The sequence below is a fragment of the Alnus glutinosa genome, chromosome 1, assembly GCF_958979055.1.
Source record: "Alnus glutinosa chromosome 1, dhAlnGlut1.1, whole genome shotgun sequence".
NCBI classification, from domain to species: domain Eukaryota; kingdom Viridiplantae; phylum Streptophyta; class Magnoliopsida; order Fagales; family Betulaceae; genus Alnus; species Alnus glutinosa.
The window spans coordinates 8794871-8848206 of NC_084886.1; the positions used below are offsets into that span (position 1 = coordinate 8794871).

A 53336-nucleotide genomic window follows, 5' to 3' on the forward strand; every position below is an offset into this window, starting at 1 on the left:
GGCCCACGACATATTTTATCACATTGATGGCCTGCAACATATTTTATGGGACAAATAGTCCATATCATAAAGCCCGAAACCCCAAAACGTCTTTTATCGAACCAATAGTCCATGTCTCATTTTATGAAGCTTGTGACCCAAAAGGAGACGGAACCAAAATCAATTGCTATGATTCGCAAGGCTAATTTTCCTGATACCAACTGTAATTTCCCCGAAATTAATTATGGTAATTAATTCAGAGTGTTACATGTAACGCTTGTAATATAAATAACTTAAAGTACTACATATAACAACAAAAATTATAAGTAAATGTAACGGAAAGTAAAATATTGATTTGACCTGAAAGACCAAATACATCAGTGTCATTTTATATCTTGAATACAAACCAGTTATGAGTATACAATACCATTTTAAATACAAATATATCACAAATTATATATATAAATATGTCTCTACAAGTTTTTCACTAAGCATCTCGAGCCTTTCGAGTAGCCTTAGACTGCCCTCATGTGATAACCCTGTTAAACTGTAAAATAAAGATGTTTCACATGTAAAAAAATAACTACACAAGTCTCCGACTTAGTAAATAAATCGCCAACGAAATATAGCTCATGCAGTGAACCTGATCTATATGAAAATAAATAAATAAAATATGGCATTTTATAAATGTCATGGGTTTTGAGTCAATTGGTGGGTGTTCTCTCTGTTATTACGTCGTTAGAGAAATGTAGTACATTTGTAAAATAGTCTGGGCATAATTTCGAGAACAACACGTATAGCAATTTAATGCAAACAAATTATGCTAATGAAGTATACAATATAATAATCATAATAATTTACAGTCCATAACCGTTCTCATATGACCTACATGTGCATTTAACCCTCTTATGATGAGCTTTGCGTGTCTCGCGGGACCTCTGGTACAACACCAATGGTCCAGCGAGGTACATAGCTAGTCACCCTAGTGGCACAATTGGGTTAGACTTCGGGTGATCCACACCACTGGTGATGCAACAAAGAGTGATCGCCATCCGTACATGGTTGCACTGGTTACTCTAGCCAATGGAACTAAGGCATCCTAAATCTATTAACTATGGGGCACATAGTCAATTATATATATTAATATGTATGTAACCCATGTTTTGTACCTATTTTTTCCATAATGGTGCATCATACAACAATTTACAATATAATTAATTGGGAAATATAGTATTGCTCACGATAAGCAGTAAATATCAATGCAATAATAAACCAACATTTATAAAATGTTAGGCTCACAACATAATTTAATGAAGGGCATGTGTATCAAATGCATATTTATAGAAAACAATATCAATGTTTAACAACAATGCATTATTGGTATTTATATGGGAGATTACTTACCTCGAACGATCAAATCCAATCTCTGACGTACTGAAAGGTCAAACTTATCGTCTCTGCAAATCATATTCTAATATTAGTCAAAACACTAAGGAAAATCCCAAAATGATCGATCGTTCCCCAGTGACCGTTCGATCATTACACAACGTTCAATCTTTCCATGAGACCATTTTATCGTTATGCCCCATAAGGTATTTTTATCATTTCAACCTACTAGAAACTAACCTATCTCTTACCCAAGACTCCTAAAGATTACCACACTCTTAAAAGGTACATCATGCATAAAACGTTTAAAAAACCAAGGTCACATACAACTTAAAAACTCCAAATGTCATAACTTTATTTCTATAGTCATATTTCCCTTGCTAGACAACAAAGAAAATGTTGTTATGTGTTGAAATATAGGTATTTTAACAATGTTTTAAGGTTGAAAATAAAGCTAGCCTTTAAAGTTCACATATTTAGTGCAATGGTTAAGCTTATATACTTAAAACATATAACTTTAAACAATTATTAGAGGAAAGAAAACTAGCATGCAATTTAACACATAAAGCAAAGTTTAAACATGAGGAATAAACATAAGTTATGACTAGGTTAAGCTTTATACATCAAAGGTGTGAGTTTTCCAAGCTCAATGAGCACAACCCTTAAGGGTGGCAATCTCTTTCTCTTTTTAGGGGTTAGTATAGAAAAAATGGCGAAATAGGGGTCTATGGTTTATCATATCTCTTTAAATAGACCCATTCCTATGTGTTTGTAATGAAAAAGTCAAGTTTCAAATGCATGCAAAATGTCGCTCGTTGATCAGATCGATCATTTTAAAGAAACGATCAATTGTTAAGTACAAAGTTGAACCGTTCATGTTTGGGCACGGTGTTACAATTGAGTAATTGAGTGTATCAATCCCGCTCAACACTGGGTCATGACAAAACATTTTCCACACAACTCTATTCTTTCTAAAACTTGTCTTTACATTTCATTTTCATAAAATGTTATTCCTTAACACTAGTCTTTCCATTTTTCAAACCCCATTCATTCCTCCCAAATTATTTTATTGTAACCAAGCATGTAAAATATTGTGAAACATACAATGATACAGCTTAACATACTTAAATAACAGGGCTCGAAATCACGAGTACAATACATAGGAATATCACGACATTTAAAAACACATTTCAGTATTGGTAATAACTGTTTTACTTACAACTTTGGCTACAATCCCTCGTTTAAGCGTTAAGTATGTACCACATGTTCGTTTGCATTATATTATGTTCACTAATCAAATATAATCTCTCCCGACAACCCTAACTTTTATCAAAACCCTAAACAACCATTTTGCCCCATGAAAGGCCCTCATTGTTTACATATAACTAGTCTCGTTCTTTACATATAACTAGTCTCGTTCGAATGAACTGGGACCATAGTTACGACTATGGCTCTCTTGGCTTAGCTCGTTCGAATGAGGTTCGAATCGAAGCTTCGACTGGAGCTCTCGGGTACTACCTCGTTCGAACGCTATTACTGTTGTCAGAATGACAACATGCAAAAATAATACTATGACACGAAAAAACTTTCGCAAATCTGTTTTTTAAAATTTCGAAACTCTTTTTGAACACTATATAATCTCATATAACTAAACATGCATCTCAAAACAAAAACTTTTACGTACAAAAATATCATTCATTTTATGAAAACCCTAGTTCTTTATACTTTCCTCAAACCACATTTCAAACAACACAACAACCCCATACAATACTTCAATTCCATTTACATAACAACTTACTAACTCCCTACTTTTAACAAAATCCGACATACATAAATCCGAGGAAATCATAATTAAAGGACGAGGATGTATGAAAATTACATCTTTAGGCTTTTATTTACACTTCTCAGTCCTTCTCTTACTACGTACTTACGTTATCTCTCTTTCTATACACAAAGTCCCTCAAGAAACACTCACAATACTCCCATCATCAGGCTACAAAATGAATAAGCAAAACATGTGAGTTTTGCCTTCAGGGTTGATCTCTTAAATATACAATCTTGTTAACAATGTGTACATGCGCTTGAAAGATATGTTTTCGTTTGAACGATGTTGACTCGTATGTATTAAGTACATGTTGGGCTAGTGCCACATTTCACCGCACAAATTTTGACACGTGGAGATGTTGCTTTGTTCGAATGGCACGTTACCCCGTTCAAATGGGACATGACACTGTGCATTAAAATGCGCGTCTAAACAGTCATTTTGGCCCATGACGAAATCATGACCGTTTATCTTCTCATACCACTTGATTGCAGGCTAACACGTGGAGATGTTATGTTCAAATGACATGTTCTTTTGTTATAATGCAATCAACTCATATTTGATCTCACTCATTTGTTTTCCATGATCACCACTATTTGACACGTGACACTTTGTTATGTTTCTCCCTTCTTCTTCTTCTTCTTTTTTTTTTTTTCCTTTTTTTTTTTTGAGATAATTGATTTGTCACATTTGGGTCTAACCATTCTTAAATTCCTCATGACCGAGACATATAGATATATATATAATGGCTTTTATTGTTAGCATTTAATTTATCCGAGAACTTAAAAAACTTATAATGAAAATCAATGAATTCCAAAGAAATAACATAAAAATATGAGAATTTTGGCTTGATTCATTTTTCTTTTTTTTGAAAAGAAAGCTTCATTGATCCGTGTTAATAAACTTGCTCTGCAAGTACAAATGGACGAACAACCAATAGGCAATCATAAAACCAAACACGATCAAAAGAACTAGAAATAGCCAACTTAGCCAAATTGTGAGCCATACGGTTGGCTTCACAAAAAACATATTGAACCTCTTAATGCTGCATCCTGAGCAGCCGAGAATGAATGTCATCAATCAGATGGCCAAAAGAGCTCAAACAAGGGGAGGCTTGTGGCACCGCCTGCACCACCCGCAATGAATCACCCTCGAAGATAACCGGCTGAAAACCCAACTCAATCCAACCCAACCCAACTCAAGGCTTGATTCCTTATTAAGGGTCATTCAATTGATGAAAATTACAAGAAATTTGAGTGGCTGATTCGGTTTGGTGAAAACAACAATTTTTTGGATGACAATAAATTTGTTATTATCCTGTTAGGTAAAAAAAAGTATTGTTCGCTATATTTTAATACACGTGCCTCTAATACATGAGAGAAGTTTAATCCTCAAATGAAAAAAAATAAAATTCTTTAAATAAACATTTTTTTTTTATGAATAATTTGCTTTTAATAAACTTGCCTTTTAATACTGCAAAAACCGAACTTACGTACTAACGTAGTATTTGAAGAGAGAAAGAGGTGAGGGACTTTTATCATTAAGATGTTGCATAGCCTTAAGCCTCTTTTGCATAATTATGAAGAAAAAAAATGTAAATTGAGTATTTAATATTTATAATTTTTTCTATTTACAAATAGTTTTAATGGTATAAAATTTGGTTGGAAACTTTATGTAGTAAGTTAAAAAAGAAAAAAGGTCATCGAGTTCAACTTTTATAAAAGATTTTGACGGAATCTGTTAATGTGTCATATCAGACCCAATCAAATAATGACACATATCACTTACACTAAAAATAAAATAAAATGGAAAAAAACAAACTTGAGGGGCTTATCGAGCTATCTCATCCGGTCAGCCTGGAGTGGTTGGCCGCTTCCTATTAATATTGGGGATGTTTCGGCCACTCCAATGACCATTGGAAATAGTTCGACTACTCTTAAATGTCAAGGAGTAGTTTCAGTCACTTCTCATTTTTTTTTTTCTTGAAAGAAGTACACATTCACCTCATGCATGCCTTGCTGATCAAGGTGCCGCAATTCATGGCTGTGCAGCTCAAGACTCCGCAGATCATGCAAGCAAAAACTTGCCTTGCACAACCAGCAAGCAACACCCCAAGGATCACGGCCTACAATCATGCACTCGTGATTCTCTGCCTAGACATGACAACAATATTCTCACCAACAGTTATATGTTGCCTTATACTACCAACATATATATTTTACCTAATTGAGCACTCTTCTTTCCATTTGTTGATTGTATTTTTCTTTTCTTGTATTCTAAACATTAGCTGTATAGGAACGATCACAAACCTTTACATTGTAATATTCATTTCAGAACAAATCCTGTAAATCATTATATATAGAATGTATACTGCAGCTTGGAAATTAAGCTTCCAAGTCTGTTTTTCATTCTCTGTTTTTGCATGGTATCAGAGCTCCATTCGGTTCACACCACAATTCTCCACATACCAAACATTCATTCTCACATTGCTCCCAAAGTACAATTGGATGAACAAAACTACATGGCCTGGGTCTTCCAGTTTCGACCCATCATCTACACGAATGATCTGATGGGTATTGTTGATGGTATAAAATTTGGCTGAAAACATTATGTAGTAAGTAAAAAAAAAAACAAGGTCCCTGAGTTCAACTTTTATAAAAGATTTTGACAGAATCTGTTAATGTGTCATATTAGACCCAATCAAATGATGACACATATCACTTACACTAAAAAAAATTAAAATGGAAAAAACAAACTTGAGGGGCTTGTTGAGCTATCTCATTTGGTCGGCTTGGGGTGGTTGGCTACTTCTTATTAGTATTGGGGATGGTTCGGCCACTCCAATGGCCATTGAAAATAGTTCAGCTACTCTCAAATGTTAATGAGTAGTTTCGGTCACTTCTCATTTTTTTTTTCTCAAAAAAAAGTACACATATTCACCTCAAATTACTATCTCAAACAAGCAAAAAATGCCAATATTCCCAATTTTTTTTTTCAAAAAAATACAAAAGAACCCTTTGCCGCTATGTGGCATCGCAAAGACATCCACATGCAACGAGAACAGTAATCTTATCAATGTTAGTCTTAAACGAGTCCATATCACTCCAACAATCTTTATACTGTTAAGACAGCAACACTTGCTGTCCAAGGCTCTACAAATCATGCATGCCTTGCTAATCAAGGTGCCACAATTCATAGTCGTGCAGCTCAAGACTCAGCAGATCATGCAAGTAGAAACTTGCCTTGTACAACCAGCAAGCAACACCCCAAGGATCACGGCCTACAATCATGCACTCATGATTCTCTACCTAGACATGGTAACAATATTCTCACCAACGACTATATGTTGCCTTATACTACCAACTGATATATTTTACCTAATTGAGCACTATTCTTTCCATTTGTCGATTGTATTTTTTTTTTCCTTGTATTCTAAACATTAGCTATATAGGAACGATCACAAACCTTTACATTGTAATATTCATTTCAGAACAAATCCTGTGAATCATTATATGTAGAAGGTATACTGCAGCTTGGACATTAAGCTTCCAAGTCTGTTTTTAATTCTTTGTTTTTGCATGGTATCAGAGCTCCATTCAGTTCACACCACAATTCTCGATCCAATGGCAGACTTTCTCAACTCTCCCAACACCGAAAATTCCATTCCTATCTCCACATCACCTGTTCAACCTCATATTGTCCCTCACATAACCGAAAGCGTTATTGCACCTCTCCACATACCAAACATCCATTCTCACATTGCTCCCAAAGTACAATTGGATGAACAAAACTACATGGCCTAGGTCTTCCAGTTTCGACCCATCCTCTGCACGAATTATCTTATGGGTATTGTTGATGGATCCGAGCCATGCCCACCAAAATTCATTCATGGTCTTATAGTAGATTTTCTAGCACAACTGAACCCTGCGTTCACCGTGTGGGAGAAGAAGCACCAATATCTTCTCAGCTAGTTCATTGCCACACTTTCTGAAAAAGTGCTATCTACAGTCTATGGTCTAGACACCTAAAGACAAGCTGGTGCACCCTAGCAAATCGTTATGTTGCTCCATCCAAAACCAGGATCTAGGAGTTAAGGCGTCAGCTGCAAGGATTACGCCAAGGTAATAAGTCATGTTCTGAATGTATGCATGCTGCAAAAACCTTATCGGATCACCTGGCTATGGTTGGAAAGCCAGTGAACGATAAGGATCTCATATCTTACATAATTGGTGGATTGAATCCACGATACAATGTCTTCATCACCTTCTTTGCGCTGATAACAAAGGATGAGTCTATACCTCTAGAGGATTTTCAAACCTTGCTGATCAGTCATGAACAACTCCTCAACAATTAGAATGATGGATCAGAAGTCACCTCATTTGCACTACATGCACAGAAGTTGAGTCATAGCACTCGCAAGCCCAGATTCAACAATTCTGCAAGGCAAGGGCAGCCCCAGTTTTCCAACTCTAGACAAAACCAATATCGGTTTTCATCTCAGGTGCCTTGATTCTCTTTTCATGCTTCAACTCAACAATTCTCACCTCAAAATAACCCCTTTATAGAAAATGCCTCACCCCAAGGTAAGTCCAATCCTGGCCGTCTTACTTCTCATGATTCTAATCGGCCTCCTTGTCAAATATGTGGAAGAAGCAATCACCAGGCCCTAGACTGCTTCCATCGAATGGACTATGCCTTTCAAGGCCGATACCCCTCAAGCAAGAAGCAGCCCATGGTCTCTCTATCCAATACAAAGGCAGAATATCGCTCCTTAGCCGTAACCACGGCCGAACTCTATTGGCTAAGAATGCTATTTCGAGAACTCCAGGTGTGTCTCACTGCTCCGCCCAAAATCTGGTGTGATAATATGGGAGCCATTGCATTGGCCTCCAATCCCATATATCACGCTCGAACCAAACATGTAGAAGTTGACTACCACTTCATTTGGGAAAAGGTCATTCACAAGGAGATTACCATCAACTACATTTCCACTCACGATCAACAGCCAGACATCTTCACCAAAGGATTCACCTCTGCCCGTTTCCTTTTCCTACATGACAAGCTCATGCTTGTTGCCCTTCCCATCAGCTTTAAAGGGGTTGTTAAGACAACAAGACTTACTGTCCAAGGCTCCGCAGATCATGCATGCCTTGCTGATTAAGGTGCCACAATTCATAGCCGTGCAGCTCAAGACTCCGCAGATCATGCAAGCATAAACTTGCCTTGCGCAACCAGCAAGCAGCACCCCAAGGATCACGGCCTACAATCATGCACTCGTGATTCTCTACCTAGACATGGCAACAATATTTTCACCAACGGCTATATGTTGCCTTATACTACCAACATATATATTTTACCTAATTAAGCACTCTTCTTTCCATTTGTTGATTGTATTTTTCTTTCATTTTATTCTAAACATTAGATGTATAGGAACGATCACAAACCTTTACATTGTAATATTCCTTTCAAAACAAATCCTGTAAATCATTATATATAGAAGGTATACTGCAACTTGGAAATTAAGCTTCCAAGTTTGTTTTTCATTCTCTATTTTTGCATATACAGGGAGGGACGTAATAAATGTTCTTTTCTGGGTTCATACCTTATGCGAATAGGTGTGACGCTCACGGCGGAGCTACATGGTAGTTTGGGTCGTGGCATTCTAAGTCATTATGTTTTTCTTAAGGGATAATTACACTCAACTCCCCTAATTTATCCATGGTGTGGCGATTTACCCCTCTAATATACCAAAATTGGTACATGACCGCCCCGAACTTGCCAACGTGTGGGTTAAGACAGAGACCCTCCCCAAGTCACGTGACTTGCACGTGACCGACTTTCCGTCCAAACGAACGGTCGATTGGACGGAAGGTTGATTTTGCTACACGTCGGCAAGTTCGGGGGGGTCATGTATCAATTTTGGTACATTGGGGGGTAAATCGCCACACCGTGGATAAATCAGGGGGGTTAAGTGTAATTATCCATTTTCTTAATTTATCTTGAGAAATGCATCAGGCGGGTGCATGAGGAAGTGTGGAGATCGAGGCATCCCTATGCAGGAGGAGCAGTGAAGGTTGTCAGTGTGAAGGTTTCGGATATTTCAGTAGCAAGGGTTAACCCGAGTATGAGTTTTGGAGCGTGTGGACAACTGTGCTTGAAGAATTGTTCTTGCTTGGAGCGTGTGGATGTACAAGAGGAAGTTTAACGAACATCCAAACATTGGCAAAAGTTTAATGAATTACATTGGTTAAGGTCTTCAGCCAATCAAGATTCTAGAGAATACAAACTAAAGCGGAAAGAGCAAAAGATAAAAAGAAAGAGAGCCAGAGAGAGTAGTTATATTGATACGACACCCACAATATTATAATGCATACCGAGTCAATCGTTATCTATCTATTTGTGTTAATAGGTTGTTAGTAGTGTGTTAGTAGTAGAGTTATTTTTGTTATGGGTAATTGAAGTGGTGCACGTTGGTAGTTGGGTTGTGCACATCTGGGTTAGTATGTAGTTGGGGTGATAAACAATTCTACAATTCTATCCCCTTTTATTTCAAATTGTAAAGTTGTTGGGATAGCTTCGTAAATTGTGGAGGGATTATTTGAATTTAGGAATTGTTGTTATTGTTGGTAGAATAAGTGCTCGTATGATCAATTAGAATAATTATTTTTAAGTATTATTTTCAAGTTAGGAGTCAAGTTGTATTTCTATTTAAAGAGTTGCTGATGGAATAATAAAGCATGCAAATTTAATCCAAAACCTTGTGTTTGAAAAGGTCTAGGTTCTCTTTGAATCTAAAAGGTCTAAGTCCCTCATAACCTAACAATCTATTAAAACATGTAGGAAGAAGAATTTAGATTCAACTTCTTTTCCTGTTGAAAGGTGCATTACAAGATCCGCTACGCATTCACGTAACATTTTGGTATCAGAGCCAGGTTTTCCAATGGCTGACTTGACGATTAATGATCGGTTACAGACTCTCCAAAAAATGCTTGACGACTTCATCAAGCTTTATTCAGGGAGGCAACTTAGCCAACAAGGGGCTAGTGGATCCGGAGAAACTTCGACGACCACAAAACCCGTTAGTTTGGAAAAATCAATAACACAACCATCACTCAAACCCGATACCATCACATCACCAGAAGCTACACCACCAAAGATCAACCCATCAGCACCACAAACACCCAAAATCACCAAAAAAGATCAAAACCCTAGTGAGCACAGCCACTCCATCCCATGTCGCCGTCTCCTCAGATCGCGCCATCAACATCACCATACCTCTCCTAGTCGTAGTTGCAGTTCTGTCCAACAACCACCACCTTGCACCGACCACCCCAGCCACAAGTCCAAACATTACCGGAGGCAGCACAAACACGCCACCAGCCATGGTGCCAGCCTACATAGCAGTCTCTTTAGGCCACGCCGCTAACACCGCCAAACAAATCGCTCGCCTAGGAAGCGAATGAAGCGCAATTTTTCGACTTTGTCCTCGGGGACAAGGACACTTTCAAGGGGGGGGGGGGAATGATACGACACTCACAAGATTATAATGTATGTCAAGTCAATCGTTATCTATCTATTTGTGCTAGTAGGTTGTTAGTAGTGTGTTAGTAGTAGAGTTCTTTTATTTATGGGTGATTGAAGCGGTGCACGTTAGTAGTTGGGTTGTGCACATCTGGGTTAGTATGTAGTTGAAGTAATAAACAATTCTACAATTCTATCCCATTTTATTTCAAATTGTAAAGCTGTTGGGATAGCTTCGTAAATTGTGAAGGGGTTATTTGAATTTAGGAATTGTTGGTATTGTTGGTAGAATAAGTGATCGAGTGATTAACTAGGATAATTATCTTTAAGCATTATTTTCAAGTTAGGGGTCAAGTTGTATATTCTATTTAAAGAGTTGATGATGGAATAATAAAGCATGCAAATTTAATCAAAAACCTTGTGTTTGAAAAGGTTTAGATTCCCTTGTAATCTAAAAGGTATAAGTTCCATCAGAATCTAAGGTCTAGGCTCCTTCAGAACCTAACAATCTATCAAAATAGGTAGAAAGAATAATCTAAATTCAGTTTATTTTCCTATTGAAAAGTGCGTTACAAGATTCGTTACGCATTCACGTAACATATATATATTATGGATGTGGTAATAATACTTGAAAGCTTATATAGTTGCTAATGCATCATTATGTATTTCCTTTTTGTGGCACTAGCTACTTATATACTTTCTAAGGCGATATATTGTACTTCAATATGATATACTTTTACCAATACAGTCTTGCTTTTTATATGCGTCTCTAGTTTAGTTGTCGTTGTTAAACTTCTGGCGTTTGCAATTTGTAAGGGAGCAAGAGTACTTAATAAATTGGATGGTTTGTCCTTGTTGATAGAATGTTTCTATCTCATAGTTAGGGTAGCGTAATTATCATGATATAATTGGGATAACATGTCAGTAAATTTATAGTAATCATATATTTAGGATGACGCGATTGTAAAAAGAAAAAAAAAAGGCTCTAAGTGTTGATTTAAAAATTAATTTTTATTATCATATTATCAAATTGTATGCTAGTCGTATAACAGAATATACACGGAACATAACCTCGATTTTTAAGAAAAAGAAAAATGTAAGTAGATTATAAAACGACTCATGTTAGATGAATACCAATTAGTGATCACATCGTTTTATTTATTTTTAATAGTTCATCGACAACTAGTCTTTTAAATAGCCACCACACGAGACACATCACGAATACTAAAATATACGTAACTTTGTTGAATCAAGAATTCTAAGTTTTGAATCTTTGTTTTCTGCTCCTTGTATATAATAATTTCCAATCTTTGAATTTTATTTATGCTCTTTGCATATAAGAATTTCCTCTAAGAAGTCAATTGCATATACAAGGAGAACAGTTGGTAGCCATTAATAATTATCAAGGTATGTGGAATATTCCAAAATCCAGGAACAAGTTCAAGAAGATCAACCTCTTTCAAATATACAATCAAGCAATTAATCAAGGGAAGCCCAATATATATATATATAAGTTTAAAGAAGAGTAGAGGTTTTCATGTTTTTATTGGTTTTTTTCTTTAGCTAGCCACTACATTTTGTTTTAATTATTCTTTTTTAAATGAGAAATGATATAATTATATTTCTTATATATTTATTATACATCTCCATACAATTAAGTTTTAAATCCACTATTAAATTTATGGAAACCAATATAAATCTCATAAATTTAATGCTCCGTTTGTTTCGACGTAAAATATTTTCGGCGAAATCATTTTCAGAAAAAATGATTTTCTCGAAAATATTTTTCGGCGTTTGGCTCGCATGAAAAAATTACGAAATGCGAAAATCAGAGTTTGACAAATGCCACCGGAATCCGGCAACGTCCGGTCGCCGTTGCCTGATTTTAGCGAGAAAGTTTGGTTGGGATCCGGCCGAATCTAGACAGATCCAATCAAATCAATGGCTGGATCCGGTCGGAACCCGGCCATTTTGGCCAGATCCAGCCGGAACTCGGCCATTTTGCCCAGATCTGGCCGGATCTCGGCCGTTTTGGTCAGATTCGGCCGAATTTCGGCCATTTTGGCTAGATTCGGCCGGCTTCTGACCATGACCGAAATCCGACAATATTTCAGCTAATTTTGATAGGAATTTGGTCCGTCGGCATCCGGCGACAGTGGTCGGATGTCACCGGATTCCGGCGCCTGCAGAATTCCAACAACCGGATGTTGCTGGACTCCGGCGCCGGCTGGATTCTGACGACCGACAATTGCTGAATTCCGACAATCGATTATCAAACGTGCATGTAAGGACGAAGAGTTTAATTTCGAGAAATAATTTACGGTTTTCCAAAAATTTAAAAAGTTTTTACGGTCAAACTGAAAATAATTTTAGTTGACCATTATTTTAGCTCCTACCAAACACCATAAAAATCATTTTTCATAAATTATTTTACGCCGAAACAAACGGAACATAAATATAAATTTAAAAATAAAAAATATAAAAAAGAATTAAAAAATAATATCATTTCTCGTTCTAAATAATGGGCGGCTATAAGTCGCCAAGTGCCAACTATGCTCGGAGGAATCAGCAAGGCTGTCCTTTTACTGGCATGAATATTCTCCCCATTTTATTGGAAAAAAAATGGTTAGGTGAAGAGTTATCCACCTCTATTTAAGGAACCAACCGAGAACCCCTCCCCGGTATCTCTCCCTCCTACAAGATCTCTACCAAGTTCCTTCTCTCTCCTCTCAAAGAAGCCATGTCTCTCCTCTCTGATCTCATCAACATCGACCTCAGTGAGACCACTGACAAGATCATTGCTGAGTACATATGGTCTCTTTCTCTCTCGCACACTCGTAATATTAATTATTATTATTTTTAATATTTAACGCAAAATTTTACTGTTTTTCTTATTATAGGATTGGCGGATCTGGTTTGGACTTGAGAAGCAAAGCAAGGGTAGGCTCTTTTTCCTGTCTTTACTGTTTAAGTTACTGTAGATTTTTTTATTTTTATTTTTTATTTTTGAATATATGATCATATTTTTTGTTTATCTCTAAGAAAAAAATATTTATGTTACATATATTATATATTAATTTATATGCATGCGTTACAGACTCTGCCTGGACCGGTGACAGACCCAGCCAAACTCCCAAAGTGGAACTACGACGGTTCAAGCACAGGCCAAGCCCCCGGAGAAGACAGTGAAGTCATCATATAGTATGCATCGCTAACCACCCTATTATTCTGTGCCACCCATTGATCGCGCATATGTTGTTATTGATCGACGGTCCTGATCGGGGGAGTATCTCGATCGAGTCTCTTTCTCCAAGATTCTTAATTATTTACGTTACTTACGGAATATCCGGTGTCTAATTTTGGGTTTTCCGTGAATCAGTCCCCAGGCTATCTTCAAGGATCCATTCAGGAGAGGAAACAACATCCTGGTACCAATTATTGGTCTTCCACGTGGATACATACTTTTGACTTTTAGTCTTTTGATCCGTGATTTTCGGTGTTATATTAAAGAATCCAGCATTTTTCAATTTTCATTTGAAACGTAGGTCAAGGGGTAATAATGTATTTTTGTCGTGAAAATAGGTGATGTGCGATGCATATACACCAGGCGGCGAGCCCATTCCCACCAACAAACGGTTCGATGCTGCCAAGATTTTTAGCCACCCTGATGTTGTCCATGAGGAGCCCTGGTACTAAACTCATACAACCTCTCAAAAAAAAAAAAAAAAACTCATACAACCGTACAATTTTTTTCTTTATCCACCCATTTGTGTATTTACTAGTTCAAGGGGGGGGAAAAAACGATCTTAAGTGAAATGAATGAGGGTTGTTTTTTTTTTTTTTTGGTTATATTTAAATGATGTGATAATATTTTTATCATTAAATATTTAAAATCTAATATGATAAATTATCCTCATTTCCAAGGTATGATCAATAAATTATGTCTCTTAAATTTAGAAAGTGACATTCGAACTCCACAAACTTCATAACAGTGATTCTTAGCACTATTCCTTATTTATTTATTTATTTATTTATTTTCTATCTTTTGAACGAAAACTACGTCACATGCAAAGCGCTGACATTTTCGAATTTAATCGCCCCAAAATGCCAGATCAGCGTTTTTGTATGAATAGTTTACAAACCCTTTTTTTTTAAAAGCAAACTTTGACCTTTTTAAAGATAAAACACGCACCTTTTGGGGTTGTTTACCCACCGAGTCACGTGTACAAAATGTTACCACATGTACAAAATGCCAACTCAACTTTACACCCAACATAAAAAAAATAATAAAAAAAAAAAAAAATTTAAAAAAAAGCCTTTAAAACTTTTAAGTGTCGAAGAAGCATTTAGGGGTGGTAATTAAGGTCACCCCTTAACCTGTGGGTGTGGCTTCACTCCCTTGGCAATTTTTGGGGAGGGCTTGGGTTGCTACTAACATATTGGGGGTGGCCAAGCTACCATTTGGGAGTTTTGGGGGTGACCCGACCACTGTCACCACAAATTTTTGGCCATCCCTTGATATTTCATAAGTGGTCCAGCCACTCTCATAAACGTTTTTAAAAGTTAATAATTAGTTATTTGGTGGCATTTGAGTGCAACTTTTTAAATTTTGAAGGTGTAAGTGTCAAATTGATGATTATTTATTTATTATTTGTTGTTACGAATATGACAATTGTATTGACATGAGTGTCTTTTTCGATGGTCCCAAATGGAGAGACAAAATTGCCATTATCATTACATTGGAAAATAATGGTTAGGGGCTGTGGTAGGGGAGTTTCAACTACCGTGGGGAATGGTTAGGTGTTAGATCAAGTCAAAGATTTGAAAGCAAAAATGGAAGAACATGAGGAGCTACACGTCACACAATTTTAATTGGTGTTTATAGAAAATTGTTAATTAATTGTTGTATTGAAATCCTTAAGCAGTAAGCGCTAATCAATACGATGAATGCTTAAATGCTTTGCTCAATCTTATTCTTTGGCCCATGGGATTCCGTCGCTTCAACTTCTGGATCGAATATTATACGTATAAATTAACAATAGTGCTTTATATATGTACAAAATAATAATAATAATAATAATAATAATAATAATAACTGAGCTACTTTATTAAAGTAATTGAGTAGTGGGTGGATGGATTGGTGGGCTTCTGTGTGTGATTGTAAGCTCAACAACATTCCTTTGATAAATAATGGGGAAAAAAAAAATTGGAATAGCAAACTTGGAAATTACTAATCCTATTAAGATCGTGGAAAAATACTGATTTGGCTCGGTGTTCTTGAAGTAGAATAAGACAAAAGGTAATTACATTTTCACACTTTTCATTTGGATTTGACTATCTCCCGTGAACAAATTACTAGAGATTTTCTATGAAAAAATAAACGTAGAAAATTGTAAATTTGAGAAGGATTTCAATTAATTTTTCTCTAAAGACAATCTCTATTGTTCAATTTTATTTTATTTTATTTTATTTTATTTTTTTTTTTTCAGGGGATGGAAGCCAAATCCTTTTCATTTACCATCATTTATAAAAGTGCTATTTGCTTTTAATTTTTGTTTATGGCTGTTGAATAATTTTCATTTAATTTCTTCTTTTTTTTTCTTTTTTCTTTTTTGAACCACTTGTGTTTTGAGTTTTTGTACGGCTTAACAAGAACATTTTATCCCCTGGCCTTTTCATTGAATGCCTACAAATGCATGCATGTATGTTCTGATTATACTATCTATTTCAACTGAAAAACATGCTCGATTTTGTGATTAGGTATGGCATTGAGCAAGAGTACACTCTTCTTCAAAAGGATGTCAAGTGGCCTCTTGGATGGCCTGTTGGTGGCTACCCTGGCCCTCAGGTACTACCATTCATTTTTATTGTTATTTATGATTTTCTTGAAAACATCCTAATGCATGCCCATTAACATCTTTATAGAATCAAAGAATTGGGATGCCTACTTCTTATGGCATTTGACTGTAAGATCGAAGAATGGAATCAGGGGTCCGGACTCGGGAGGGATTATGATTATGTCCATTTCATTTAAAACAGATATCATGGTCATGATTAAAGTTAGTAGATCTAATAGTATACATGATATCACATTATTTAATTTTTTTAAAAGATGTATTAATATTAACATTATGTATACTGTTTGATGCCCCAATTTTAAATTTTGACTATTCATTTCATCGAAAAATAGAGATAATCCTATTCTAGCCGGGAGGGGCCACGTCCCAATTTTGAACATATATATATATATTATTTGCCTAAAAATTAGGTTTGATTGTTTATTCATGCTTTGACATTCTCGTATTTGCTGTTTGAATTATTGATAGTAAGACAACAAAATTGTTGGGATCTCTATCCTCGAAAATAAGGGAAACAGATCCTCTCCTGTTCAAATGAACTGGAGAGTATTCAGTTCCTTCCAATTTAGGGGTATTTTTGTCTTTTCACATTTTTTAGACAAAAATACCCTTACACTATAAGGGACCGGATACTCTCCCGTTCATTTGAACCGGAGAGGATCCTACTACAAAAATAAGATCCTGTTGATAAACCAATTAAATTCATATTTCCTATTTTTGTATCCATGTAGGGTCCCTACTATTGTGGTATAGGGGCAGACAAGGCACTTGGTCGTGATATAGTGGATTCACACTATAAGGCCTGCCTCTATGCTGGAATTAACATCAGTGGAATTAATGGGGAAGTTATGCCAGGCCAGGTGAGCTCAGTTCAAACTATATTCTTTATTTCTTTCTTCCTCCACTATTAAGAGATCATAATTTGTTGGCGTGAAATTGATCTTCACATATTTCCTGTTAATGGCTGTGATGATCTGGGGGTGAAACAGTGGGAGTTTCAAGTCGGTCCTGCTGTCGGTATTTCTGCTGGGGATCAGTTATGGGTTGCTCGATACATTCTTGAGGTTTGTTCAAAGACACTAGTGAATGTTTAGTTGGCATGTAGTGTTTTGCTTTCTTTCTAATCTTTCAGTTTTCTTGGTAAAACAGAGGATCACAGAAATCGCAGGAGTTGTGCTTTCGCTTGACCCCAAACCAATCCAGGTTTGTTTAGCCACTGCAACTATGACTAATTTCTTTCTTCTTTTTGGATATTTCACTTTTTTATTTTATTTTTTATTTTGAAAGAAAAATAATGCAATAGACAAATAAAAAGCGGAATAAATAAAGATACAAAGAATTGCGCGGTTCTACTAAGTCCACAAAATAAAGTTCAAAGGATTACATTTTGCTTTTTTTTTTTTGGTGTGATGTTTATAATATAACAGACTCCTATTTATAAGAGAATTAATGTAAATGCGAATAATATAAATAGACTTCCAAGTACAACAAGGTAATAATTTTTAACTGTGACTAAGTGATAGACTTCAACTTAACTAGGAGCTTGTTTGATAAGCCACAATACATTACAGAATAGTGGCTGTCACCATTCACAATTTTTTTTATTTTATTTTTACACTTTCCAAAAATAATCAACATCTAAACATTCTCATTTTTTTCACTTTTTTATATCACTTCAATAATTTTTTATTATTATTCAAATAAAATAATTCACTACAATACAATTTTTTTTCTTCACTTTTTTATACAAATTCTTTTTATTTTATATCACATCATCACTTTGTACTAATTTCAAAATTAACAACCCACTACTCTGTTCTATTATGTTCTTTGCCAAACAAGCCTTAGATTACAGTTTTCAACTGTGACCAAGTGATAATCTTCAACTTTAGTTAAGTCATGGTAGTTAGCTGACCGTAAGTAGATGATAGTCTTCATCTGAAAGACATGTATCTTCATCATTAAACAACACATTTTTTTCGATGAATTTTGGATAAAGTGATCCTCCTTAGCATTAGCCCTATATATATCATTACCATCCATTTCTGCTCGGGCAACAAAATCACTTGCTGTCCTCTCATGTTGTCGGCTTAATGTTTTATTCGTTTCTTTATTTTATTATTATTTTATTTTTTCTGTTGAATAAACAGGGTGACTGGAATGGTGCTGGTGCTCATACTAACTACAGGTAGTTGCTTAACCAAATTTAACGTGCTTCTGCAATTGAGCCGTTGAAAACTTGTTAAGATTATTGCATGTAAAGCAAGTTTTGATCGTTTGGGTTTGTTGTTCTTTATACTTAAGCACCAACTCAACGAGGAATGACGGTGGCTTTGAGGTGATCAAGAAGGCCATAGAAAAGTTGGGTTTGCGCCACAAGGAGCACATTGCTGCCTATGGAGAAGGCAATGAGAGGAGATTGACAGGTCGCCATGAGACTGCTGACATCAACACTTTCTGTTGGGTAAGTTTAATCTTTTTCTTCGTTTCACAATCATCGTATTCTGTGTTAATAATGTTTACACTAATCTGTGTTTCATCCAACAAAAACAGGGCGTTGCGAACAGGGGTGCGTCCATCCGTGTTGGCCGTGACACTGAGAAAGATGGAAAAGGTCAGCATTTGTGTTTGTCTTGTTGCCTTCCCTTCCATTCCTCCGATGTTTCTTTCACATATTTATTCTAATAAATCATTACTTATTTGAAAAAATATATAATAATTTTACTACTATTTTGAATAAGGGAAGCCCAACACGTTAAATATTTAAATTAAAATGAGATTAATCGTAAAGTTAAGATTTGAACTTATGACGTTTTGCTATAGGCGCACCTACATTGTTAGTTGGGAGATCTTTGGCAGCTCCAAATTTTTCTACAATCCCTATAAAAACACTATTTTCTATACTATGGCCCGTCAACGTTAACTTTTCATACCCCATACAAGTTCAAGACGTGTGCTTTTATTTTACATCAACGTGCGCACATATACATAGAGAGATTTTATGTATCTATATATTTATTTGTTTATGAAGGTTCGGACGCAAAAAAAATTTTGATTCCATCCTTGTATCTATCTCTTATATTATGTTAAATCATCACTTATTCTAAAAGTTCAAAATAAGATGAATGAATATAATCATTTAATTTATATTTTAAAATTATTGCTCATTATGCTAATAATAATTATAATCGCTTTGCTATGATAATTGGCAGGCTACTTTGAGGACCGGAGACCAGCATCAAACATGGATCCCTATGTTGTCACTTCCAAGATTGCTGAAACCACTATTCTCTGGAAGCCTTAGAAGGGACAGTGAAGTCTGAAAGATAAGAGGAAGTTAAGAGTTCATGTGAATAATTGTGTCTCTCTTTCTTTTTCTGTCTCTTATCTCTCTCTCTCTCACGCACGCATGTGTGCGTGTGCATTTGTCTTCTGCTTGGATTGGTTCGTTGCTGTTCATAGGGTTGGGTCTTGCAATTTGGTTGAATTGTCTCGTATGTGGTTGTGGTCAGATCAAACTTAATAAAGAGTGGTAATTTAGTTGGTTGTACTTCTCGTGTGGTTACCTTCAAGTTTTCACCAATCTTTTCGCCACATCAAGATTCTCTTCGGTTGGATTTCAACCGAAGAGGAGCCGGTCCCTTATTCTGAGGGGTAGTTTTATAATTTTAGCATAAAGAACTGGCTCCTCTCCAATTCATCTCAATTGAAGATAATCTTGGTCCATTTTCATCAGGTTAAGTGGCTAAACATAATGCTTCTATAAAGATGCTTTATTATATGGACTCCAGATCTATTTGAAGATTCCCATCATCAAATCAAGTGCAACGTTGGATAATATCAAGGCATATGCTTGTCTTTCGTGTTGAATGATATCTAAATTTTGTTATGGAAATTTTGAAAATATTGTCTAAAAGCACGTATTTTAGTGATTTATAAGTGCTTTAGGTTCTTCGTAGATAACCCTGGCCCCTCTAAATTTTAGAATTAATAAACTAGACCCTCTTATACTTGGGGTGTTGCAACTTGCAACTCCACTTTGCAATGCAAAAGGACAAAGCCCTCTCTTTTCAATTTTTTGAGCAGCACGTGTAAGCATCCAAGTCTATTTAATTAGAGAACAATGACACTATGAATGACATTTTATAATAGATTTGGGATGAGTAATGCTATAAATCGTAATTTTATTTTCTTATTATTATTATTATTATTATTATATTTTGTTAATATGACAGCTTCAATCAACTTATTTATTTTTTTAACAATGATTAATTGATAATGCCACGTCAACATTAATAAAAGTAGATAAATATATATATTTACATATTTTGTACGTCTCATGTCCATTTCCGTACGATATTTTTAAAAATTAACTATTGAATTTGTAAAAAATAATAATAGACCGTATATATACATTTAGTAGGTCTCAAAAAAGTATGATTGTCTAGCACTACTGATCCCTGATACATTAATGTCTTTATAACTAACCATAAATTGATGTGTTATTTTTAAAATTTGCTAATAAGTTTAGTTAGGTAATAAAGAAGTGGAAGAAATGTATAAAGAAGGAGAAGAAGATTAAAAACAATTTTATTTTAAGTCAAAAATCACGAAAAAATATATCTTCTCATCATACTTCATAAGGCAAATAAAGGAAGATCATGATCCTCTACAATTCTTAAGGAACCTTATAAGTGTTCTTATAACCCTAACCATTATTTTCAAGTTAGATGGTTTATTTCCAACTCACTATTTATTATATTTACCAACTCACTATTTATTATATGAGAGGTTTAATATGTAAGTTTGTAAATAGATTATAGTAAAATTTGTAGAATTTCAAAAATTTGTCTTAATGTATTTACCAACTTATTATTTATTATGGCTATTATGTTAAGAGTAATGCTATACACACACTTTTATTCTATTTTGTTAACGTGACTTCGCTAATCAATCATTTTTTTTTTCTAGAAGGGCCGGTTGAAAGTGCTACACTACCAAAGCGAGATAAAATTGTTGTTTTCGAACATTTTTCATTTTCTTATGTTAAATAATAAATATGATAATAATTGAATCTTGAAAATAAATTCAAGGATTTGAAGACTCTACAAAGAAAGGTGAATATGACTAGAAAAAAGAATAAAGAAGAAAAGTTTATGTACCATTTTTAAAATACCATTAGACTGTCAATATCTCTTCAAACTTTAATTTATGTCAATGTCTCTCCAAATAATTTTGTTGGTATTTTGAGAAATACATTTTAACGCAAATTAAAATTTGGAAGGAATATTGACAATTGAGTAATAATTTAATAGGAGTACTTGAACTTTTCAAAAAAAGAAAAAAAAGAAAAAAGAAAAAGACCTCTCAATTATCTTGGGGCTTTCAGCCAACCACGTTTTACCTTGGATGGGCCTAAGAGTGGATCATTGCACGTAACAAAGGCCCTGCCCATCCCCGAACCGAGGTTCTGCACATGCCAAACCTAAGCAACACATGGTTTAAGACTTCAAGTAAACTCGCACACGGACACTCGGTTTCACTCCCACTGCCCCTGCCCGGCGCCCCCAGTCACTCACAGAAGCCCATCTTATCTCCCTTCCGTCCCAAATGGACCTCTCGCGCCTTCTTTAGCTCTTTGTGCCGTTCCTTTTCTCTCTTCAGTGTTTAGGCACGGTCCAAATCTAGGGTTTCGCAGAACCTATTAAATAAGGTATGTCCCTTCTCTCTCTCTCGCTGGCATGCATTGGACGGTGATTTATCTGAAAATGGATTGAATGCGCAATTTATTTCGTTTTGTTTGCGATGGAAGTAGAGAAAGAGGTGAAGTTTTTAATCTTTTGTAAGTTGTAAGGACGAGAAAGCCGAGGAATGAAAGAAGTATTGAAGATTCAAAATATTTTGATTAATGGTTATGTTTTCAAGCCGATTACGACTTGCAGACAGTATTGGAAATGTATCAAATTCTTTGATAACACGTTAATCACTCTTTGTATTTCCACCCTCCGTTGTTTCTTCATCAGATAACATTAAATAGAAAAAAAAGGTAAAAGAGAAAGCATATGGTTGGTTCTGTAATTAAATTCGCAAGTGATGTTTGAAATTTAGAAAATAAGGATGTTTTATTGGAAAAAGATAACACAGAATACATTAAATGCGCGCTGGTTTTTTTACTTCTTCATTTATGTGATGAACGCACACAGTAGTACACAGTACACAGACACATTTGTATGTATAAGAGAATGCCCTCGTACAAAAAATATATACACACACATTACCATAAACAGAGTTGAATCAATCACAGTGGAACAACCCTTTTTTCACTTGAACCAATTAGGGTAATGGGGTGATTGTGGCATTTTAAATAATTGTTTAACACATTGAGTATGAAGTAATTGAGGTGTGCAACGGTGCAGGTAGTAGAAAATTAAGAGGTAACGATGTATGCAAGGAGAATAAAGTGCAGACATCAGAGATGGGGGTTAGCTTTTCAGCCTTCCAAAGATTTGAGTAGGCCAAACTGTGTAGAACATGCTTCTTCTCAATCTTTGAGTCGTACACCTTTAGCAAGAAGCCACTCTTCACATAATAGTTTGATTAGAAGACATTTGTTAGATTCTATTACACCTAGGGGTCTTGCTGGTGGTAGTAGTTACAGTAGCTTCCATGGGAGGCTTGCAACGTGTTTAAAGAGCAGACAGTTACGTGTCTATAGTTCTGAAGGCGATGGAAGGAACACAAGTGAGGATGAACATATACCCATTAAAGATGGGAGTAACTTTGATAAGGGAAAGACTTGGCGAGAAAAAGTTAGCGAAGATGTGAGGCGTTCTGATGCGCATGCTCGGCTTGGGGAACAGGATCAGAAAGAGTGGCTTAAAAGTGAGAAGCTTGCTATTGAGAGTAAGAAGAAGGAATCTCCTTTTCTGACCAGACGTGAGAAGTTCAGAAATGAGTTTTCGCGGAGGATTGTTCCGTGGGAGAAGATATCAGTATCATGGGACACATTTCCTTACCACATTCAGTAATTACTACTTGCTCACATCTTTTATCGTTGAAATTATGAGATTTTTTCAGTAATTGGAAGTTTTATTTTCTTATAGTGAACACACCAAAAATACTTTGGTGGAATGTGCCGCTTCTCATTTGAAACATAAGAAGTTCACTGCTTCTTATGGTGCTCGGTTGACGTCTTCAAGTGGGAGAATATTGCTTCAGAGCATTCCAGGTTGGTCATTGACCCTATCCAATTTCTCAAGACACATAGGGCTTGTTTGGCAAGAGCAATAAAATTTTCTCTTCCCCTCTTCATTTATTCCAAAAACAATCAACTTCAAAATATTTTAACTTTATATCACATCAATAATTTTTTATTATTATTTAAATAAAAAAAATTCACTACAATTCAAAACTTTTTCACTTTTCTATGCAAATTCTTTTTACTTTATATCACATCTATCACTTCCAACTCCACTACCAATTCCCCTTCCCTTACCAAACAAGGCCATACTTATCTTTACTTGTGCTTATTAGAAGAAGGGATATAATATTTCTACAGGCACTGAACTTTACCGAGAGAGATTAGTGAGAGCACTTGCACGTGATCTACAAGTTCCCCTACTGGTGCTTGACAGCAACGTTCTCGCTCCTTATGTAAGATTGGTGATAACTTTTATATTTTATACTAGTCAAGTTTTTACTTTGTTAATGTCATTGAAGGTAAGGTTGTGATTATTATTTCTTTGTTGATTTTGGAGCAGGATTTTGGTGATGATTTTGCATCAGAGTGTGAATCAGATGATGAAGATGCAGAATCTGGGGAGGAGTGTACTTCGGAATCGGAGGTTGAGGATGAGAATGATGCGAGCAATGAAGAAGAGTGGACTAGCAGTGGTGAGGCAAGTGCTCATGGTAGTGATATTGATGAAGTTGATGTGCAAGCAACTGCTGAAGCAGCCCTCAAGAAGCTTATTCCCTACAACCATGAAGAGTTTGAAAAGGTATTGGTCTTTTGGAGTACTGGGATTTCATGTTAAATTGGAGTCATATTTTGGCATAGTGGAAAATGTAACTTGACATAAATATCACGTGCATCATGTTGTTGTACATTATGTCTTTGTCTAGGTGTTTTAGGTAAATTTTTGCTCTTCCTAGTTGTAAGGGCTGAAAGAATGGAAGATATCTTAATTTGTGGAATTTGAGGGTGTTTTTACGCGTTGATAGTTGTTGTTATTTAAAGAAGAGATCACGAGTCAATTGTGCATTAGAATGTTTGGTTCCATCACATATAGCTTGCCTTCTGTGTGTGTGTGTGTGTGTGTGTGTTAGATTTAGGACCCAAGCAAACTAAGAAGAAATATTAACTGGATAATGTTTTCATATAATATATGTTTACTGCAAATATTCAGAACATATGTGCTTTGATGCCTTTGTCGGCTAGTTCAAAGCAATAATCTTAGATACTCTTTTCACGGTTTTTTGTTGTAGCTGGAATTCTTTGCGATACTTTTAGATGGTCTTGAAACACTTACACTACTATGTAGGGAATCTTACTGTAATTGATATGGGCCACATACTCTGATCTATTTGTCATTTTGAAATTACATCTGTTGCAGAGGGTCTCTGGAGAAGTTGAGAGTTCCTCTGAGTCCTCAAATTCTGAGGCTGTCGAGTCTTCTGATAAATCCAAACAGCCGCTAAAGAAAGGTAATATATGTCAACTACGTAAGATCTTCATACAAGAACTTTTATGTGCTGCAATATGTTTGTTGTATTTTTTAATATGTTATTGCATCTGGGGGATTAAAGATATGATATTTGACACAAACACTAAACACATAAATGCTTATAGATTTGTCAAAGGTGGGTGCTGCTCGTAGTGCAAATCAATACTCTGAGCATGTATGTGGGATTTGGTACTAAGACCCTAATGAAGGCTGGCTATGATATCTAGCATTATAACTTGACTAAATCTCTCTTCATACTGGAAGCTTATTTTGGTCTTGGCCTGCTGAATGATGATATGCTGCTGTTGCTCTCCTTCTGTCTGTTTGTTAATGTTACCATAGAAAGAAAAAGAAAAGAGAGTTTATTACAGGGAGAGGGGAGATAACTAGGTTCCATTTGGGTGAGATTTTTTGCCTCTTAGAAAAGTCGACTCCCAACGTTGACTCCTCTTTTCCTTGCAAGAGCATTTGGAGGACTAAGGTTCCTTTGAGGATGGCTTTTTTCACTTGGACAACTTCCTTAGGGAAAATCTTTACCTCGGATAATCTTTGCAAGCCTCACATCATAGGGATAGATCGGTGTCGTATGTGTAAAATAAGTGGGGGGAACTCTACATCATCTCCTTCTTCATTGTGACGTTGCAAGAGATTTGTGGAATATGGTCGTCCGGATGTTTGGAATAAAGTGGGTTATGCCTAGATGAGTGGTGGATCTTCTGTTTTTTTTTTGATAAGTAATAAAATTTTATTTAAAAAGCGTAAGGTGTCTCGAAGTATATATGAAGTATACACAGGAATAATCAAATTAGTCAAAAAGAAAAAAGAAAAAAAAAAGAAACCCACAAACCCACTAGACTCTAAAACCCCTAGACCCACAAGAGGCACACAACACCACATCATGTGAGCCTTGCTTTTCTAATGCCTAGAGGGTGCGCTTGCATCGCTGTAGTTAATGGAGCTTTTCAAATTCAACAGTTCTCTTCTACCTTTGGTCTTTTGGCGCGCTACTATTGTTTCCCGATGATATTCCTCTTCAATGGCATCGACGATTGCCAAGGACGGAACCTCGCCATGAACACCATCCATCGCCCAATCCAAGGGCCTGTCGGGATGTAAAACACTCAAAGGGTAAGGGGATTCTTCATCCTTCCCATTCCAAAACTCATCACCATGATCCCACACTACGATCTAACCATCCGGGCCAAAGCCTACCGGCCACTTCTGAGACTGGATCTGGCCATTAATTATGGACTCCTCACCCTTTTCATCGTTTGGAGTGTTGCAGCCACCCAAAAGGGATGGAATCCCTTCCACCCAACTAGGACCTTTTGGTTTGTTGGAAAGGAAGGGTCAATCGGAACGATATTAATATTCTTTAAATGTTGTCCCTTGTTTTTTAATGTGGTGCGTTTGGAGAGAAATGAATACTCGAAGTTTCGATAATTGTGAGAAGATGAGTTTGAATTTACAACTGATTTCTTAAATCCCTCTTTGAGTGGATCTCTGCTAAGACCCTTCTCAATATCTCTAGCTTTGTAGACCTTTGTGCTTCTTTTTTCTTTCTTGATTTGTTGGGTGTTTTTCTTTGGTATACTTTCGTGTACTTGGTTATGGCCCTTGCGCTTTTTATGAATTATTTCACTTATCAACAACAAAAAAAAAAAAACAGAAGGAAAGAAAGTGGACTCAATTGATATTTAAAGTTTACCTTTTAGTTTGTTTGAGTTCCAATTCAATGCAACCATGCAGTTAAGATGTATGTTATATTGTAGCTCTCTCTCATGTTATATGGCATCTCTTTACACATATGGACACATGGTGCTTTAAGTGTTCCATATTTGAGGAAATTTTAGGGGCTGTTTGGTAATTTTTTTGAAAAATGTTTTGGAAAATAATTATGATTGCTAGAGACTAGGAGGCTGTCAAATAGATTGGCAGCTACCGTAGTGGCCACCACATAGATATGACGGTGGCAGCCACTGACAGATCGGGTGACCCTGGGATGGTGGATTTGGCGGCCACCGTAGGGTGACCAGACAGATCATGGTGGCCACCACGCGGATTTGGTAGCCACACATGCATATCAATGGCCGCCATGTGGATCTGCCAGCCTCCTGCCGCGAAGGCCAACCTCCACCTTTATTTTATTTTATAAATATTTTTTATATGTAACAAGGCAGCCCCAATGAGCTTATGTTTTGTTTTTTTTAAAAAGTGTTTTGTGGTTTGTTTTAGAGAGTGTGTTAGTGGTGGGGGCTACATTTTTTTGAGAAGTGTTTTCAGTGTATGGAAATTGAGAAGGGGTTCTTAAAATTTTGCCAAACCAACCTTTGAATGTTCACACTGTTGCTTTCTCGCAGACGTTTGTGATTCATGTGACTTGTAGGCAGACCCTTTTCCCCCAGATTAGTCTCATACATGCACACACATATCTACATGCATACATGAGGTGTATATGTGTATGGATGTATCTATCCACATGCATAGCTATACATATATGGATCCTAAAGACAAGTGGGATTCACAAACATATGTATCCACATACATAGCTGATGTGTATTGGTTGCTCATGGTGTTTTCGGTGTTGCATCGAGCTATTATATGCTTTCTACAGTTTCAAAATTATTATTACCTTTTCTTATTAAATCTTATGGTCTTTCTGGGTGGCATTAATTCGTTACTTTATTGCTCGTTGATTTTTTCTAGGTGATCGGGTGAAATACATTGGGGCTTCTGTATGTATTGAAGCAGATAACAGGTCATAATTTGATTCTTCTCTGTGTTTTCTCCATTTTAGCATTAAAGATTTAATAGGTTAATCATAAATTGAAATAGTAAAGTTCATTTTAGAATCTAGTTGGTGATTCTTCTATACATTGAATGAATAAATGTTTTATGTTTTTTTGATAAGTAATCAAAATATCATTAAAAAAAGCGCAAAGGCGCAACCCAAATTTACAGGAAGTACACAAGAGATACACCTAGCTAGGAAAAGAAAAAATATCAACAAAAATCATGAAAGCTAGACATATTAAGGTAGTCAAAAGCAGCTGTCCAATCGTAAATAGTATTGAAGAAAAAAGACTTTACACCACCGTACTCTCGCGGTCTTCAAAAATTCGATTGTTTCTTTTCCTCAAAAGACACTACATTAGGTAGGACAAAGCCTTCTTCCACACTATTGCACTTTGAAGACTACCACACTGTCCTCTCCCACTGCTGCACTTTGACTAGAAACACCCTTAGCCCCTCCTGATATTTTTCCATTTCCCCACCATATATGACCCATGAACCTCACTTGAACACCAACCACCCCACAAGTTGCCATATTTAGAATTCACCACCTCCCTCCACATGGTCTTTCTCATGCACATAACGCCATAGACACTTTCCCAAACAAGCACTGTTGAACATAAGCAGGTTTTAGACCTTCAACCCTTCCTCAGAGATTGGATAACAAACCTTGGACCAGCTTACTAGGTAAAATTTGAACTTTTCATCAAGCCCAGCCCACAAAAAAATCCCACTGTAATTCCTCTATGTGAATGGCAACACTGGTGGGGAGGGGAAAGAGAGACAATAAATAAGTAGGCAGATTGGATATGATGCTCTTAATCAAAATAATCCTTCCACCTTAGACAAGTACATCATCTTGTAGCTAGCCAAGTGGTGCTCAATCTTCTCAATAACGCCATCCCAAATAGGCTGCACAATACACAATACCTTCCAAATTTTGCCACCATGATGTTTTCAAACTGTCTCTTGCAAGACGCCAATAAATGAGCAACTGTTCTGGGGATAAGCCACAAAACTCCAAACAGCCCAAACACTAAGGACTGCAATTCTCTAGTATGTCACAGTGAAGAAAGTAGACAATCTGTCATCTCAAGGATTAGTTTCACTCTTGGCTGGCAAAGTAAGTCATGAGAGTGTAATTAGTTTCAAGTTCAACTCAAGGATTTATTTTTTTTGATGGAATTTGAACCTTTTAATGTATGTTATGCTCTGGATCTCAATAATCTTTTTGCAGTTGCTCAGTTGTTTGATGCTGCATTAGAATTAATGATGTGTGTGCCACTTTATGCTATTACTTTTCTATAATTTTGTTAATTTTTTTTTTCATGCTTTTTACTCTAGGCTGCTTGTCTGTAGAAGTTTGCTTAATTCTGTGTTATTTTTATTAGTTTGAATGCTACCATAAGTTAGTTCCGAATTTCGAACGTGTGGTTAGAATTGTTTTGAGGGGCGTGTAATTGGTAGCACATCGATCTTTAGGAGATTTAGCCTACATGTGGAAATAAGAGAGTGCTATGCTACTAATTGGTTGGACTTTGATTTTGTGACAAATGACAAGCATGCTGTGTGGAAGGGTCATATTTGTCATCTATCTTTTGAAATCCTTTAGCATGATCTCTTCGCCCCGTGAACTGTGACTTCACCCTCACCTGACATCAGAGTATATAATGCATAACAGGATCATATTGGGGAAGATACCAACATCTGATGGTCTGACAAATGCTTATACCATTATTCGTGGCAGGTGGGTTGGTAAGTCATCCCAATGTATAGAAGAAAAACTCTTGGATGCCCCTCTACTCTTGGCGTTTTCTTGAAACTGCTTGGGTCAATGGTTTTTCTTTGTGAGGTTCTAAGCCGGTTCCTTGTCTCTTCCATGGTCTTAGCTGTTAACCAGTGATTACATTTGCTCTAATATTTCAAGAAATTTTAGCTCTTGTGCTATTTGTGCATCAGTAGTTAGTAAATGGTTATATATTTTTGTAGTCTGTTATTTCCATTGCAATGCCTTTTTTAAACCCTAAAATTTACTGATTACCTAAATAGTCACGATAATTTTTTTTTTTAAAGATTTCTTTTCCCATTTTTACTACTTTCTATCTGGGATTGGTCTTACAGTTCCCTAACTCTTTTTTTTTTTTTTTAAATTTTTTTGGTCTCCCCGAAAAAGAGAAAGAGGTGTTCCTGATTTTTGTAGTCTCTTTAAATCACCTTGTGATGTAGAAGCATGTCAATAATTTTGGAATTGGTACTTTTGCTCGCTGATTTTCAAGGCAACAACACAAATTCAACAGAAAGTAGCAAACTAAGCTTTCTTGAAGCTGCAGAAAGAGACTTTCTTATGATTTCTGTAACCCATTATAGTCAGAAATCAGCATTGTAGAAGTAGAATACCTCAGAGCTAAAATGCACGCGTCAGTTTAAAGATTTAATTAGTACTTAATAAGCAGGCATTGTTTTCTTTTGTAGACATTCTACTGACTTTCGGGATTTAGAATATATTGTGGTTAGCTCCATTGTGTTTATTGTGGTGTATTTGGCGGGAACGAAATGCGCGGCTCTTTAAAGATGTAGAGACATCAATGGTGGAGCTACATAAGCGTTTGCTTAATATGTTATATATTTGGATAGCATCCAATCATTGCTTGAATGATTTTACTTTTGTAGACTTTTTAAATTTATTCTTTTCTCGTCCCATTTAGGGGCTCTCTTTTATACTTCTCGTGTATAAGGGTTGCGCCCCTCTGCGCTTTTAATGAATTGAATTACAATTACTCATAAAAAAAGAAGAAGCATAATGTTGGTGCAGCATTTAGTGCAGTAGCTGTCACTTCAATGTTACTGCACCAAGTTGGTGGCAGCTATATCCTGGGCAAGTTACTACAGCTTTTATTGCGGGTTGATTCTGTTGGAGTTGTTGATGAACGACAGTAGATTTTTAATATATTTTGCTGGATTATAATGAAGTGATCCTGCATTTTTCATTTTGAATAGGTGACTGGCTGGGTTTTGAATTGTGAGCTATCTTACGATATTTCATTTCCTGCTGGATCATCCTTGTTGTGCTATGAGGAAAGTGATATCTGTGGCTGATATTCTTTCAAGGGCATATGTTCAGTGAAATGCTTTGACATCTAAATGGCATAAATTTATACCCTGGTTATGCGAATGAAGTAATGGCTCAATTGGACATATGCAGAAGCAGTATGGAGAGATTTAGAATCATGTACTTGATGGAACCTTTAGCATATAGCTGGTTGGAACCTGAAGATTGAAAATCAGAATAGTAGATCTATATTATGTATACTTGTGCAATCGTTTTTATTTGAGTGGTTGTATATTGGCTTCATTTTCTGATCTATTTCTAACTGATAAGTAGATTGTAATTGCATTATTTTTGTATCATCATCCCTTTTTCCCACGTGATATTTATACATATGACAATTCTGATATGTGTTAATATGCTCTTTTTATAAGCATGGATGTTGATATGGGATATAGGGTGCTTCTTACAAGTCCGGTTGCCTCTATGCCTATGACTTACTTGGGTTTGCCGTTGGGTGCTTCTTACAAGTCCAATTCTATTTGGAATGGTGTTATTGAAAAAATGGAAAGGAGGTTGGCAGGTTGGAAGCGGATGTACTTGTCGAAGGGTGCCCGGTTGACTCTTATCAAAAGTTCGCTCTTCAACATTCCAACTTATTACCTATCTTTGTTTCCTATGCCAGTGAGGGTGGCTAATCGTCTTGATAAAATCCAAAAGGATTTTCTTTGGGGAGGCATTGGTGATGAGAAAAAGTTCCATCTTGTGAGTTGGAAGAAGATTTGTACACCTTTATACGCAGGTGGGTTGGGAGTTCACAATCTCATCCAGTTCAATCGAGCGCTCTTGGGTAAATGGTTATGGAGATATGGTAGGGAGAGAGAGGCTTTATGGCGTTTGGTTATTGATGCCAAATTTCAAAGTCTTAAGGGCGGGTGGTGCTCGAAAGAGGTCTTGGGTTCCTTTGGAGTGGGTGTATGGAAACATATTAGGAGGGGGTGGGAGGATTTCCGCAATTTTGTTCGTTTTGAAGTGGGGAGTGGAGCTAATATTAGTTTTTGGCATGACCGGTGGTGTGGGGATAGTTCCTTGAAGCAATGCTTTCCAGCGCTCTTTTGTATTGTAAGGAACAAAGACGCGATGGTGGCGGATAATTTGGTGGTCCTTAATGGTGTAGTTCAGTGGAATGTTCTTTTCACAAGACATATCCAGGATTGGGAGATGGATTTGGTTCTCTCTCTCTTCGACCGATTATATTCTACTTCGATTCGTCATGGTGAGGGTGACAGATTAGTGTGGAATCCCTCTAAAAAAGGTTTATTTGAGGTGAGTTCCTTCTATGTAAAGCTCTGTAGGAAAGATGGCCCTTCTCTTCCTTCTTTTCCTTGGAAAAATATTTGGCGTGTTAAGGCTCCAACTAGGGTGGCTTTCTTCGTATAGTCAGCAGCTTTGGGCAAAATTTTGACTCATGATAACTTGCGTAAGAGGAATGCTATAGTAATGGAGTGGTGTTGTCTTTGCAAGAAAAGTAGGGAGTCTATTGATCACTTGTTGCTTCATTGTGAGGTAGCTCGGGCCCTGTGGAGCTACGTTCTTAATTTATTTGGGGTTGAGTGGGTTATGCCACATTCGGTGTTGGAGTTATTGATTAGTTGGGGAGCGGCTATTGGGAGTCGGCATGCGAAAGAGGTTTGGCGGTTAGCTCCTCTATGCTTGTTGTGGTGTATTTGGAGGGAGCGGAATGCTCGTCTGTTTGAAGATGTAGAGACACCTATGGTGGAGCTAAGGAAGCGGTTGCTCAACACTTTATACTCTTGGATAGCGCCATATCGTAGTTTGAGTCTTTACTTTTGTAGGCTTCTTAAATTTACTTTTTGTTCGACCCGCTTAAGGGCTCTCTTGTATACTTCCCGTGTATAAGGGTTGCGCCCCTTAGCGCTTTTCAATAAATTGCTATTACCTATCAAAAAAAAAAAAAAAAATATAGGTATGATTGCATTTCAGATAGATTGATACAGAGAATCTTGAACAGAAAGAATACTTATATGGTTGGGATATGCCTACATTCGCACATGCAAATATATTATTGTTATTGTTTTTTTTTTGATAAGTAAGAAAAATATCATTAAAAAAGCGCAAAGCGCAATCAAGTACACATGAAGTATACAAGAAAGGCATCTAAGAGGAAGTAGAAAACAATACAAGGAAATCATTAAAACTAAACGTTAGATAGTCAATGCTTCCTTTTCTGTTTCTTTTTTGTTTTTTGAGCTGTTTTATATATTATCATAAATGTGGGTTATTCATTTTAGGCAGCAGAATTAAGTAATATTCAAATGTTTGTATTCTTATTATAAGTATATTCATAATATCAAATTATCTTGGTTATTAATCAAAGCTTGGCGTCTTTTCAGGCCTTTATCAAATGGTCAACGTGGAGAGGTATATGAGGTGAGTGGTGATCGAGTTGCTGTCATTTTGGACATTGATGAAAAAAATGCTAATGAAGGAGAGGAGGATAAGCTCCAAGAGCCTTCAAAACCTCCAATTTATTGGATAGATGGTAATTTTTTCTTATTGAAGAAAAGTTTATTATTCAATTCTTTCCTTTGGGTGGAAAATATAATTCAATTCAATGTGGATGAAGTTGCAGTTTTGATATGTTTGAATGTCTACTATTGTTGTGTCTTTTACATTTATTTGATTTGAGTGTGTAGATAAGATGCTCATGTTTTATACCTATTTTGTTTAGCGGGAACCTTTTTGGTTCTGTTGACTTATGGATATGATTAAATAATTGGTAATGCAAAACTAAATAAATTTTAGATTCTCTTTATTTTATGATTTTTAGATTGTAATTCTTGGAGAGATATTTACACCTACTATGTGCTTCGCTTCTCTATTATTTTTAATAAATCATTTACTAATAAAAAATAATAAAATCGATGCAAAAAAAAAAAACACTTGAGCACTTACTATTTTCCTGGAGGAAGCTAAATGATATGAGTTCAGCATACTAAATAGTTGTGGTTTCTAATACCATCACCATCACCTGCACCAGTACTTCTCCCAGTGCCTAGTTTGACAGTTTGGATCCTCTCTTATTTAAAATAGGGAGATTGTTTGGTCTGTTTCTTTGAAAGAAGATAATCGGAGCTTTAACAATTGACTATTGCATTACAGTTTTGAAATTGTCATTCCATTTATACAAAGGTCCATGTAAAACAATTGTTGTATTAGTTTGCAATATGTTTTTTTTCGTGTGAGTCGATGTTTTCTCTTGTAGTTCTCTGTCTCTCTGATATATGGGAGAGGATTTCTTTTCTCCCTCTAAGTTCGTGGAGTCATTTGTTCTATGGAAGATGGTCAACTTTGAAGTGGGAATTATACCATTAACCCATCAACTAGCCCTTAATCTTTCAGCTCCAGTTGTAATTGAATTTCTGAATGTCTCTTTCATTCACCCAATTATCTGTTGTAGCTGTTAATTTGCAAAGATGCCATGCTTGAGTTGCCAAGGCTTAAGTAGTCTGCTTGTATCCTAGTTTCATGCTGAGTATCACCTAAATTATTTTTTTATGCAATTTGTATATTTCTGCTTTGTAACATTAGTTTAGGATTAAACTTATAAAAAAAACATTAGTTTAGGATTTATGTGTATGTTGTATGTTATTTTTTTTTCCCTGTGTTCATTTAAAGAACTAATTGGCCAGAAAGTATGGTTTTTAATTCTGGTTTATTTTTTTTTTTAAAAGTTTTAGCAGCAGGTATGGTCAGAGACGTTTATCTTCTGATTTTTCTCTGTCTGCATTAGCCTATGTATTTGGTCTTTTCGTTTTAAAGAAATTGACAAGTTTTGTTCACTTACAGTTAAGGAGATAGAGCATGATCTTGACACTCAGGCAGAAAATTGCTATGTTGCAATAGAGGCTTTATGTGAGGTATAATGTGAAGATAAGTTTTCTTCCTCTTCTTAATTGCCTTTCTTGTATACCCCCTGTGTACTTGATTGCACTTTGCGTTTTTTAATAAAACCTCTCTTACTTATCAAAAAAAAATAATGTGAAGATAAGTTTGGCATCAGTCTGATGTGAACAATAATATTGAGAAGAAACTATATTGAACTCAATGATAATACTTCAGGAAATGCTCTCTATACACTTGATGTTGGCTTATTTATTTATTTATTTTTTTCAGGTTTTGAGAACCATGCAACCCCTCATTGTCTATTTTCCAGATTCTTCTGAATGGTTGTCTAGGGCAGTTCCCAAGTCAAAACGAAAGGAGTTTGTCCATAAGGTGCAGGAAATGTTTGACTTATTATCAGGTCCAGTTGTTTTGATATGTGGGCAGAACAAAGCTGAATCGGGGTCAAAGGAGAAAGAGAAATTTGTAAGCTTCATGAGTTTAATTTTGATTATCAGTTTATATATTTTTTGCAAATGTGTGTGTGTGTTGAGGACATCTATTGCCTTTTAAAGCCTTTTTATGATTTGTGATTAATGATTCTTATAATTTTTTTTGTGATGTTCAACAGACAATGATACTTCCAAATTTTGGGCGCCTTGCTAAGCTGGTAATGCTTGCTAATTTTTAAGAGCCCTCTGCAATCGACAAACTCTCTTAAGTAGATAGGTTGTTGACTTCTCATGTTTAACTGTCACTGTTATTTTACCTCTTTTATAGTCTTGATTAAATGGTTTAATTGTTGCTGAGGTTAATACTCTAGTGCACATGCAAGCTTCTGGAATCTGACATTGAGTACATTTGAAGAATGTGTCTTTGCCCTATAGTGATATTTGTTAAACATTTGTGTTAAAGGGTTTAGGGTTTCCAAGGGTACAAACAAGTACACTCTTGGGCATCTGGCCTGAAATGCTGTGCTGGTGCTGGGACGCAGAATCTGATGGCCAAATTTCTCGCTTAATCACTCAAAGAGCATTTGCTCCGGTAGGCATTAGCCAAGATGTCTCCCCTCCCCCCCCCCCCCCCCCCCCCCCCCCAAAACCAAAAAAAAAATAAGAGGAGAAGAAGAGCACCACCAGTTCTATAAACATTCAGGAAAAGAAAGTGCAAATCCGCTAATAAATACTAGAAAATAGTTTTTCTATATATCATATCTATTGTGTTTTGAAAACAACAATTTTTATCAGCTGTAGCAAAGAAAATGACCAAAGATTACTTCTCTAGTCAGATCCCACGTTAGCCCCAATGAGGCAGATTTAGTAATTCGTGTTCTCATAGCCATGTTGTACTGAATCAAGCAGGAGTACTAGGTGTAGGTAGCATATTATGTTGACATAATAAAGCTTATAGCTGTGTCACTTGGGACTTTCCATTTGCATACACATCCATATTTATTGTCTTGTTATATTAGATGGTTTATTCCGCCACTATCTCTTTACAATCCATGTTAGAAACTCTGTTTATTTACTGTGAACTACTTATATTATTATTTTTAATTGTTATAATTATTATTATTATTGTGAACTACGTATATTATTTATTGTAGCTATTGTTACATTGGATTTGACTTTCTCGTATTTTCCAGCCTCTCCCTTTAAAGCATCTTACCGAGGGTCTTAAGGCAACAAAGAGATCCGATGATAACGAAATATATAAGCTCTTCAATAATGTTTTGTGCATACACCCCCCCAAGGTAAATGTTTTGACTTATTGGTCATAGCAATATGCTTGAGAAGTGCTATAAGGGTATGTTTGGTATGCGGAATGACTATTCAATTTAGAAAAAAAGAACTTTTATTAGGAATGGAAAAAGGTGGAATATAATAACCTTGGTATGATAGTATTTGAAGGATTCTATCCTTATCATATAACATTTGGAATAGCCATTCTCATGGTCCACGAGAGAATGACTATTTCAAGGTTATTACATTCTACATTCTTTCTATTTTCAATAAAAGGTACTCATTTTTTTTTGATAAGTAAGAAGAAAATTTTAACCTCATTTTTTTAATAGAATGGTCATTCCGTTTACCAAACGCACACTAATGATGTTTTCTTATTCATAGCTTCCTTGCTTTTTTTTTTTTTTGGTTTTTCCCTGCATTATATTACTATTTAATTCTACTTATTAACAAGCATGGCCTAATTTTTCTCTTAGCTTTTACTTTATTTTTGAACACTTGACATCACAATTTCTGGTGGAACTTAAGATGTAAATGAGTGATTGTGGTGGCCTCCAAAAATGCTAGTTGTCCATGTGTTGCCTAGGTTTTTTTTTTTTTTTTTCCTAAGCAAATCAATGTATTACAAAGCAAAAGTAGAAGTACAGACATACAATTCTAGGTCTAACAGATCCAAACAATGGATTAGACAAAGAGGTCCAAGGATGAAGTAAATGGGTCTAAGGCCTAGTACAACGGGTTTGGCCCAAAGTCCAAATAAAAGGGCCGCGGTTTGAAACCCACACTAGAGAGTTGAAGTTGACTTGGATACAATAAAGGTGCATCACGGAGTCGACTGGGGCCAAGGGGAAGGATGCCTCAATAGGGTTAGAGAGCCGTGCATCCAACGTGGATGCACCCCAAGGTAGACTTGGCCATCACAACGCGGAAGGTCATGTGGAATTTGGCAGGCATGTCCACTGAGAGGGGATTTGAATTGGAAACATACCATGAGGAGGGTAGGGTGCTTGGCGTTGTGGTAATGACTCTGATACCATTTGTGACAGCCCACCCCCATCGGCACAATATTATCCGCTTTTGGCTAATTTGAACCAGATTTTTCAGGTCACCCAATCTGGTACTACTCTCGAATAAGCATGCTTAATTGCAGAGTTCTGATAGGTTCATGGCCATCACAGTTTTAAAATGAGTTGTGTCAAGAAGGGTGAGAATATATATATATAAGCATATTCCCATTCTCAGACCTAGACGATGTGGGACATCACATGTGGGTTGGTTGAAAAGCCTTTAATGGCAAAAAGGTGTGCACTTAATAGGAAAAGATAGAGAAGGAACTAGAGAGTTAGGAATATACACGAGTGTCATAGATCTGTCGGTCAGAGGGAGATGTGTGGGATCCCAGCGCAAAGGAGGCAACATGTGGGGAAAAGGTGGAAGGGGTTTGAGGAGAGGCTAGGGGTGGTGGTGGAAGGGTGCGTGGGTGGTGGAGGATGGTGGAAAACAGCAAATGTGGCTTGCAAAACAAGGAAAAATAAAAGATAAAAAAGGAGAAGCAACGAGAGAAAAGGAGAAGGGGAAGAAGAAGAGGAAAAAAAGGAGAAAGGGGTGGGGGGGGGGAAGGGAAGAACTCTTCCCTCCTCCTTGGGGAGTGGCGGAGAAAAGAGGCAGGGTGGAAAGCTTCTCTCTATAGATTTTTGTAGACTTTCTTAATTTATTAGTTGTTCCTCCTGTTTAGGGGCTCTCTTGTATACTTCCCGTGTATTAGGGTTGCGCCCCTCTGCGCTTTTTTATTGAATTTTAAATTACTTATCAAAAAAAAAGCTTCTCTCTATAGATTTTAATTTTTTCTTAATTTAATTTTTTACTTATAAAAGAAAAGGATCTTATAGAGAGAAGCTGTTTTCATGTTTACTGTTTCATGTGCAACCTTAGTACACATGAAATATACAAGAGAGCTCTCTATTCAGGAGAAAAAGAAGAACAACAGTACAAAAACTCAGCAAAACTAGAAATAAGCAAACAATTATGTGCTGCTGTCCATGAGTTGAAAATAATCTTTTTCAGCTCTACTACCAAAGTCTCTCTATCTTAAAAGTTACGTGCATTCCCCTCTCTCCAAATACACCACATTAAACATAAATGAGCCAACCTCCAATCTTCCAAAATGTTACGACTCCCCTCTTGACCTCCCCAACTCACCAACAACTCTCCCACCTTTCTAGGCAACACAATCAACACCAAACAAATTAAAAAGAGTGGCATAAATCTTTTGTTACTTTTTTTTTTTATAAGTATTAATCAGTCTTATTAAAAGCGTAAGGCGCTCCTAAGTACACCGAAAGTATACAAAAGGAAACACCTAACTGGAAAGAGAAAAGCGAGCAAGAAAATCGATAAAACTAAGCGATAATGGGAACATAAAAGCCACTGTCCAAAGATACAAAGATGAAAAATCTACGTTTCCAGGTGCTGGACTCTACCAAGGTGAATAATGAGAGGGCAGATTGTCTAAAATGGGTCTCGTCCAAGACAGGTGTGTTCAGGGTGAAGTCTTATTTTGGTTCTATGATGTGTTCTAGAGGTAGTCGGTTCCCATGGAAGAGTGTGTGGCGGTCTCAGGCTCCCCCGAGGGCAGCTTTCTTCACTTGGTCTTCAGCTCTAGGCAGAATTCTTACCTTAGACAATCTCAGGAAGAGGCACATAATTATTGTTGATAGATGCTGTCTTTGCAAGCGGGATGGGGAATCAGTGGACCATATTCTTCTGCATTGTGATGTGGCTTCAGCTCTATGGAACAACATTTTCTCTCGCTTTGGTATTTCTTGGGTCATGCCTAGGAGTGTACTTGACTTAGTTGCTTGTTGGTGGAAGTCTGGGAGATCTGGGAGCGCTACTTCTTGGAAGATGGTGCCTATTTGCCTTTTTTGGTGTATTTGGAGAGAAAGAAACCTTAGGTGTTTTGAGAATCTAGAGAGCTCCCTAGAGGAGGTGTTAGAGTTGTTTCTCCATACCTTGTATGTCTGGTCGATGGCTTATTTGTACCCATTATCACTCAACTTTGCTGAATTTCTTGCTTCTTTTTCGCTTTCTAGTTAGGTGTTTCCTGTTGTATATTTCTAGTATACGTAGGGGCGCCTTACGCTTTCAATAAAACTATTCTTACTTATCAAAAAAAAAATCTACGTTAAAATATCCTCTTAAGGATCTCTCTAAATCCTCGAAACACTTAATATTTCTTTCCTTCCATAAACACCAAAAAAGGCAAATCGGCACCATCTTCCAAATCGCAGCACTTCTTGGCCTTCCAGACATCCACCAACAAGCAAACAGATCGATAACACTACTAAGTATAACCCAAGACAAACCAAAGTGAATAAAGAGAGCACTCCATAAAGCGGAAGCCATATTGCAATGAAGAAGGAGGTGATCCATTGATTCCCCACTTCTTTTGCACATGCAGCATCTATGTACCATAATAACTTGCCTCTTCTTGAGATTATCCAAAGTAAGGATCTTGCCAAGGGCCGCCGACTACGCAAAAATAGCCGCTCTCGAAAGAGCCTGAGTTTGCCACACACTCTTCCAAGGGAAACAACTACCTTCAGTACTAGCCAAAGAGCTAAAGGAAGACTTGATCTTGAACAAACCTCTTTTGGAAGAGACCCAGCAAAGCCTATCGTCACTACCTTTTCTCACAAAGACTGTGTGCAACACCTGGAAAAAGAAAGCAAAGACATCCACTTTCCAATTATGCGCCTCTCTCGAAAAGCTCATGTTCCATTGATTGGAACTGCCCAGAAACTCCAGATTCTCCGCAACTGAGGCAAAGGAAAGCAGGAAAAGCTTCCTTAAGAACTGAATCCCCGCACCATAGGTCTTGCCAAAACTTGGTCCTAGCCCCGTCCCCCACCTTAAATCTAGAGAACCCTGAGAATGTCTCCCACCCTTTCCTGATATTCTTTCACAACCCCACCCCAAAGGCACCTACGAGCTCAAGGAAGCACCACCCACCTAATAAACTACCAAACTTAGAATCCATTTCAACTCTCCACCAAGCTTTTCTCTCAATCTCGTAACGCCATAACCATTTTCCTAACAAAGCGCGGTTAAACATCAACAAATTCTTGATACCCAGCCCACCCTCTGAAATTTGAGAAGAAACCTTAGACCAACTCACCAAATGATATTTGAACTCTTCTTCAAGCCGACCCCATTAAAAATCCCGTTGAAGCTTCTCAATGCGAACAACAACACTTGTCGGGAGAGGGAAGAGGGACAAATAATACGTGGGTATATTGGCGATGGTACTCTTGATAGGGGTGATTCTACCACCCTTGGAAAGGTATAACCTTTTCCAACTAGCCAACCGACATTCTATCTTCTCAATAACACCATCCCAAATATGAATAGACTTATAGGAAGCCCCCAATGGAAGACTCAAATACTTCACTGGCAGAGTGACAACCCCACACCCTAAGATTCTAGCCAAACTTTCCACTCGATCAACATACCCCACAAGAATTAACTTTGACTTAGCCAAATTAACCTTCAAGCCTGAAGCAGCTTCAAAAAGAAGGAACATGCTTCGCAGATAATGCAACTGAGAAGAATGAGCACTGCAAAAAATTAGAGTATCATCGGTAAACAAAAGATGAGAGAAAGAGGCATTGCCTACTTTGAAGCCTTCTAGCAAACCCCCATTGATTGCAACTGAAAATCATGCGATTTAGAGCCTCCATCACAAAAACAAACAGCAAGGGTGAAAGAGGATCCCCTTGTCTCAACCCACGGGAGCTACTAAAAAAACCATTAGGAGAGCTATTTACTAACACCGAGAACCGCACAGAGGAGATACAATGAGCTATCCACGAGCACCATTTTCCCCCAAAGCCACACCTTCTCATCATATACAAAAGGAAATCCCAATTAACATGATCATAGGCTTTTTCTAGATCCATTTTACAAATTATGCCTGGCTCCCCAGATCTTGATCTAATATCAAGGCATTCTTTGGCAATAAGGATCGGATCCAGGATTTGCCTACCTTTGATAAAGGCACTCTATGATTGGGAAATGACCTTCTCCATAACTGTCTTCAATCTATTTGCTAAAACTTTAGCAATAATGTGTACTGAATCTAATACCTAATTGCTTGTTGTATATTGAGCAATTGGTAATCATGGTAGGTGTTCGGTAAGAGAAATTAGTTTGGAGGGAATATGTGGGAGCACGGTAATTGTAATCAAAGCATTTGGGTATCTTTTAGTGCTTGCTATGTCTAGGTATATCCTGGTGGACCCATTTCAACTTTGTTTTTGATTTAGCTATGTTTCTTGGACTTATACTTTGGTTTTGAGTTTGTTGGTTCATTGGATGTCTACTACAGAAGCATATTTTTTTTTTTTCCTTTTTTGTATTTTTTATGCATTGATTTTTAATTTTAAGGGCGTCCTTTAGCACACAGACTGTACGTTAGTCCTCCCACTACATAGGTATTTGCTTTGCCCAAAAAAAAAAGGCTTCCAGTCGTAGAAAGACATTATTTTTTCTTGGCAAATGAAACATATCTAACTTGAAACATTATACATCAAGTGAAACAACAATTGACCTTATCAAAAAAAAAAAAAAAAAAAAAAAGTGAAACCACAATTGACACAATTGATGCTTTTGTTTAATTATAAGCTTTTATGTTTCACATCCATTTAGACTTATTTATCTTTCAGCTCTCATCTGTTACTATAACTTTTTAAACTAACTGTTTCTTTCAAATCACGCATATAATTTATTGTGGTTGTCACAATCTTTATCTTTCAATTTTTTCCTGCTATTTGCAGGAGGAGGATATCCTTAGAACATTCAATAAACAGGTTGAAGAAGACAGGAGGATTGTGATAACACGAAGCAATTTGAATGAATTGCATAAGGTATGGAGCTAGTACTAAAGTTGTTTTGAGTGAAAGGTGGCATTTTTTATATATATTTACTTGTAATTTTTTATGGACTCTATTTCACTTCTGAATTTTTAATTTTGTAGTGCCTAAGGTTTTTGATCTAATAACCTATTTGACCTGTGTGATTGACTGCTGAGGTTGTGTATGCAGGTTCTTGACGAACATGAGCTGTCATGCATGGACCTATTGCATGTAAATACAGATGGTGTGATATTGACAAAAAGAAGTAAGAAACTAGTATAGACATACCTTTTGTAGTTGCCGTTTGTTAAGAAACTGCAGTGTTATATTCCTATTTGCAAGTATCATCCTGTTGATGTTAAATACTGAAAAGTTTTCTCCATTTACACCATGAGAGTGCTCATGTAGCAATAGTAGATGGATACGTGGTAAGTCAGTAAAAGTTAGTTTGAGAGATGAACTTTACATATTAGAATCAGATGCAGCACTATCTTGATGAAGGAAGGTGGTCTTCACTGTGGATGGAGTTAATAGGGGAAAAAAAATCTATCAGTTGATAGTTGGAATGCAAGACCTTATAGAGTTTTTGTAAACTAAATAAAAAACTAGGGTGAAAAGGGCCTTAAGCACTTGATGCTTAGGGTTTAGTATTGATGTAATATTTATAAGGATTTACAAGGGTATAATATGCCGTGTATAAGGCATGATACACTGTCATAGATTACATAATGTAATGATCATTCTATTCTAGGAAAGTAAATATGGCAATATAGCCGTTGAGTTACATGAGAAAAGTTGTGAGAGAATAATGCTAGCTGTAGGTTTGATATGGAGAGGATATCAGATTGTGTGTTTGTTGGGGAAGATTGCCTTGATTCATGGCTGATTGGTCTAGGGTTTGTGTGCTGTTTATGAGTGAGGTTGAGTTGATAGAGGCGGCTGCTGAGTGGGATCCAGGTATGTGATGTGAGTTGACTATCATATCCTTAACAGTTTTGTTACTTGATGTGGACTTTAACTGGCCCACTATCCCTACCCCTGCCCCCCTTCTCTCTCTCTCTCTCTCTCCCCCCGCCCCCGCCCCCGGGAAAAAAAATGAAAAGGAAAAGGGGGAAGGATAAATAAAAACTGTGTTTTATGTCTCCATATGTGCTGCGTACTTGAAAAATTATGCTTGGAGGCTAGTGTGGCATTTGTTAAGTCCCTCTGTGTATGACTAAACTGTCCTAGTCTAGAAAATGTAGATGTTATCTGGAGTCAGTGTTTGTAAGGCTTGTCATTTAGCTCAGGATAGTTTCACATCCATAATTGTCACTGATGTCTTGTTCTCAATTGCGATCCATTTATGTATGAAGATCATCATTATAAGTTTTGTTTGCAGAAGCTGAGAAAGTTGTTGGCTGGGCTAAAAATAATTACTTGTCGAACTGTCCACTTCCATTGATAAAGGGGGAAAGATTGTATCTACCACGTGAAAGGTATATGCATTCTTTCTTTCACTAAAAATCATTAAGGTTTGATGCAACCTTGAAGCTTACTGTTGGTCTTATGTGTGTGAAGCCTTGAAATATCAATTTTGAGGTTGAAGGAGCAAGAAGCTTTATCTCGAAAGCCCTCACAAAGTTTGAAGGCATGTTTCATCATTCACATTCAATATGCAAAAAGAAATATTAGAGGCTTTGTATGTCATGTATATTTCTGACGTACAAATTATGACAGAACATTGCAAAGGATGAATATGAGAGCAACTTTGTTTCAGCAGTGGTACCCCCTGGTGAAATTGGTGTCAAGTTTCAGGATATAGGTGCTTTGGAAGATGTGAAGAAGGCACTAAATGAACTTGTCATTCTTCCAATGAGGAGACCAGAGCTGTTTTCTCATGGAAACTTGTTGCGGGTATTGATTTTCTGCCTTATATGCATTTTGATAAGGGCTGGTGGTATGCATTTTCAATGTGATTTTGCGAATGCTTTTCTCAGCCTTGCAAAGGAATATTACTTTTTGGGCCTCCTGGAACTGGGAAAACTCTCCTTGCCAAGGCTCTTGCAACAGAAGCTGGGGCAAACTTTATCAGCATAACTGGTTCAACTCTTACATCAAAGGTATGCAGGAAAGGATTTTCTGGATCCATTATACTAGATCTTTTAGGATAAAAACACTAGCCATGCTTCGTAAAATTTATGGTATTCAAGTTCTATTTCATTGCTATTCTCTATGCCTTTATGTCTTGTTGGCTGTTTTAGCTGTTCTTGGGGTGGGTGAAGGGGTAACTAAGTTCACACAATCCTCAACCTCATGATAGCTATAAAATTCGTGTTGGAGATTGTACAAGAATAGTTTACAATTACATTCTCTCTTAAATTGCTTTGTATTTAAAATGTATTTCTGCATGTGTATGTCCGTGTGTTTTGTTTGAAGTATGCTGCTTTCGTTTTCTTGGAAATGAATAATGAATAAAGTTGATTTACCTCCTCTTGCCTCCTGAAAACCTTGATCCGGGTTATTGAACAAAAGTATTTCTAATAAATGGTGTCATTCAATGTAAACCAGTCATTTGGTATACTATCTGCTAAAAATGAGAACCATTGGAGGGCTCGTTTCAGCATAAACTTGTTCCCATGGGATTGTAAATCTAATGGTGTGATTTTGTGTACTTTGATCTTCTTTAGTGCTATAAAGTTCCCTCTAGGCATAGGAAAGGCAAGGTGCATATGTTGTAGGCTTGTTGTGCTTTGGCGGGTAGTGGGTGGTCTTGTTCTTAGTTGGGTCCTTTTGTAGTTTGTTTTTGGTTTACGCTTTATTTAATAGAGTTTTCTTACTTATAAAAAAAATGGACAATCATGCATCTTTTTGAATTAGTTTTAGTTTCAGTTGCATAAACATGTATTGAGTGGGGCAATTGGAGATTTAAGGCTTTGCTGATACTGTGGGGGGAATTGGAAATTCATTGATCCTTCAAGAAATTCTTTTCAGTCTTTGATTTTTTTTATTTTTTATTTTTTATTTTTTATTTTTTTTTATAAGTAAGAATTCATTAAAAAGCACAGAGGGGCGCAACCCTAGTACACAAGAAGTCTTTGATTTCTGTGTGGTCTGCTTTTCACTTTTTCTGTTTTCTTTTTTATTATGCTTAATTTAGGGAAGGCATGCTTGTCTATCTTAAAGATCAGTTTTCAGCAAACCAGTTATCATAGCTTACAAGTTTATGCGTTCAAATTACACCTTCTTCCTCCATAAGAATGGCGTGGAGAGTAAGATTGGGGGTTCAAGATCCACTTAAATACTTGCTTAAGTTACCAATAAATGAAAAAAGAGAGGCACTCCTTCAATGAATGAAATCTCTGGAGGCAACTGCTTTGATAAAAATTTGTGCCTGTCTTTAATCTCTCTGTTGTGCCTGTTGGTCTGTTGGAGTCCATGTTGCCTATTCTAAGCCAGAGGCATTTCTTGACTTTGACTGGACGAGGTGAAGTATTACTTGGCTTCTTTTTTTTTTTTTTTTTTTTTGACCTTTTCATTTTACCCCTTTATTTTATATAGATGACAAAAATTTTGACTTCAAACTCTGTCCGAGAAAAAAAAATTAAGAAAAAGAAAAAAGAGGTCAAGATGATGACAACAACGTCAGCATTGATAACAATAATACTCTTTTTATCTTTGAAATTCATTAAGGATGTGTCCAATGGGACACAACAGATGCACAATTTTTTAGAACTTTATAGAATATCCCTTTTCTTTTCTTTTACGATTTCTCTAATATTTCTGTTCTTTATTATAATTTGTAACTTTCCAGGCACAGCCTTGAGTATATTACTTAAGCAAGGCTGTGTTCTTTTCTGGTCTCTCTCATCTATACACCTCTTATGAGCGATAAGAGTCTTTTGGTGCCCATTGGTAGGATGGTGATAATTATTTGTGTTTTATTTATTTATTTATTTATTTTTAAAAAAAAACTTTTTGGTGCCCCTTTTAAGTGGTAGATTGAGTAATGCATACTAGCTGGACTGGTTTCTTGATGGTGTGTGAACAAATTGGGTTATCTTTTGCCTGTGGACTGTAGCCCAAATTACCATGTAAAGAAAAAAGGATTTGTTTTTTGGGGTGGGGAGCGGTTATCTGTCTATTATGCATGAAAGATATTTACAGATCTGTAACTTTTACTGATACAGTGGTTTGGAGATGCTGAAAAGCTTACCAAGGCTCTCTTCTCCTTTGCCAGCAAGCTCGCTCCTGTCATTATATTTGTTGATGAGGTGAGTTTCCCTTATGAAATTCATGTAGGAAACGATGAGGTTGGTTTCTGTAATGAAAATGTTTAATTTCAGAGAGATTGAGAGATCTACATAAGTTCTTTGAATGCACCTGTGGCCCCGTCTGACGCTAGCCCTCAACGAAATCTTTGGTGGGGGTCTTACAAACATCCTGACATAGCTTTTCTATTTTTTTTTTTTAAAATAGTAATTGAAATATCATTAAAAGCGCTACATGAAAGTATACAAGAAAAACACCTAACTGGAAGGAGAAAAAATAACAAGAAAATCATTAAAACTAATCACCAAAGGAGCTAAATCATTAAAACTAATCATTGAACAATAGTCTTCTGTATTTTTTTCATGTCACAAACACTATGCCCCTTTGGCCCTTTCATTCACCTTTTGTTCAAATTGCAGAAGTAACTCCAAGGGATAACAAAATCGGCTAGGGACCATGTCTCATGAAACAAAGGTCGCTAGTTCGAATCTTTCCCTCCCCCTCTCCTTGGGGCAATTACTTATTAAAAAAAATAAAAAATTGCAGAAGTTTCGTTTAAACAAGAAATTAAGATCATGTAACCTGTTTGAAACAAATATGGGTAATTTTGCTAACATGGCTGACATAAAAAATAATGCAAAATCTTTAAGATATATGTGATTTATTTTTTTTTAAGTTTCAAAAATACTAATTATGTATCAAAGCTCTTACTTTCTGGAGAAGTTAGAATTTTGGGAATATCATCATTAACAAAAAATCACAAGGGAAAATGAGTATTCCTCCATATAGAAATAGATGTGGGAGAAATGTTGAACCAACCTAAGTACTTGAGATGGACAAAAGTGCCCTATAAAATGCTTTCTGGTAATTCATCAAAAAAAAAAAAAAGTGTTCTGGTAGTTGCAAACTTTTTATTTTTATTTTTTATTTTTTAATCTTGTACTCTTTTCCATATCTACTGTATGCAATCAATTTGACGTTTTAAAATTACATGAGATATGCGTAAATATATATATATATAAATTTCTTCTGTCGGTAGATTTTTCAGATAATGATTCAGTAATAATCTGTTCAATATGTTTCTTTTTTGTTTCCTTTAGATATTACATTTTGTGTCCTAGGTTGACAGTCTGCTTGGTGCTCGTGGTGGTGCCTTTGAGCATGAGGCAACTAGAAGAATGAGAAACGAGTTCATGGCAGCTTGGGATGGATTGAGGTCGAAAGACAGCCAAAGAATCCTCATTCTTGGTGCCACTAATCGACCTTTTGACCTTGATGATGCTGTCATTCGTCGCTTACCAAGAAGGTAAGATTGCTCATTAAAAATGCTTTTCGAGATTGAAGGACTATAGATGGCTAGTTGTTCTGTTATTTGTGGATCAAAATAATTCCTGTGCACTGCATATGAGCTGCAGATGCTTTATTCGCTAATATATTTGTGCTAAAGAGCCTGGTGTTCGGGAAGTAGTAAAAAATCAACAAGTTGCTAATTGATTTATGTTTGCACTCTATTTAGGATATATGTGGACTTACCAGATGCTGAAAATCGTATGAAGATTTTGAGAATTTTTCTTTCGCAAGAGAATCTAGAACCTGATTTTCATTTTGACAAACTTGCTTACGCAACAGAGGGATACTCCGGTAGTGATTTGAAGGTAATGCACCGATGATAATTTTCTTTCAGAAATTCCAAAAATGTTCGATGTCTCATACCTTTTCTTCTTCGTTCCCCCTTTTTTTTTTGCCACAGAATCTCTGTATTGCTGCATCATATAGACCTGTCCAAGAACTTTTAGAGGAAGAAAAGAAGGTATGTGCCTTTAGATGTTATCTTGAGTAATTTTTTAACATTCAACCTATGTTCTCATTTCCAATCTGTGGAGCAAGCTACACGAATTAGAAATGAATCAGTCACAAATCTTTCAGTGAAAGATAAAATTTCATTGATAAGTTGGGTTTTGTGGAGAATATTGTGTTATAGTTGCTTCCGAAGACCAACAATACGCTTAGTGAATTTGAGGAACAATATACTGAAAGTTTATGACATTGATTATTTGGCTCTGGTACTTATCAAAAAAAAAAAAAATTGATTATTTGGCTCTGGTTGCCCTCAAAGTATATATGGAATGTTCCTCCAAATTTCTTTCATTCTTTTTTTCTTCCTCCTCTCTCTCTCTCTCTAAGATGGGTATGGGTTCTCTAGCCTGTGCCCAAACTCTAATCAAACTTGTTTGTTTTCCTTCTTTTTTCCATCTTTTCCACTTGTGTAATCAGAATTTAACCTTAGCATTTAATAGTTGTTTTTTGAATTGATAAGTTCCATGCACCTGATGGGTTTTTAACTCAAAACTTTACCCTCCAACCCATTCTTATGGGAGAGTAATATTTGGGTCAGAGCTCATTGATATTATCTAATCTTGGGGATGTTATGAAAAGTTTTCTATCAAATTGGGGAGCATGTACTATACCATGATGCATGTAGAATAATCTTTCTGTAAAATGTAATTAGAATGAGCTCCACTTCAAATGGCATCTCTTCCCCTTGAAAGAACATGATGGAGGTGTGATCATGGGTTCAACAGCCACTAGTTGCACGTGTAACTTATTAATGAAAGATGTAATCAGATAAACCACATTGTTCCCTCTCCCACTCTTTTTCTCCCCCCTTCCTCCATTTCACTATTTTTGTGTCTCTATTGAATAGGAATAATAGTTCCTTTGTGCTGTGGTTATGTTATCTCAAAAGATGGTTTAAACTCCTTCCGCCTTGGACTGAGATGACTTGTGAAGCCCCGCAAACCACACTGTCATTGGTTCCATCTAGTTGTTTGAATTACCATTTAGGCAATTGTGAATCCATGATCAGAAAGTTTCCCTTTCCCACAAAATTTCCCGTTACCTAATGCCTGCTTATGTTTTGCATTACTACCAATATATTAAAAAAAAAAAAGAAAAGAAAAAAGAAAAAAAAAATTATCATTTTGTCAATTAATTTTTACTTTTCTTCATAAAAAAATATATTAAAAAAAATTTCTAAGTTTCTTTTGTCCACTTTTGGAATTTATTTTAATTTTTTTTACAGGAAGGCAAAAGTGATCTAGCTCCAGTCTTACGACCACTTAGTTTGGATGACTTTATTCAGTCAAAAGCCAAGGTGGGAAATTTAAAATTTGAACTTTATTACTATTATTGTTGTTGTTATTATTAGTATGGCTATTATGATTATTGTTTTTTTTTTTTTGATAAGTGTCTATTATGACTATTGTTATTTTTATAATTATCATCATCAGTGTTGTTACTTTGTAGTAGTTGTTATTATATGGATAGTTTTCAGTTTTCTGCATTAAGATTTGTTTATTGTTTATTGTTTTTTTGTTGTTGTTGTTGTTGTTGAATGAGAAAAGAAATGTATTCAACATGGTATACATCTCAGATTTAAATCATGCTACTGAGTATCTTTTAGAAGTTGTTCTACTTGGTGATCTAATTGTATGAAGTTCATTGCCAATAAGCTCTAGTTGAAATGGTGCTTCCCCTTGTAAAGAACAAGGTAGAGGGAAGTTGTGGGTTCAAAACTCAAGAGTGTGTGTGCAACTTGCCAAGAAATATGGAGTTGGCAATTATATAGATGATGCTAAGAAAGAAATATTCACAGAGAAGCCAAATAATTGAGTTTCTGAAATCAGAAGAGGCACAATAGTTAAAATCCCTATCTAGTCATCACAGAACTCTGTTGTATGGAAGGAATATGTCTGGTTAGGAACTGGGGGTAATTACTGAGGTTAATTCCAAAAAAGCAAGTGCCAAGAGGGATATACGCTCAAAGTGGGGTGAGAAGATTTACTTCATGGTTAAGGTCTATTATTCAAGGCCAGACGGACTATTCCAAGTAGCATTCACTCATAAACAAGAACAATTAAATATAGAAACGTAACCAACATCTATTGTAGAAAGAAACGTCAATGATTTAGGACTGAGCTATTCTCAGTAAGTTTCTTCAGCTTGAGTTGGCTTAATTAGCAGGGAATGTATTTCCAACACCATTATCTTCAAGTAAAGTATTTACCGTGGTAGCACCATTACTAGCCTTTATCAGAGCAGCAACAGAGACATGGCGAACTTTTTAAATGATTTGCTTGTTGATTCTCTAGTTTACCTTTTGGATGATCTCCTTCCCTCTCGTTATCCCAATTGTTCAAAGCATTACCTGGCTCCTTCCTATGTCTATAATTATTTTGACCTCTTGTATTGTACTGCCAAAGGTAGCTTTTCTTTTTTGTATGAATAATGGACAACAGGTCGGATTGTTTGCTGGATTACATGATAATTGGAAAGTAGATAAATCTCAACTAGCATTATGTGCCATTATGTGCGAGTCAAGTGCACTAGGTGTTGATGGTCTTGTTTTTAATGGTTTTTTGTATGATCTTATCTTAGTTTGATTTTTCTGCTGATTGCCAAAAAGGGTTGAGAATAGTTTAAGCTAGGTGATAGAGTATGGCTGGAATGTTTTCACTTGCTTTTAAGGCGAGACAATGAGAGAAATAAGGATATCCTCTTATCATTTGGACTCTGCCCCCTTCCTGCTTACATGCAGAATCTGCCTTTTTGTCCACTGGTTCTGGGGGACTTTTCAAAGGTTTTAATGTAACCTTGAGCTATTCACTTTGTGAATTCTCATGCCGAGCCTAAGCCCCCTGCTGTGAGTGTGTTAAAGCAAATGTCCGTATAGTGGTTGTCCTGTTGCTGTTATTACTAAATCAAAAACTCTTCTTTGTATGATTTTTTGAGTAGATCTTTCCTTTAAGAATAAATTGTAGTCTGATATATTTTTCTAATCACTTTTTGCCTATTGTATATTCTTAAAATGACCTAGCCATTCTTATTGAATATGCCACTATTCGTCATTTGTCAAATTTAAATTGTACCATTCATTTGAGCATCAACATGTTTTCTGTAAAATGATTAGGAAAAAAAAAAAAAAAAACTTGTTTTCTGTGAAAGGCAGTATCCTTTCTGAAACATTAATTGGTGTCTCATTCTGATGTATAGGTTGGGCCATCAGTTGCCTATGATGCTTCAAGCATGAATGAGCTGAGGAAATGGAACGAACAGTATGGAGAAGGTGGAAGTAGGAGAAAATCACCATTTGGTTTCGGGGACTAATTTTACAGGTGTTCCATTAATTTATTCTTCTTGAAGAAATACCCCAAGTTTCACCCTTTTTTTTTCCCCTTTTTCCTGGGGCCTGGTAGTGTTGATGTATTCCTAGGAGGAAATTTCTTCTTCATCCTTTTTAAGCGGATGAGATAGAGGCCTTGTTGTAATGCAGCTCTTCTATAGAATAGCGCCCCCCCTCCCTACATAATTTTCTGGCATTAGTTGTGCCGTGTCTAAGGGTGCTAATGTTACACAATTTTCTCCAATTTTATGAGTAGGCATTTAATAATTTTGAACAGCCTCAATCCCATATCATGATTGTGTTGGTGTAAGATGCTCTTAAATTAGAAAAAAAAAATGCTAAACATAAAATTCTTTTTACAACTGTTTAACACGTGTCGTCGTGTGATTGGAGAGCGTTAAATGTTTACTAACTTGTAGCTTTAATCACATGGTGCATTTAGTAGAGGCGTACAACCGGTTGTAGTTATCCCTTCCTAACTGCAATTGGTTTAGGCGGTTATTCATTTTAAACAATCATCGTTAGGCCGGTTAGTGGTTAACCGCGACCGGCAGTTATTAACCGGTAACTGCTTTTCATAAGAATTCAAAACACCTAAAATGCATGATGGCACGAGGTTCTGGTTGTCATGTTAGAGAAGTAATGAAGATATCGGAAGAGAACAAGCCACCTTGATGAAGTATGGAGCAAAGTGAAAGGGCTTAGGATTTCTGCCTAGTCTACAGCACATTAAGAGGCAGATTTGGGGCATTGATGTCTTACAAAGCTTGATGAAGAAAATGGGATAGGTACAAAATATATGATGGCATGTTGGGAGGTGGAGGCACATAAATTTTGTTCGTGAATAACTTTCTCAGTTCTTATAAGCCAGAAATGTACCCCAGTAGTTTGAATGGATCCAAAACATTTTAAACCTATCACACCACTTTGCTCTTTGCATTAATTGCATGTTAAATATTCATTGTTTGAAACAAATCATCGTTGTTCAACCCGTACAGCTCAGCAGTCGGCCGCGGTTACGGGGTTTAACAACAATGAATATCAAATACATGCAATTTAAGTCGAGGGTAAACGTACAGCTAGGTAGTGAGTGTCATCCTTTAACTCTCTCTCAACCCGCCGAACAAGAAAACAGCCAAGCAGTTTGATGTTCGCCCTACGCCTCCCTTTCCTGGTGGTGGTGTCTCCTAGCCTTTTAGGCTATGGAGTTTT

The 53336-nt window shown here is 36.4% G+C and overlaps 2 protein-coding genes across 3 annotated transcripts; both read left to right on the plus strand.

The window, feature by feature from the left end:
* The first annotated feature begins 13315 nt into the window (after positions 1–13315).
* LOC133870871 (glutamine synthetase nodule isozyme) lies at positions 13316–20116 on the plus strand. Its single transcript, XM_062308123.1, has 13 exons — positions 13316–13522; positions 13609–13648; positions 13806–13909; positions 14088–14136; positions 14291–14397; positions 16469–16556; positions 17298–17426; positions 17556–17630; positions 17716–17769; positions 18717–18754; positions 18871–19030; positions 19120–19180; positions 19779–20116. The coding sequence occupies exons 1-13, from the start codon at positions 13449–13451 to the stop codon at positions 19868–19870; spliced, it is 1071 nt and encodes a 356-aa protein (XP_062164107.1). The 5' UTR covers positions 13316–13448; the 3' UTR covers positions 19871–20116.
* A 1980-nt stretch (positions 20117–22096) lies between these two features.
* Positions 22097–52400, plus strand: LOC133870878 (uncharacterized). Of its 2 annotated transcripts, XM_062308136.1 has the most exons (25): positions 22097–22279; positions 22983–23590; positions 23670–23794; positions 24125–24219; positions 24327–24566; positions 25182–25272; positions 27999–28050; positions 29767–29832; positions 33546–33694; positions 35002–35072; positions 35329–35523; positions 35669–35707; positions 36683–36790; positions 42614–42703; positions 42881–42956; positions 44073–44169; positions 44252–44321; positions 44411–44587; positions 44671–44793; positions 46861–46944; positions 48064–48248; positions 48459–48597; positions 48693–48752; positions 50025–50096; positions 51995–52400. In XM_062308136.1, exons 2-25 carry the CDS (start codon positions 23007–23009, stop codon positions 52106–52108), a joined length of 3102 nt encoding a protein of 1033 aa, XP_062164120.1. In that variant the 5' UTR covers positions 22097–22279; positions 22983–23006; the 3' UTR covers positions 52109–52400. The 2 variants fall into 2 exon arrangements, with proteins under 2 accessions (XP_062164120.1, XP_062164129.1); XM_062308145.1 differs by lacking the exon at positions 29767–29832.
* Positions 52401–53336: the final 936 nt, after the last annotated feature.

Bases quoted from the DNA above. Each gene is read 5' to 3' on its own strand.
- LOC133870871 (XM_062308123.1), top strand. From the start codon at position 13,449: ATGTCTCTCCTCTCTGATCTCATCAACATCGACCTCAGTGAGACCACT. The intron at 14,137-14,290 runs GTACCAATTATT...TCGTGAAAATAG, and splicing joins GGAGAGGAAACAACATCCTG to GTGATGTGCGATGCATATAC. The intron at 18,755-18,870 runs GTAGTTGCTTAA...TTTATACTTAAG, and splicing joins GGTGCTCATACTAACTACAG to CACCAACTCAACGAGGAATG.
- LOC133870878 (XM_062308136.1), top strand. From the start codon at position 23,007: ATGTATGCAAGGAGAATAAAGTGCAGACATCAGAGATGGGGGTTAGCT. The intron at 25,273-27,998 runs GTAATATATGTC...GATTTTTTCTAG, and splicing joins CAAACAGCCGCTAAAGAAAG to GTGATCGGGTGAAATACATT. The intron at 44,170-44,251 runs GTATATGCATTC...ATGTGTGTGAAG, and splicing joins TTGTATCTACCACGTGAAAG to CCTTGAAATATCAATTTTGA.